This window comes from Meleagris gallopavo, chromosome 3, assembly GCF_905368555.1.
Source record: "Meleagris gallopavo chromosome 3, MGAL_WU_HG_1.1, whole genome shotgun sequence".
Taxonomy (NCBI): domain Eukaryota; kingdom Metazoa; phylum Chordata; class Aves; order Galliformes; family Phasianidae; genus Meleagris; species Meleagris gallopavo.
Window position 1 is genome coordinate 66,020,048 of NC_139406.1, and position 60,948 is coordinate 66,080,995.

A 60,948-nucleotide genomic window follows, 5' to 3' on the forward strand; every position below is an offset into this window, starting at 1 on the left:
AAGGGATTGACACTCTCCTTGCTACAACCTCCTTTCAGGAAGTTGTAGAGAGCTGATTCAGGGTGTGTTCGGATCTGGGAAATGGGATGTCTCAGGAGCAGAGGCAAGCAAACTACACACTCAGAGCAGCACAGAGGGTTATGAATTGTATTCAACATATACACACTCACACAGAGGCATCCATTTTAGATAATCCTAGTAAGAGGCAAGCAGAAACTCCCTAAGCAATCTCACTATTACTTACAGACCCTTGAGAGATGGTAAACAGCCAAAAAGGAGAGGGAGAAGGAACATCCCAGCAATGGTTTCAAAAGGTAGTGCCAGCAGGGTGTCCCATGCTTCAAAGCACACTTTTCCTTTCTCTCCCACCACAGCCTCTCTCCTGCTTTTATTCTCTCCAGGATCTGCAGAGTTTTCCACTTGCACGCTGTAGTCAAGACATGATAGAGAGCTGAGGTGGAACACCTGCTTGCAAAATTAGTCCTTGGCAAAAACAAGATAAGCTAGCAAGGTCAGCTCTCTCATCAAAACAATGTATTTGTATTGGTAGCCGTAAATCGCTTCCCTTAAAACTGTCAGAATACTTTGCTCCACCCCAGGATTCTTCAATCAGGGCCTTTAGGTTACTGACATAAGAGCTGAAGAGAGCATGTTAGAGTCCTCAAAATATTGAAGGCACAGCTCCCACATTTTTGGATACAGATAAAATGTGGTAGAGGAAAGACTTACTCCATGTAAGAATAGAATGCACACACTTTCTCCAGCTCTTGCTGGGTGGCTGGATCCTGAGCTGGACCTGCTTGATTCCTCAATACGTGCCTTTCAGCTTCACAAGTCAGCCCCTCCTCTCTTACGTAGTATCCATTGCCACTGGTCAGGATTTGAGGCAAGACAGGAGGAAAGAAGAGGGATTGCCATCCAGCATTCCTTAGTGTACTGCTGAATAAAGAAAGGCCTGACTTTGCCTTTCTGTACACTTATTTACATGAAAAAGTGAAATCTGATGGGAAAAAAAATCACAAGAATAAATATAGTAGATTAAACTCCTTTTCCTCTTAAGTAATAAGAGAAGCAGAAAATTGAGACTGTTATGGTGAAGATTAAAGTTTTTCCTCATTTAAAGCAGAAAATTCTCATTGGAATTGGAATTTCATCCCAGATGGCTTGGCCAAGGAACATATGCCAATACTGTTAACCTCACTGTATATGATTTGACACATTGACATTTAGTCAACTTGGAAAATGTAATTAAAGGAGGCATATATCCTGTAAAGATGAGTCTTACAAATACTAATGTGTGTATTTACTGTCACTATTTTCCCTGAGCATCTGGCAGATTGGAAGGCATCTCAGGCTGTAAGCAAAAATTATCTAAATTCACATAGCACTGCACCCACACTAACAAGCTTTGCAAATTTCTGGGGATTTCTGCAATTCACTTTACCCAGTCCAGTCCGTAGTGAAAAATGCTCTTGGGAACTGCAGTTTCTATGGTAAGAGGCAGGAGAGTTAAAAATGTACAGAACTGAGTAAATATCTATTCATGAAAGCTTCTACATCCTTCCATAGGGATGAGGCTCAACAAGACCAGTCAGCAGGCATAAAGATTAACAGCAAATTCATCAGAAGTAGTGGTGGTAATATAGGTCTATCAAGGAACAAAATTCCCTATGCAATACACCCTCTCTGCACAACATGCTTTCTGGAAGTGATGGTTGATGTGAAACGGTGCACTTAATTTCATGTTTCAGTTCAAGAGTATTTCCAATAACAAATTTCTAATATCAAATTTTTTTATATCCCCATGTACCTCACTTAGGCTTGCATTACAGATGGTTTTGGAGCTGAGATTCTGAACTTAAACTGAAAAAAAAAAAAAAAAAATTAATGTTATTAATTCTGGATTAAAATAAGAAGATATGCTCCAGAAGAGCACGTGAGGCAAATGAATTATTATTCTCCTTTCAGAAAAATAATTCCCAGCTCATGACCAGATAAGAACTAGACCACAGTTAAAAACTGAAAATGTAATCTGTGTGGACATCAGGTCTTGGCAGCACTTCGCCGCACTGACCTTGCTCCCTCTGGACAGCAGTACCAGCTAATGCAGCCATGTTAGCCAGTGTGTTAAGGGAATGAGAAAGCCTTAGAGTCCCTCATGGTCCCTCAGGTGCCTCGTATAAGTGTCTGAGCCATCTTGCAATCAGATTTCAAAGTCATTGAATATGCATTACAATGAACTCAATCAATCTATGTTGCATTTAGAAGTGGAACTGCAAAGTATTCTACAGACAATTTTGGTAAGTAATTTTTATTGCAATTTTCATTACAACTGCAAATAGAAACTTGATCTTAATGTTTTCTTAGCATTTTCCCACTTGAGCTGTTATCATGAAATATGTTTTCTGTCTTAAAGTAGTGTGGATGGCATAGCACAGATGGGATGGTTGATTTAAAATTATTTAGGAAATGGACCCTATTAGCAAATGGTAGATGTTAAAAATTAGGAGAAAAGGTGACAAGATTATATCACTACAAGGATACACAGGAAGATGGATTACTTCTAATGAGATTTATTCACTGGTGATTTTTTTCTTAGAGATGGGACTTTGAAATGAAACATTAAAAATAAGACAATAAAATTTAATTATAAAAATGGTCTTTTTCTCAGAGTTCTAGGGACACCAAAGTGCATTCTATTTAAAGTTGAAAACATATTTATTTGTCTGCTGATCAAATTAATTACTGTTCTGCTCTCAGAAACATAATTTCTGAAGGAATTCCCTTTTCTTTCTAATGTGACTCAAAACAGGAACAGCTTAATCAACTGATTAAGAAGAGTGACTCTGGAGTGTGCACAGATCTGATGCATGTGATCTAAATAATGAAACATTTTGTTCCTCCAAGCCGAAATACTTCTTCAGCATATGCCTAAATCAAAAAAGCGTGTGGTCGTGCTGTGGCAATGTTCCATTGACTGTTAGCAATTGTTATAAGATGCACTTTGTACCTCGTGCTGGAGTAGAACTTTGTGTGAAAATTCAATACAAATTCTTCAGAATCAGAAGAAAGCCTAGAGAAAAGGGATAAAAACACCTTATAGGACAGAAAGATAATAGTCTATGATATTATATTTTAACAAAGGGTCACTATCCTCTGTGTGAACAAATAAACGTTAAAAAGTCATTGCAACTGGCTGCAAAAGAAATCTCTCTTCTCTCACTTTGCAGGCATCTTTCTCCCATGAAACCAAGTGGTAAGCTCTCCAAATTAAATGTATAAACTGCATAAACTCATCTTAACCAGTACAAAGATTTGCAGTAAATATAAAGAAGTTGTGTGGTTTTTTCTTCTAGGAGCACCAAGAAAGTATTTTCCACCCTTTGACAAACTTCATTCCATCTGATCATGTTACTGGAAAATTGCATATCAGATATGATAAAGAAGACAATTTTTATGTCTGAATGATCAGAATAAATCTTAAAGCCTGCTAGCGATAGAAAGAGTTATTCATTAGAAATAGGACAGTTAACTATTCTGAAGTTATACATTTCCCTCTCTTTTTTTATTAAAAGTTCTGGAGAAATGCGTACAAAATATCCTGTTAAACCTACTTGCCAATATTTGAAAATTACCATAGGGTTCTCATCTGGGGTGCTCACTTACATCAACTGTTAACCTGAAAATACTGCATGTCTGTTTATCAGTCCACATGGTAAATAGAGAGGTTTTGGTCAACAATCTCTAATTAATCATCACAACATTTCTGTGAGGTTTTGTTAATTCCACCTCAACACAAAAAAATGATTCAAAGACAGGGAAAAAAAAGGAAATGAATGAATTATGAACTCAGCAGATTCACTACATATGGAGTGGATGGAGTTTCCTGAGAAGCACAGCTGTACTCTTTCCTCCAGATGCCCAAGAGAAAGCTAATACCTATCACCTCCTTCCTCATCAAATGACAAATGAGGACCCAAGGAGGACCTAAAATCATGAGTTCTTTATGCTGTTTAGAAAAAAATAAGCATTTTTCCTCATGTTTTCCTATCTAGTTATGAGAAATTAACTTGCGCTCATTCTCTACAGAAGTATATATGAAGGCTAATATGCTTATCAAAATAAGAAATGCTCGTCATGACAAAGACTTTGGATGGAAAGAAAAAACCTGAGATTGGCAAGTGGATTTGAAGAGCAACAGAGCTAATTTGCTGATGGTTTAGTAATTGTCAGGCTTTAGTGAAAGCAACAGAAAACCTTTAAAATCTCTATAAAAGGACCTATTTTAAAGAGGCTGTCATTGCTGAATAGACTAACAGACAGACTAATGGGACTAATTCTAAACCCAGCAGGTCTGGAGGTGAGTCCCTGCAGAATAGAAAAGGAAAGCAATCGTGTCAGATGAAAGAGAACTTGTAAGGGAAGAATATTCTGCTGGGTACCATCAAGCCAATTGTGGACTAATGCACATCTCTCATTTCTGTCACTAATTTAAAGAGGTTGAACATTCAGTCACTATTATTATGTTATCTTTTTAGCTGAAGGTCGAACATATGGGCATTGGAATCCATTTCTCCTGTACAAGTTAAAAATGGATGCTCCTATATTTGTTGTAATATATTGCACAATTTGGTGAGAACATTTACTAGTAACTAGAGTTGAAGGATATATCTGAGCAAAAGTAAACAGAAAATGCTTTGTCTGAGTGGCAGTTGCTATCCGTTGAGTAAGGATACCTATCAGCAAGTAGGAGCAATATTGCAGAGCTTCCCACTATGGACATACATTTATGGCAAGTGGTATCAGTGATGTAGTCACCAGTGAGCTCCTATGATTATTTCTCATGTAAAACTGCATGGTGGAAGACAACAGAAGTCTCCAAAGGGCCATTTCATTTACTTACCTACTCAGTGATTGTAAAAATAAAAATCACATATCAGAACTGTTAGCAGGAAATCTAGTAATAATTTGTAGCTTCATGACAAAAAGTCTCTAGTTTCTTAAAGAATCATACAATAATTTAAGCTGGAAGGTATTTAGGTCAGCATGGAGACCTCCCAAAGCAGGGCCAATCTGAGCAAAGAGGTTGCTCAGGGTCTTGTCCAGGAAAGTATTTAGTGTCTCTAAAGATCAAAACTCAGCAGCTTTTCCAGGCAACTATTCCAGTACTTCCCTTTCCTTGTTGTGCAGAAATATTATCTTTACACTTATCTGGAAGATCTGATGTTTTTATATTTGTTGAGATTCAACCCAGCAGGCAGCTAAGTGCAACACAGCCACTCGTTCACTTCTCAGCTGGGTGAGGAAGAGAATCAAAAAGAGTGAGAAAACTCTTGGGTTGACATAAAGACAGTCTAGGAGCAGCAAAAGCTATGTCCACAAGAAAAGCAAAATAAAGATTTGTGTTCACTACTTCCCACTGGAAGGCAGATGTTCAGCCATTTCCAAGAAAGCAGGACTAATCAGAAATATCAGTTTCTTTGGAAGACATCACTTCAAATGCATTCCCTTCCTCTTTCATTCCCCTATCTTTTATTGTTGAACATGATGCCGTGTGGCATGAAAAAACCCTTTCAACTGCTTGTGTTGGCCGTCCTGGATGAATCCCCTCCCACCTTCTTGTGCATCCACAACTCCCTACTGGCTGGGCAGTAAGACAAACAGAAGGTCTTGCTGTGTAAGCGCTGTTCAGAAATAGCTGAAACATTGGTGTGTTATCAATGTTGCTGTCATCACAAATCCAAAACATAGCACCATATGAACTGCTCTGAAGAAAGTTGACTATCCCAAACAAAATCAATATGATACTGAAAATAAAAAATCCCAAATACAATCTTTTCATCATGCCAAATAAACAAATTTAAATAAACAAATATGCAGTATAACCTGGAATACAGTCATACATTTTTAATAATGTATGTTTTGCTACAGACAAAATTCAAGGAACCTTTGGATTTCTGAGTTATTACTCTGCCAGTTTGAAGAATGGGAGCAGAGATGACATATCACAGCTTTCCAATCCTGCTTTTTAAGCTAAGAAAGTCATTTCTTCGGATCCTCCCAAACGGGTTTTGATGCACCCTACTGCAGTTTTCTTTACTAGATGGGACGCACGGTACACTTCATATGCACTCACTGAACATTAATTGAAGTAGATTCAGATAACGTCATAAATTATTAAAATTATATTTGTATATATCCCAGTGCTTTATAGAAAACACAGCTTTTCTACACACTGTGCAGCACAGAATAACACATGGCTTTCTGTCAAATTTTAGCAATAATACAGAACACTCACAGGCATGGACTGATCAAAGAGAAAGAGAGGAGACATGAGGACTTCAGACCTTCAGTTCCTGATTTCTGTCCCAGCGTGAGTATCTAAATCACAGTCTCACTTGCACTGGATAGGCCTGCCATGGGAGCTGGAGAAAGCTGCTGGTTGGTGTCTCCTCATCCCAGCAGCACAAAGTGAAAGAGGTCCATCACGGCACACTGGGATTACCTTGCCCTTCCTCTTCCCTGCTATCCAACCTGTGACTTCAGAGCCAGACACCAGTGGTGGACAAACAGACAAAAGAGTAGAGAGAGAGAATTTGGAGGAAGCCCTGGTGCAGCAAACAATTATTGTTGATTTAAGGAGCATATGGAAATGTCATTTTCAGCATAACTGGTTTTAACTAAATAAAGTACTCATGCCCGTATTACAACAGCACCTATGCTGGCCATATACAAATCAATGCACATATCATCATAGAGGCTTATGCAGCCTAAAACTGTGTCTTCTGCAATTACCAAGCAAGCTGGGAGTAATGGAATAAGCTTCTTCATAGCTGTAGACGCTTCTGAATTAATTTGTTTAGATAATGCATCTCTAAGAAAATGTTGACACATAAAAGTGACAGGTATGGTTAAACCAACAAAATCCCTGAGAAATAATTTAAATTATTAGTAACTTTCATGGATAAAAATGTAGTCTATACATTTTTTGTTTGTTTGTTTTTACATCTGGCTCTGCTAAAATGAAGGTCTCATTACAAATTTTTTCCTCATGTAAAACTACCCTTAAATCATTTCTCTTTCTCTTCGCAGAACTCAATGGCTTAGTCAACCTTAGTGCTTTAATAAGCGGGTCCTGTCCTTACAGCTGTTGATGTTTTCACCCCTTGATGTTTCCTCAAGGACATTTACATAATAGTTTGCTTGAACTGTGCTTATTACTCCAGCAGCTGAAGCAGGGCATGCCATGGTAACGGGCCCACAATTATTTCTGCCATTTCTGACCGTGCTGCAGAAATCATTGCTAGGTAGATGGAATGAACACTTTCACCGACAATCTCATGAAAAAAATAAACACACATGCTCTTCCACATTAAATTCAAATCCATCTGAGACAAAACACAAACTGAACCAAATGTTTGTATTATACTTCACTGCTAGTGATATACAAGTGTATAAAGATGTAATCTACTTTTATTCTATAAAAATAATTATGCAATGCAGGTCTAGTGATATAAAGAGTAAATGCAGACAGTTTCAACCTTAAAGGTTGTCTTTTTTTTTTTTTTCCTCTCTATTTCTCTCACTCATGCATAAATGCTATTCTGAGACAAACTACAGAATGAACCACAGTGAAGCAGGCTGCTCCTCTACAGTTAATGGAGCAGGATTGGTACCTGAATGTCTAATTCTGAAAAATATAGATTGCTACTAACTGTTCCGACAGATATCATTTCCTTCATGCAAGTCTATGCTGATCTTTGGAGGCTACTATTTCTGTTATAGAATGTGGGTCACTCCCATTGCTTTCACACTACAGAATTTCCAAAGTATCTGCTGGAAGTTTCAAATGAATTCTGAATTTCAAAGAGATACGGAAGGGGAAACCTGAAATTTCATTTGGGTTTGCTTTGATACAAAGTAAAGATCTTCAGGCACAAATTCCAGAGTTTCCTAAATTTGAGACGAGCTTTCAGAAATGTTGACTGAAATAAAAGCTAGTGATAGACTACCTTTCAGATTCAGTAACAAGTGTGAAAGTCCGCAACTTTAGTATCACACTGCTCCAAACTATCCCTGTAAAATATCCCTGTAAAATATAATCTTCAGTACTTCCAGAGAGCAAATCTAGGGAATGATGTTTGCTAACTGCAGCTAATCATATTTGTAACTTACAATTTTATAGCTATTTAATAAGATATGGGAAACAAACACAGGAGACCTGTGAAATCTGAGCCTAGCATCCATCTTTGGACACTCAGCTAGCTATTAGGGATGCTGCTGCCAAAATATTTCTTAGCCAAAATTCTTAAGAGAACAGCTCTGCAAACCTTGGCCAAGGAGGCCACTACCTCCACTTTCTACTGGGGATCAATGAAATCCTGGGAGTTGGCAAGCATGCTCTTCCGCTGCAGTACATGAACTGCTGTGTAACCAGGTCTGTCCTTCTCACCGGCCCCTGCTGCCTCGTGTTGCTCACTCATGGGTACCTGCTGGGGCTGTGTCTGTTCCTAGTTCTTCCTAGTAGATGGCAGAGACAGCTTCACTCATGCTAGGCAAACAATACGTGCTCGTGGTCTTGACTCTTTGTCCTAATATTAGCTGCCTGCAGAACTGATTCATTCACAATGTACAATACTTTGGCTTGAAAATTGGCACCCTGAGGCACAGAGGATTTATGGCACATGAGTGTTCATAGCCAAATCAGATTGTTATTCCAAGAAATTGGATCCAATCTCATCCTGACAGAGCTAGTGGTAATTTTCCTAATTAATGCTTTGGGAGCAGTCCTCAGGAACTATACTGAAATGCAGTATCCCATTAGCCCCCACAGGGCTGCAGTTTTACAGTGTGACAATTATTCAAATATCATTCCATTGTAAAAATTATAGTTTTAAGCGATGTCATGGGTTTTGACATTTGATAAATTTGTGATACATTTTACTACATGCTCCTGCTCAGGTATAAATGTTCAGAATCCCACAAATGCAACAAAATACAATAAAACTTTTGACTTAAGATATTAATTAGGTGATTAAACTGTCACATAAGATTTGTTTATTCTTTGTAAATTAGTAGCTCAATCCTCACAATTTATAAGCAGTACAAATCATAAAACAAAAGGCTTGGTTCACTATAAAAGCCACTAAGATTTTGCACAAGGCCAAAGCTACCATGGAAAATTGATTTTCCACAGCTTGCTCAGTTTTGAATAGGCTCTGCTTTGTAGATTTTTTTATTGAGTGAAGCCAAAACTCATTCTAGCTAAAACCTTTAGAAACAACTTGTGTTTGCTCCATTATTTTTAATGTCATCAGAATCACATTTTAACCTGATCTATTGAAGTGAGAAGAGTGTAAAGATATATTTTCATTTTATTATCAGAGTAAAAGAAGGGGACTATGCTAGATTCAGTGCCAGGAAAACAATTATTCATCAGTTCTTAAAGGATAAAGAGTGTGTAAAGAGCAGGTGTAAGTAAAAAGGTAAAGTAAGGTAAAGTAAAAAGGATGCAGAGTACTATTAAATTCTGAAACTCATTATCACTGGATCTTAATGCAGTCAATACATCATAGAATCATAAATCATAGAATGGCTTGAGTTGGAAGGAACCTTTAAGATCACATAGTTCTAACCCACCTACTATAAGCAGGGACACCTCCAGGTTGCTCAAACCCACATCCAGCCTGGCCTTAAACACCTCCAGGGAGTGGGCATCCGCAACCTGTTCCAGTGTTTCACCATTCTCACAGTAAAGAATTTCCTCTATAATTTCCTCCTAATGTATATCTACCTTCTTCCAGTTTAAAGCCATTTCCCCTTGTTCTGTCACTACGTATCCTTATAAAAAAAAATCCCTCCCCACCTTTCCTGTAGCTCTCTTCAGATATTGGAAGGCTGCTATCAGGTCCCCCTGGAGCCTTGTTCAGGCTGAAGAGCCCAAGCTCTTTCAGACTGTTCCCATAGGGGAGGTACTAAAGCCCTCTGATCATCTTCATGGCCCTCTTCTGGACCTGCTCCAACATCTTGATGTCATTCTTGTGTTGAGGGCCTCAGAACTGGATGCAGTACTCCAGGTGGGTTCTCACGAGAGCAGAGTAAGGGGCACAATCACCTCCCTCAATCTGTGCCCATGCTTCTCTTGATGCATCCCAGAATATGGTTGACCTGGGCTGCAAGTGCACACTGCTGGCTTATGCTGAGTCTTTAATCAACCAACACCTCCAAATCCTTCTCCTCAGTGCCGCTCTCAAGCCATTCTCTGCCCAGACTGTGTTTGTGCTTGGGATTACTTCTACCCAAGTGCAGGAGCTTCTGCCTCCCTGATAGTACTCAGACTTTTGCCTATCTCCCACAGCTCAGTCACCGCTTGCAGGGGATCCTCCACCTGGGCACATCTTATGCTGGGAGCTCATCACCCACCTCCACTTCAGGAGCAGGGTCCACTTCCTACAAACCAGGGTCTGCACTGCTGCTTCATCCATCAGCAGCTCTGTCTGGGCGGACGCACTGGTCTCTCCAGGTTGAATGGTGCACACTCCTCTGCCAGGGCTACAGCCTTAGCTTGGTGTCAGGTGACCACTGTACTGGCCTGAGTCAGTTGGAATGAATGCCTCTAGCTTCTGCAGCTGGCATAACCTCAGTATCCTGCTGTGAGCTACTGCTCCAGCTACTGCAGCATGCCACAGGTGGCACCCGTGTTCTGTTTGCTCACCCTGGGCTTGCTGGGCAGCAATGCTGCCTTCCCTGAGATTTCTTTTAGGGACATGGTTGTGCTTTATGCTTGTCCTTGCAGAGCCCAGTCGCATCAGCCTCTCTTCTCAGAGCTGATTATTGCTGTAGGGTCACGGCGCTTTCTCAGTGTTTCCCCGGCAAAGGAAAGCCTCAAAACCCCTTTGTATCTTGAGATCTGTTGCTATGGTTCTGGTTGGGCTGGCTCTGAAACAGCTGCTCTTGGTGACTGAGACACATGAAATTAACAGCTCTAGGCGAATTCGTGGGTACAGGATGTCAGACACAGCATTCCAGGTGCTTCTTAAGAAACTTCTCAACCAGTGATTGCCAGAAGTTGGGGAGCCCTGAGCAGCCTGGTCTCTTGGTCTGGCTTTGCTTTGGGCAGCAGGTTACACCAGAGACTTCCTAAGGTCCCTTCCAAACAGAATGGAGCTACATTCCTGTGGTCCTACTCTATACCTGCTCTTTTCTTGAACTACTGACATCCCAGCTGCCATCAGAAGCAAGTTAGAGGCTACACAGGTATTTGATTTGGGTTGGTATGGAAGTTTTCACACTGTGTTAATAGATGAAAGATCCAAGCTCTATTAAAGTCAACAGTGTTCAATAGCTTTTCTGGTAACTGGATTGGTCTAATTAATTTTGCCAGAATTACTGCAAAAAAAAATCTCAAGCACACTGCACACACCTGAATAATAATAGTGCAGGGGCTGGGCAATATGAATTTTATAAGTGGCACAATTTATGATCAGTGCAGAAGCAACAGCTCAGTTCTCACCAAAGATGTGATCTCATGCAGTCATAGTGCTTAAACCCAGAACACTACTTGTGATTACCTAATCTGATCTACTTATCACAGGCTATTACCTTTGTACTGAGCTCAATACATTTATGTTTAACTTAAATACATCCTCCAGAATGACATCCCATCTTAATTTTAAAATGAGAGATTGGGAATCCATCTCATCCCTTTGTCATGCATTTTGGTGATTAATCAGTCATTCTGTTAAAAACGAGCACAGGATTTCTAATATGGATTTGGCTTGTGAGAGCTTCCAGATATTTTCTACTCAGAACTTTCTTATTGCAAATATCCTCACACATTTTAATGATGTTACCCTGAGTCTTCTTTTTAATTCAGCAACATACTGGAGAAGAGAGGAGAGGAGAGGAGAGGAGAAGAGGAGAGGAGAGGAGAGGAGAGGAGAGGAGAGGAGAGGAGGAGAGGAGAGGAGAGGAGAGGAGAGGAGAGGAGAGGAGAGGAGAGGAGGAAGGAGAGGAGAGGAGGAGAGAGAGGAGAGAAGGAGAGGAGCGAAAAATGATTGCTTGCTGTAGCAAGAAATATCATTCTTCACCACAATTGACATTTTCAAGTAGTTTTGCCATTTTAATGTTAAAAAAAAGGAATTTTATGCTGTCATATTTTCTTCTCTGGAGTACATTCAGACCAAATTCTTAGCTCCCAGAACTATCTCAGACACAGGAAAAACTATTATCCTACTGCTGCAATGATTAGATATATGACTACTGAGATAAAAAGGGCATGGCTGTAGTGTGTTAGTTCAAACCTACTGAATTTAGCATATTATTAGCTGACAACATTCACTTTAGAATCACTGCAGCCATTATTGATGTTTAATAATGCCAATTTAAATGCATTACTGAATTGAAAATTTGATCTCTCCAGAATGTGCCTTATTTACTTTTGAAATCATTCATTTTTTGCAATGGAGATACATGGTTTCTCAGAAATGATGGATATTGCATTCCTTTTGCTGCTCAGGATTCTTATCATCCTTTCAGACAATTGAATTTCTTCCATTTGTAAAATCTATTACCAGAGAAACAATTGCAAGTGAAGCCCAATGGCAGGAATCAGGACTGCTTTGGCGATATAGGAATAGTTCATTGATCCATCTTAGTACTTAGGTGTCCCATTTAAAATATTATATTTACTCAATCTTAACAATTAGAACTTGAACAACATCAAAGAAAATTCCATGAGACTTGTATTTTCATTATATTCTTAGAGCAGATTTACCTAAGATATACTTAAAATTGAACTACTGAGATGTTTTAATGTTTGGAAATGCCCTAAATAAATGTAGCAATATTACATGTTTAAAGACTGATTAACCAGAGAGACTGCAGAAAACAATCACAGAGGAAAATCATTGTCCACAGAGATACTTTCCGGAAAGGTTCCCAAAAAAGTATTTACTTTAATCCAGATGTGAAGCAGTATTTGTTGTAATCTAAATGCAACTATTAAATTATTGCTAGTAAATACAAAAATGCTCATAAAAATTGTGACATTGTAAGTAGTTATTTGCACAATGACTAAGAGAAGTAATAGCCCATTCCAGACTTAAAAATTTATGAATTGATGACACTGTATTGACTGGAACATTTACTGCACCTTCAATAGGTCTAATTAATGAAACTATTCACACAATTAAACATAGTGCTTAGCAGTATGATGTTATGTCCCAGTTCTTTGCAGACATCTCTGCATTAAAACATTTTCATGCTCATGCAGTGTCCTACTGAGCATCTTACTCCTTATCCTGGTCATGTCAGGGAGTGCTTAATTAACATCATGTATCTTTTGCTTGCCTGCATATCAGTGTAGAGCTACTTCAAAGACATACAAATTGCAGGGTCTGATACTTACTGAAACAACACTGTTAGAAATCAGATGTAAAGGAATATCTGGTTCATTTTATCACTTAACTTGAAAACTAACTACAGTGATAAAGATGTAGGTGATTACTTGGATAAATAAGTTTGTTATATTTTGCAAATAACATACATCTGCATTTTAATGTGGTCCTTTACAGACATATAGATCCAGAAATAGGTGGTCCTTGCTACTAAACTACAAAACAATAACCTATAAAGCAAAGGGTCTGAAAGGAATCTGCATGAAATCTTAAGCAGCTACATTACGGCAAGAGCAACTAAAACAATTTTTGAACATGTCAAATGAAAAGTAATGAAAACAAGCTTTCTACTTCTTGATGAAATAATTTAGAAATAAACTCGGAAGGCAGAAAAGTTAGAAACTAGACTTTTTTCTGCAAAGATGGGGGTATTTTTTCATCTCTCAGTACCTTCAGGTGATGATGAGGTACCTTTCTAGGAAACATTTAGGAAAACATGAGCCGTTTTGCTAAAGTGTTGTTAGAATGTAGTTACTCTGTTTTGTCCTCGTGTCAAGGTAGAAAGGTCAGTGTAGCAAGGATTTCAGGTAAAAGAGATCAAAGTTTTCTAGTTCAATGAATCCTCTGTTGCCATGAACTCACAGCTAACAGATATCTAATAAGGGAATTTGATCCTTGCCTGACTTTCAATCTATAAATCCAAGAACTTAAAGCTATTATCCTGAAGATCATGTTCTTACATGTTAAGATGTTACATCTTACAGTAGCACTGTCCTCATATTGCATGATCACATAGCAGATATGTACTGCAATACTTCAATGCAACAGCCTCACAAAGAGAAGAGCTTACAGTCAGTTTTCTTCAGTCAGCACCAAAATGTTACTTACACTTTCAATGTGTTAGAATTGGTTTAGCAGCCGGGTCTTCCATTGAAATCAATCAAATAAATGTGATATTCTAAATTTTTGGTAAGGAAATGTCTTAATTCTGAAAGTTACTAGCACTTGGAAACTTATATTCTACAGTAGAACAGAATACAGCTGTGACAGTAGCAGTACACATTAGATTGCCACTGTAGAATCCAACCAGAATGCCTACCCTATGAAGTGCATGCTTCACTCCTCAGCTCATAACCTCATTTTTTACACAGGAACTTCTCTCAACCATGTCTCTCTTTCACCTTTCAGATAAAATCAACGTTCATGTGCTGAGTGTAGCTGCAATCTGTAGGATGCCAACACTACGACTCATGCAGACTTCTCTATTGGCCAGCTTCTCTGGAAGAAGAATATAAGAAGTCCACTCCAAGATCTTGGACTCAAGAAACTTCTCAACAATTTGAAAAACAAATCTGAGTTTAAAAAGCAGTATAAAAATGCACTCTTGGCCAGTCCTATGTGCAGCATCCGAAGAATGGACTCAGATGTGAATGATCCAAATCATTTATTACAAGTTCTCACATCACTTATATACCTTCACAAGTTTTCTTTTTCTATCTTTCCCATCCACCCCTACAACTTTCCCATCCATCTTTACACGTCAACAGAGCATTCTACAAAACACTCCTCAACCGTTCACACAGGCGCTTATCCAATCAGAGCCTTGAGACGTTCTTTCTTCTTCTAGAGGTGTCCTTGGTTCTCATGCTGTTTATCTTGCTCCACAGCTTCTGCTCTGAACAGTTTTTCTTGTATTCCCATACCCATGCAGCTGATGAACTGAAGATTTAATCTAATTTGATTTTCCGTGTTTGGTTATTACAGCAACAACGTACCATGGAGTCATTGAAAAAGAATGGCAGTTTTCTCTTTTTCTTTTTTTTTCATTTTCTTGCTAAAGTTAGAGCCTTACTTGACTTGAATCTAATCGTATTAGACTGAAAAGGAAATCACAATTCAGACAGGAATTTTTCAGCACTAGACAAAATAAAAGTGATTTACTGCTTTAATTGGCTGTTGAATTAGCTCATATGAATAATAGCTCGTGGTCTTTTTAAGTTCTGTGGTTTAATAAGACTCACTTTTACTTCTCTGTCTGAAGATTTACTGGAGGATATTCATTCCTTCTGGACGTAGTGATTACTTTCAAACTCCAGACATGAAAAATGAAAATGCTATGCAAAGCAAAAAGTATATGTAGTATATGCTGCTGGTAACAGTGGCCTTTTGCTAACTTTTCTTTCCATGTGTTAAATATAAATATCTGTTTTAATTATGCTGCTGGGCAAAAAACAAGAGGGCTCTTCTTTACATGGGACTGCATATTAGAGGGACCTTGCATATAAAAATATAAACAAATATAAAATATAATCATATATAAAATATAAAAATAAAAACAAGTGAAGCCAAGGAGGGTCAGAACAGATGCATGTTGGTATGCCAGTCAGCAGAACCATCACCCATGTCACAGAGCTGGAACTCAAGCAGAACATGGGCTATTTCGTGTTCAGTGCTGAACCAGCACTGAAAGAAATAAGGGAAGAAGCGTCACATGATCCAAAACATGGATTTGTACTGAATCCTCTACCTACAGTAACCCCAAGCAGGTATTACCAAAAACAGTTTTGAGTGTACCACCAGACAAAAGAAAACATCAATATTAAATGAAACAATTCTGTATTCTCTTTGAAAATTTTTGTTGTGGGTTACTAAGCCAGTAGCTTACTGCTTACATGAGCTTTTACTATTACAAGCAGCAGCATCAGAGATAATTATCTAGCCTCCAGCCAGCCACAAGCTGTTAATGTTTTGCTACTATCTTTCATGGCATCAATTCAAGCTCTGTCTAAGCAATATTTACCCTTAGGTTACCCAACCATACCCTCATGGACCCTACCCATTTAAAATAGGAACCATTATATATAACCATTGAAGAATTCATCATAAACTTAGAACATCCTAAGAACAGCCAGAACAAACAATCCTGCCCAAGAAACAGAAAAAGGCACATGGGGCATCAGTATATCACTTAATCCCCCTCCTGCTAATATCTCCTGTAGAAGGATGATAAAAACTGATTTTACGTGTGTATTTTGATATATTATTTAGTTACTATTTTTGCACAGGATAACTGGTTCACTCACCAAACAGCTAATCAATATTTTGCTTTCACCTCATAACTCATTGTGTGGCCCATGCTTTGTTTACTGCTCATTATTCAATTGTGTCATGGTGGTAGAACTACTAATTTCCTCCAGGGCTTCTCAATAGCGCTCATCACTTCAACATACGAGGGCTGCAAAAAAATGCAAGTTAATTTAGCTGCACAAAAATACACAATGGCAAAGAAAAGGCAGTATTTCTATCAAAAATATATGGAGTAGAGGCACAGAAAGATTAAGGGCACACGTGTTCACTAATTTTACATGTCCCGTCTGATGCATCAGAGATGTAATTTAAAAGTGTTTAGCAATATTTCAAACACAGAAGTTGCAGCATCAGTCACAGGTGTGAATGCTGAGCAAATTGGATTTGGGACTCTAACGGTGGTCATTAAAATTAGATAATTAGAAGCTATTAGACTATTAGAGGTTTCACCTACAGAGACTGCAAAACTGTTTTAAGTGGATATATTAGCACTAGACAGGAAAAATCCTGTGCAGCAGTGCATTAATTCAGTCACATGATTTTCCTTTACCCTCCCTTGCTTCATTCATTAACTACTCTCAAGCTCAAGCAATAAATGAGGCAGGAGTCATGAAGGCATCGCTCACACAGCCCCAGTGCATCTTCAGAGCAGGTCCATCCTGTACCACATTGGAGCCAGAAATCCTGCATAAAAACAATACATGATCACACACGTATCATACGGGAACTGAATTAAGGTTGCCAGGCAACCTCATCCCCACATTATGCCACAAATCCTTGTCCTTCATCTTTTCAGCAAACAATGCCAGGCCCCAACTCACAACCATATTCTTTCCTTAGTCTGCCTCAGAGATCCTAATTAGCCATGCTCCCAAAGGCTTCTTCATCTCAGACTCTTTGTCCAGAGAGTTCCAGCTTTCTCTGATTACTCCAGTTGTAATTTTGTTTTCTACATAGTACTTAGTCCATCTCATTCCCTATTTCCCTTACAAGTTCTCAGTCCCAAGAGATGAGACAGATACAATTAAAAAAATAAAGCATCCTCAGTGGGATAGAAACTTCAGAGATTCTAGTGAGATTTTAATGTGTCTCCAAAATCTGTATAAAGCACTTTTTTTTCCTAAAGCACAAAAATATTGCCAAAATTAAGTGGATTTTTACAGTGAAAAAGACAGCAAAACTTTCTACTACCAAAATAATTGTCTATCATATTCCAATTATCTATTTCAGAATAGATACTTTTAGAGTGTTCCCAAGAGAAGATCACCAGAATGAACAAAACATTATCACATTACTTAGAGCTTATGGTCAAAAACAGCTAAGATAGCTCAGTTTTGTTATTGTTTTTCTTTTTTCAAACAAAACAAGTAATCAATGGACATGAAACACTGAAAATGTCAAATTAAGATAATGAAATTTGACAAAGCTATGAGCAAAAACAGGTGCGGCATGAAATTTCCTGTAAACTTTGTATGGGCTACAAGCAAGACTAGAAATAGAAAAGTTCTCCTACATTTTGTTCTCAGTGTTGTTTTTTGCTACTGTTTCCCTGTAAGTGTGAATTTCACCCAAATGCAACTAATGTGTTCAAAATCTATTTTATATATTATCAACTTTTTTTTTTACTTTATTGTCATCTGTTGTCTATACAGTGATAAATCGCTGAGAAAGTAAAAATAAATTCTAGTTACAAAAGGAATACATAATGAGCCTGGTATCAGAAACTGAATCATTACTTGAGATACAGTACTAACATAACACTTATTCTCCTAAACTCTGCCTGACTAATAAAGAAAATGATCTGTAGTATATTTGGAGCATCTTCTTCAAAGTTTATGAGACAAGAACCATGGTGAAACAGCTAATTACCAAAATTTAGCCACCACTAAGTGGTGGCTAATAAATAAACTATAGATAAATATTAAAATCAACAAGGGCACAAAAAAGTAGTCAATCCTAAGAGCAAAAGCAGTAAAGGAAAACCTGAATAATTGCATTTATATCTCTGCAAACATTATGGTAGAGAGAACAAAGCAAATCAGACCTTTGCAGAATACTTTATTGCCTATTTCTCTTTACAGATGGCATTTTGCTGTTTAGAAAGTCTAGAGTCAGGAAACCAAATCAGAAAAGTGACAACATACACTTCATTTCAAATAAAAGAGCCTTCTTGGAGGACATTTTCAATCTAGGACTTCTAGTTTTGGAATGACCTGTGATTTAGATCTGTTGAATATTGTCACTTCTAAAAAAATTTCATTGAGAATTTCTGACTTGCCATGGATGGAGTTGTCACTTGCCTGTCTAATCTAATTCTTTGTGCATCATCTTCTTGCCCACAGGATTACTTGAAACTCCTCCCATTTTAAAAGGAGAATTGGATCTGATGTTCTTGTCTTCATTACCTTCTACTTTAAAGAGTGAAGAACCCTATGACTCCAAATTGTAAGCATACTTAGCACATCAGATCTAAAGATGAACATAATAGGTCTTGGCAGGACCTATCATGCTTAAAATAAAGTTTATTTGCTTAAAATAAGCAAAAGAAGATTGTTCTTTACAAAGGAGCCAGCCTGTAGAACTGACCGCCACAGGGCATTGTGGAAGGTAAAAGACAGCACGGGTTCAAGCACACTGCACCAGCATTTAGAAAGGTTTGTAAAGGGCTGCTGAATAGGAAAACTGTACAAAGCTCATGATTCTCCTGAGAAAGTGGCTGGAATGATCCCTGGGGAAGGATTGCATGCTCTTGTCCTACTCATGGCCTTCCCCAGCATTTACTTACAGCCAGTGATAATATGGAGAGGGTGGAGAGTCACTAAATGTGTAGAAACCATAGGAAACCAAGTTTGTAGAAACCAAACTGCGTACATTTAACAGAAGAGAGAATAACAGGAGCACTATCGTCGAATTGTAGAATGAACCACAGAATCATAGATTGATTTGAGTTGGAAAGGATTTCAAAGAACATCTAGTTCATCTCTTTGCTGTGGACAGGGACACTTCTTACTAGATCAGATTGCCAGGGGCCATCCAACCTGGACTTGGACATTTCCGGGATGGAGCATCCACACTTTCTCTGATCAATCTAGTCCAGCATCTCACCACCCTTATAGTAAATAATTTATTCCAAGTATCTGATCTAAATCTACCCTCTTTCAGTTTAAAATCATTGCTCTTTGTCCAGTCACTATAACTGCTGATAAAGAGTCCCTGTCCAGCTTTCTTGTAGGATCCCCTTTAAGTACTAGAAAGCTGCAATGAGGTCTCCTTGGAACTTTCTCTTCTCCAAGCTGAACAAGCCCTGCTCCCTTCATAGGAGAGGCGCTCCAGCCCTCTGATCATTTTCTTGGCCTCCTCAGGACTCACTGCAGCAACTCCACACCCTTCACATGTTGGGAGCTGCAGAGCTGAATGCAGCACTGCAAGTGGGGTCTCATGAGAGCAGAGTAGACCTGCTGGCCACGCTTCTCTTAATGCAGTCTAGGATATGTTTGGGATGCTGGCATCCACACATAAATCATACACACTTGCTCTCTGTTAATCCTCCTAGACCTACGTCTATGGCTGCTTTTCCTATAAGGTTTCCATTTTAGGGACAGACGTCAGCTTTTTATCTGTAAATGGGAAATGAAAGAAGAAATAAATTAGGAGAAAGAATGCATGGAAATACAGATCTAGAAATATGTAGGCAGGGAAGAGTTAAAGGATTACAAAAGTGAAAAATAGGAATTCAGAGGGGTACATCAAACTGTGTACCTCTAACAGCATTTTTGTGAGCATTCTGAAAATGCTCACAAGGCATTTTCACTTGTGAAAATTGCAGGTACTTCCAGAGGCTGCCCAGTGGTGCTCTAGTTGGAGATGTGTCAGGATAAGAAAACTGAAAGATGTTCACAGGCATAGGATCCCCCTTCAGGTCGCATCCTTCAGGAGCTGTTGATGACCAGTTTGGCCAAGGCTAGAATGTAATTGACAAGAGGATCCCATGGGGACTTGAAAGTGGTGGGTATACAATTGAGAGGCTACTGGCTATATGCCTAGATGGCCCTTTGGACTGATTCAGCACAGCAGTCTCCTGTACTCAAGAATATGCTGACCTCATTCAGAGCCACACAATTGGCTGCTTCTACCACTCTTCCCCCACAAGACCAAGGGTTTTTTGTATATTTGCAGCAGGGGATAGATTCTAGGTGCAACTAAGTCACTCCAGTAATGCAGCCTTGCACAGCTCTAGCCCACATCTCCTGGACAAGGGTATTGATGGAGGTCTAATTATGTACAATCCCCATATTAAGCTTACACCACTGCTCAGAGATTTCTTGGAAAAAACATCCACAAATACCATAATACCATTATTCAGCTTCCCTACCGTGATTCTGAATGTTGCTGATATAACACCATGTGCAGTCGTGCAAATATAAAAGCCTGCATGAAACCAGGCTAACACTAAAGCTGCAGTATTCCAATGCGTGGAATGTTCAGCAACTGAAATCACTAATGGTGACATTGTTTGCAGCTGGCTTATTGAACCACTATCAAGCTGTAACAAGATGATTTTTAGAAAGGCTATGCCCAGGAAAAAGCACAGTTTCAGAAATGGATAAATGCTAGTAGAAATGTAAGAGTATGTTGCTGCTTCATAACTCATATGTTGCTTTGGAAAATGAAAGGATTAGAAAAGTGTAATTCATGAAGAAAATGGTGATCATGATTTATATATGACTCAGTTACACATATATATCAATGCGCTTTGTTTCTCTTAATGCATTCATAAGTACACAGATAATCTTTTTCTTTGCTTGTTAGAATATTTATAGAATTATGCAGAAATTAAAAAAAATCGAAATTACAAAATCATATATTCATATATTTGTAGCCTCTCTCTAAATTTCACGTTGAAATATGTAGGGTACTGAAACACACACTATGCTAATTTATTCTAATCCATACTTAACCTGCTGTGAAGAATAAGTCTGGACAAAAGATTTTTTCACCCATGTTAGAAAATTATTCTGTCGAATGTTCCCTTAAGAAAATCTTTATTGTCCCCATGCTTTCAATGGTACAGAGGACTGTGTCATGGTTATGTTTTATGAGAACAAAATAAAAATAAAATAGCAAATAGTCCTCACCAAGGGAGCCCCATCCATTCTGATATGGATGCAGGGAGAATCTGGTGGAAAAACAGCATGTGAGTACATAATTTGAAACTGTATCATAATATGTATGCATAGGGGAATAATTAAGGTTGCACAGGCACCGTTCTTCTCTGACTTTTGAGGACTTCATTGCACAACCTGAATAACATCTTTCACCATAGCTTTGGGTGAAGGGGTGTAAATAATAAAGATGAAATAAGTGAATCAGGAGCTAATTACTTATTAATCTTCAAAAATTACATGGACACAAAGAAAAATTGCTTTGGGAGACCTAAAGAAGAAGTAGGAGTGACCACAGCAAGAAACCAGCTGCTTTAAATAAGGTTGATTGTATTTCCTAGTGACAAATACTAAGCGTACAGAAGTCAGTAAGAGCTTAATTTCTCAAGTTTTTTAAGTTCAGCCTATGCAGCAGAGACAAAAAGCACAGGCTAATTGGGAGATGCATAACCTACTCCCACCTCTGCTGATTGTAGGTGCCAGAGCAAACAGCATTCTCCTTGCCAAAAGAGTTCATTTACCTAGCAACAACAGTCTTCAAAGTGCTGCATAAACATTCCTCTTTCCAGTATCACCTCCCTCCCTCCTTTCCTTGTCTCCAAGTGGGCAAGAATTAAGGTTCTTTCTAACAAATGGTTAGAAAGAAAAGAAGAAATGTGAAAAAAATGTATAACAATAGACTTTTCAGCGATCTGGCCAAGGCCACAGATGAAGTGTCCAGTGAAAGCCCAAAGCCCAAAGCCCACTGCAGTTTAGAAGCTTTGCCCCGAAGTGTATCCTTACAGACTGTACATCCACAGACCTGGAGGTAGGCTAAGCTGCAAATGCATTTTAATGTCGACTAAGAGAAAGACCAGACCATGAAAGAGCAGAAGTTGTAGCCTTGCTAGAACATGCTATAGCTTAATTCCGTTATCCTCTCAGATATATGTGAAACACAACATTGAAAAGTGGTGGCAGATCAGACACAATATATGGTGTGTCTAATAACTGCTCCTGTATGTGCCAAGTGATTGACATGACAGTGATTGCCAACCAATTTCTTGCACCACTGTCTCGGCAGGAGCCTCCTCTTGCAGGAGGAAAGCCGGGCCCCTCTAGCCAGAAGGCGCTGCGGAGGGTGATGCGAGAGAGAAGGGCGGTGCCGGGCAGGGAGCGGGGCGATGCTGCTGTCACTGCGGCGGCGGCTGGGGGCAGGCTGGGTTAGCTCGGAAAAGAGAAACACCAGAATGAAATAATAAAGTAAATGTAAAAAAAGGAGAGCAGACGACAAGGCGGGTTGGATGCCTGCTGGGCGTGCCGCGGCGGGGGATGGGAAGCCGAACTCAAGGAGCGTTATGGCAGGGCCGTATCGGGGTCCCTCCGCGTCCCCTCCCGGCAGCTGAGCCCTCGGTGCCGGGAAGGCAGGAGCCGGGCGGGGCCGGCAGCGCGTCCCCTCACCCTCTCCGCGTTGCGGCTGCCGCGCTGCGCTGGCGCAGGGCCCGCGGGGGGAGGGGGCGGCAGGAGGAGTGCGGGGGGGACGTGCGCCGCCCGCTCCGCCCTGCCCCTGCCCGCAGTCTGCCCGGCCCCACCCTCCCGTGCGCACCGGCCGCAGCGCCGCCGCCTTCAGCACCACGGACAGCGCCGGCTCCCGTATCCCCGCGAGCCAACGGGCTGTGGCCGCCCCGGCAGGAGCCGCCGCGGAGTCCTCCGTGCTGCGGCTCCCACGCCGGTGAGTCACGGCGTCCCGCTGTGCCCGCTGTGCTGTTCGTCGTCCCCCCGCAGCTCACTTCCAGATCTTGCTGCTCGCACTTAAAGAAAAACTCGGTACCCGCTATTCAGAAATGATCAATAGTAACTCAAAAGAGAGAGCTGGCCTTTGACTCAGCTCCAGGCCCCACTCTACTCTGACACGCTTTGACTGGTCTGGAGGAAGCTCATTAATGAAGCAACCCCACAAGCTGTATCCTCCAAATTCTGAGAATTTGCCCAATGGCTGCCTCTCTGCAAGCAGTGCGGGAGTCTGCTACCTTTGGCCCCAGCAGAGGCAAATGAGCTCAGCTGGACAACGTAAGGATGAGATGGCCATGTGTTGTCCCCTTTGTAGCACAGGCTCAGATGCTGCCTCGTCTAGAGAGATATCAGCTGTTTCCAGCCTTAGGAGGTGTGCAGCCATTGCCATATTTCTAGCAAAATAGCCAGGTAACCACCCACATGTGTTTAGTTGTCAGCCACATCCTTAAGAGAATCCTTAAAAAGAATGGCAAGAATTCTTACAATGCATCCATCCCCTTTCATGTAACGATCCTGTTGGGTCACGTTCTGCACTCTTCATCAAGAAACTCAGGCTCACAACTTCCCAATGGCCATCCTTATTGTGTGCAGTGGTTACTGGAACTCCTTTTCACATTCATCCTGTTTTGGGCTTTCCAGAGCCCTTCCTGAGCACAAGCAGCTCTAGATGTCGTTCCCCATGTTATGGCACAAAGCGAGTGGTCCAGGGTTAGCTCTGGGGTTTCTAAAATAAATACACAGCAGAAAAGAATATAGTATCTGCATGTACTAGTAGGAAACAGAATGCAGAAGGGAAAGTGACCTAGGCAGGTGTTCTATTGAAATGGTTTAGACAATCTTTTCAATTTGTCCTCTTTATTTATTTATTTATTTTTGTAACAGCTTTGGAATAAAGTGTGTTAAAATGCATTTCTGCATGTTTTACAGGTAGCAACAGCAGAGCCTTCAACGCCAATAGGCTTTTTTCATGTAAGACATAAAACATTTGACATGGAATGTACTACTGAAGCCAGACCGAGGGGGGAGAGGCATTCAAGGACTGATTTCCATTTCAAACTGCATTCTGGCACTTTGTACTCCAGCACCATTGGTGGATCAATATTTAATGCCCGGAGATTCTGGCTCTGCAGGAGTCATGTCAGGGGACCTCTAGAGCCAATCTGCTTGGGTAGAGGAGTGATAATTATTCATGGGCTCCTGCCTCTTGCTCCTTCTCTTGCACGGCCCCACTCTGCTGACTCAGTGCCTTATTCAGTCTTCTCTCCCTCTCTGCACTGCTGTAGCTGGACCCCTTTGCCTTCAGCACCTCTGAGCGCCTGCACATCCCACCATGGCTAAAACAGCAATGGGTAAGAAAATACATCTCTTTTCCTTCTGAAGCCATCTCCACTATTTCCTAGCACCACTCCCTGTTCTGTGGGCTCTTCTCAGTGGCCCCAAAGTTTAGAAAAATCAAGAAAACGCTAATCGTATTTTTTTATTTATTTGATGGATTAAAAAAAAAATGAAGAAAAAAAAAGGATAAAATAAAAGGAAAAAAAAGAAGAGTTGAGGGAGGGGGAGGAGGAGGGTGGGACCGCGGGGCTCTTTTAACGTCCTGAGATCAGATTAAATATTTTCTGATGGGTGAAGTTGGTAATGTGAGCACAGCCTTATTCTCAAAACAGTTTTTATTATTTCAAAGATTAGCGTATCTTATGGCACCGAATGTGTACATAATGGTAATATATATATTAAAGTAGAGATATATTTTAAAAAACGAATGGCAAAGTTCTCCCCCCCGCAGAGATGCCCCCACCGCCCCGCAGTCCCGCGGCGGGCGCAGCGCTGCCCTTTATTTCTGAACCACACCGCGTGGCGAGGGGCAGAGGGGGATCCGGGGATGGCACCGCGGAGCGAAGCGGGCGGGGTGCGGTGCGGTGCGGTGCGGTGCGGTGCGGTGCGGGGGGCGGCGGCTGCGGAGCGCACTGCGGGCCGGCCGCGCCCAGCCCAGCGTCGGGGGCTGCGGGGGGGCGAGGGGAAGGAGTCCGCACCTGCAGTCTGTCGGGGGGGGGGGGGTGAAGGGGGAGAACGGGGGAGGGGATGTAGGTCACTGCACCGTCGATGGCTGTTTTCTAGCGGGTCCCACCCTGCTTTTCTCTCCCTGGGGGCTCTGCTGTTAGCTCGCGTTTGGAAGCTGCAAGCCCAGCAGCCCCACCCTGCCCACCCGCCTCTGACGGAGCCGCGCCCTGCCGCCTCGCAGCCCCTCTCCCCGCACTGGGGGTGCGGGGACCCCCGGCTCCAGCCTTGCTCTGACCGCCGGGCGCTCGTCCGGGCACCCCCGGGGACGGCGGCGGGATGAGGGTGGGGATGTGGGGGGGTGTGGGGGGCAGCCCGGCCCCTGCCCCTTTGTCTGAGGGCGGCTGGAGAGTGGGTGGGGAGCGGAGAGGCGCAGTGAGGGTGTGGGAGATACGGTACCGAAGGGTGTGGGAGAAACGGCTGCTGGAAGCATCCGAACTTCAACATTTCGCACTTCGTGCTTTTTCCTATTTCCCCCCCCCCCTTTTTTTTTTTTTTTTTTTTTTTTTTTGGGGGGGTGCATCTGTGAAATGAGACAGGACCTATGTTTGACGCAGTGAAGTTTTCACAGACGTTTCATCATTAAAATCGCGCACACACAAATCACATGAAAAGATGATGGAGAGCTTCAACACCATCCTTTCCGGAGAAACAAATTCCGTTCAGATTCTCACCCTGTGCACTGTCATCACTCTCAATCACGGTGCATGAAGTTGCACGGAGCCCTCCTGGCACAGTACGTGATGCATTCTGCGTTTATTTCTCTGAAAGCTGATGTTCCGCTCCCGAGGAATAATCGGTGCGGAAGGGAGGCGTTTTAGCCTGGCCATGGAACCCCTGGGGACAGGGCGGGAGACAGCTGGATGCCCGAATAGCGGGGGGGGGGGATGTGGGGGAGGGTAGAGGGGAGGAATGAGGGCTGTGGATTGTGGCCAGCCCTGCAGTGCGAGCACGCCCTCCCCTCCCCGCTGCAGCAATCTGGTAATCGGTATTGATAATTTGTCGTCTGCCAGAGACGTATCGCTGCAGAAGGCCCTGCTAGGAGTGCTGTCACTGGGAAAGAAAGGGCTCGTCAGCCTTTGATTAATGATCTCTCAGAGCACAAATATCGAGGTTTCTGCAGCAAGAGACATGGCGGAAATCATTAGATTTGCCCAGAGACTGGCTGGCGTATCGCTCCTCTTTGCCTACTAATACCTGGCTAACAAGCAGCATAGAAAAGCAATTAAAACCAATATAACTATCTAGCGCAGGTTTCTGAAAGTACTAAATACAGTGTTCAATTAAAAATGAAGTGAATGTTAATAAAAGCATCTTCCCTCTTTAAAACTCACAAAGGCAAAAGCATCTTTTCACCATTTCTTTAAACTTCATTCTTCTTTACTGTAGTTATTTTCAGGGAGATTTTGAATGTAGACAACATACAACAATAAACCCTTTCATCTCTATTTCGAGGCTTTAATCAACAGAAGAAATTTTATTGTCTTGTGGAAGAGTAGATGTTTTCTCCGTCAGACGTGCTTCCATTTTCTGCTAGATAAGCTGCATTTGCTCTGTATCCAAGCTTTACCCAACAGACCACTAAGAGACCTACACTGTGCCTGATTATTTTTTCCCTATTAAGCACTGTATTTTGCAAAGTGGCAATAAAGATGAGGCCCTGCTATCATCAGAGCCAATGGAACATTTCTAATCAACTTAAGTTGGCCCACCATTATGTTTCTGGCCCTGCTCCAGCAAGACACTTAAGCAGGTGTCTGGGTTTGAGGAGGTGAACAGCCCCAGTGGCATTGAACAGAACTCTTCACATAACTCAACTTAGGCAGGTGCTAAATACCTATCTTGATAATCTGTGTTTATCTTCTGCCAGAAAGATCATTATTAAGTGTTTGGAATTTTGTGTTAAGACTATTAAATAAAACCTTTTCAAAGATAACTCCGTTGACTTACATGGGATTTTCAACAGCTACAAGAAATTCTGGAGCTTGTTGTACTCTGAATGCTCATGAAGTTCTTTCTGTGCAGTTTGCATAATGTAGGAATGATGCCCACCAGGCACATGCATGCATGTGCATATGTGTGTCTTATTTAAAAAATAAATGCATATAATGTGATTGCAGAAGATGTGGCGACTTTTAAATGGCGCTGTCCTCTTGACTTCTTCTTCCAAATAAAACTTGGGTTATATGGATAGCACACAAGAGGTGCATTTTAGAACATTAAATCAGCTGATTTTTTTGGGTGGGGTCACTACAGACTTGACAGGCTGTGTACGTGGTTGTATAATCCATCTTAGAGCATGTACATGGCAGTGTGAGGGTGGAACAGGCAGTAATGCTGCTCGAACAAAAAGAAAATGCGTCTGAAATCATTATTCCGCTGTTTTCTTGCTGTGTTTAATTTAAAGAATACTTGTTCTGAGAACATGCTCAGGCAATTACTGTACAGAAAGTCATGGTCCTGTTTATGGTCCTCGCTTATTTTATAGCAATTGGTCTAACAGAAATAAACGGGATATGCGTGAATAATGTGTTAAAGGAGTGTTTTAATTTGGACTATGTTGAGATAGTCAGGAAGTCTGTGAGGTGACAAATGGGTGGAATTTATGGCAACATAAATATTTAGGCAACCCCACGTTGCCTCTCAGTAAGACTGATTAAACCATTGTAAAAGCGCTTCAGAGTATTGTTCTTTTATCCTTTGTGTTTTAGCTACAAGCTCAGATCTAAACACTTAGCTTGATGGATGCACTGTTGCTGCTCAGTTTGTCTATTAATGGAGTACTGCATTATTGTTTTATCTGGTATGTAAACATACATACAAAGTTATAAATATATGTATGGTTGTTGATTTTAACTGGTTCAATTATTTTGATAAGTAGGCTTTCCACCACGAAGAGCTAAGCATTTTGCTCTGATCTGCCAGTACTCTTAAACAATTACTCTGACAATTGCACATGAGTAGTCATCTGGACATCAATAGCAATGACAAGCTTCAAGTTAAACAACATATGGCCAAGTGCCAGGCTGCATTCAGACTAAAAATGCTTCCTTCCATATTGTGCAGGCTTTCAGTGAAGGTTTTAACCTGTTTTCTTCCCCTTTTGTAAATAAGTGAACACAAGTCATCAATATACTAACTGTTAGAAATTTACATATTTGAATAGACTAATATAAAATTACTTTAAAATAAGAATTAATGTAGATGAGATTCAGAAAAAAGAATTTGTTATTTTATAATGTTGACAGAAATGTGATTTGACTGAGACATCACCATTCCGAATTTTATCAAGTTCTCGCAGAAGAAACATTTCAATTAATCTGTTGATCATTCTTCTGATCATCACTATGCTAATATAAATTTGCTGGCCAGTACAGTTCACGTGAGAACTCAAGGTTAACACTTATTTACATTTTTTTTCCTGTGTTTAAAAAAGTAGATTACTCTTCCTGCTATTGAAAATTCGGACAGTAATAATTTCACTAACAGTCCATGTGGTTAAGAGCTTATGTTGCTTCATAGCAGTTCTTTACTTACCCTGTGAAATGCTGAAACAGGAGAACATAGCATCATCTATTCCATCACCTTATGGAAGATATCCCATAACATTCAGAGAAAATAAAAATCAGCAGCTTGAACACTCCCAAAATATTTTCTTGCCTCTACATCTATCTTCTCTTGTCCTAATACAAGCTCTATCTAGCTAAGCACTTCTCTGCTTAATAATGTATTCTTATAATCTATTGACGTTGATTTTTCTCAGGTTTTCTCTTAATTAATTAATTTAGCCTGGAATCTTTTTTCATTTCTTTGATATTTGCACTACAATAGCACGTTTCTCTAGATTGCACTTTGCACACATTTTTTCTTACCATAATTATGCATGTAATCTAATGGCATGGTTAGATTTTTCCCAGGTGACATTTATATTCATTTTTTTCAGAAAAGAATTCTCCATTTTCAAATTAATACCACTAATTAAAAGACTGATTATAGCAGAGTGATTGGATGGTCATATTCAGCAATACACTTAGGTGACATTTTAGTCTTCAAAGACTGTGCAAAAATTAAGAGATTAATTCTCCTAAAAGCCTCCTGTGAGAAATAAGCATTAATGTGTAGGCTGAAGAGCAGAGATCAGAGGGTTCTCATGGCAGGTGGGTCTGGGCAGTACTTAACCCATGGAGCATTTTCATGTAAGTCTAATTCAACTGCCTTAGAAGACAAAGCTAAGAGGAACAAGAGATATTCAGTGCTCCTGGAAAGAAAAAGAAAAAGAAAAAGAAAAAGAAAAAGAAAAAGAAAAAGAAAAAGAAAAAGAAAAAGAAAAAGAAAAAGAAAAAGAAAAAGAAAAAAAAAAGCCCTAGGCTTATTTAAGCTCTATGCCTTAAACAAGGCATCCTAAAATGGTGCCACTGCAAACAATTGAGATATCTGGAAAATTAACTCTCTGAAAGAGAATTGAATGTTAAATGGCACGTTGATCACCAGTTAATAATCCTGTAGTCTGACCAGTAGGCAACAACTCAGCTGGAAATGGAATCCTCCAACAAGACTTTTTTCTAATTGAACATGTTTCTTTCCCAAAGGCTTTACATATATTGACTACATTTGTCTTTAAACCTGCAATACCAGGCCTCAATTTTTTTTTATCCTGGCACTACCAGTAGTTCTGCACAATTCTTTGAGGACGAGTGAATATTGTGTCACAAACCAGCAGTGATCACTTGCGCTGCCTTCAAAGATCCGGTGTTCATTGCCCAGACAACTGTCTTTTATAAATAAAAACTACTGCTGTCATCCGGAAGCTTGAAGAGAACCTTCCTCAGCAGAACCCATAAAATGGATGGTAGATGAAACAAATCTACAAGTCTTGTCTCCTTGGTCTCAGTGGAATTCAGGGCTGAGCCTACAGGAGTGCAGAAATCTGGCAGATAATTCAGAGGAATAACCAATATTCACTATTTTTCATGGTGTACACAGTCAGTGATTTCTGTGGAAGCACTCTGATCCACTGCTGGTTTTTATTTTTTTTAAAGATACTGTTGATCTCACTTGGAAATGGGTCAGTGTGCTGCCGCAGCCTGCAGTTCTACCTCTCAATCCTGACAGGTGCACCTATGGCTGTTGAGAAGGCAGTGTTTGTTACTCTAGACATTACTCTAGTAATTAAGTAATTACTCTAGGCATTACTATAGTGGCTCACCACTATCAAAAACTAAGAAACTAAAATTTTTTGAGACCTCAGTCTGCACAGACCTGCATCCTCAAATAGAAGAAAGGTGTCATGCAGAAATGATGGTTCCTGGGAGCAAAATATTCAAGACATAATGTGTCTGAGCAGCAGCCAGCATACAAACCTGCTCTTCAATTATTTCATTTTCCTCCACTTACTATGTTTTCATTTTCTGATAATACATAATTTAACAAATGAAGTGAATTCAAGCTTAAAGGATGTACAGTTAAAAACTGATGTAGAGCATCTACATGAAACATTAGTCACTGATTGACACATTTAGAAACATTTTTCGTAGGTGTAGTTGTCTAATCCAAGTTGTTCATGAAAAAAATGCATAATTTATGCACTCATTCTAGTACACAAAACCAATCACTGGGGTCTTCACCATCACGGCAGGAAGAGAGGTGGCAATGAGTGCATCCTCTTTGGCCCTACAGTTGGTGGTTGGCCTCCAGTTGTGGCACTGGTCCTAGTGTGGCTCCCAGGAGAGTGCCAGAGCTAAGCTGTGTCCTCTTACCCATGGGAACAGCTTCATGCTGGAGAGAGGACACGAAGGCAAGTAGGTGGAAGATGAGTCCCACTGAGTACCTGGGAAGTCCTGGCTCATGGAACCATTGTAGGATGTTGCACACTACAGCCACTGGAGTAAAAGTAGGAACAGTTGCAGGAGCTGAAAACAAAATTTGATTCTCTTTGGGTGGAAATTAGGGACCTTCAGGTTAAATCCTCTAATTTCGTAGAGATTGAAGCCTGTTTTTTTCTTAAATGCCAATATAGACATCCATCTCCCCTATTCAATTTATCCCTTACTCTTTTTATGATTTGACTTTCTCTTCATTAACATGGGCATAACTTTATATAATTATTTCAGCATTGTGCTGTGAAATTATGTTCCATAATGTATAGAAATGCGTAACAATGCTCTCCTGTTACTGAATTTGCAGAAAACTATCAGGTCAGAAAACAAAGCAACTTTCTGTCTAAAGATAACTTAGCTTTCTGAAGGTGCTTCTTATAATCCTTACAGAATATCTCAGGTAAATGTGGTTATTTTATACCTGTTAGCATAGAATGACTACAAATTGAGAATTTAGGTTCAGCTAGTCTATGTTTTACTTTAAGGTATGCTAAGATATGTTTTAATATTTGAGTTTACTTGCATTTAAATATATTCACTAGGCACTGGGTGACAATGTCATTGTAACTTCTGATCTTGGTATTATTTTTGATCCTTTCTAAAGTTTTTGAAAACATCAGTGACCATTTTTGCTTTGGTTTTATTATATTCTCTGGTTTCCACTCTGACAATGACTGATGTGAATTCCCTGGCAAGATTCCCTAAGTGTATAAAATTATTAGGGTTATTATTTTTCATCTCAAAAGCTATACAGACTACATAAAGGTCAAAGATTCACCAAAAAATTGACCTACATCTTACTTATGATAGTATATTAAAATTAGTGATTTTTCAGTATTTTTGTCCTCCAGTTACCTGAGTGGAGCTGTAAGAAATCTTTGTATGTTCCTGGGAAATGTTTTAAGTTAAAATAGAATACACGAATTGGTTTCCATCATTTTTTTCAAATGCATTTTTTGAAGTGAAATTCAGTTCTGTAAACAATTTTATTAGGATTTATTAAATCTCAAATTTAACAGTTCTGATATATTTACTTCTTACATCATTCACATGTGAAAAGAAAGCACAGCTAATGTCACCCAGCAGTCATATTTATTATCGCTCGAATATAGTTTTGTATCTTCAGATCCTGGCATTCATTCAATTTATTATGTAAATGTAATGTAAATGACTCTTTTTAAGCTAATGCCTTTTCTATTCATTTAGATATTTTTGATACTGTTAGGATTCCAGGCAGGTAGCTTTCAATATTATACACTGTAGATAGGAAAGATCCCCATACTCACTGTGGTTTAAAAAATAAAAGTTTAATATTTATTAATAAAATATTGTCCTCAAGTCAAATAACTCACTGATGACAAAACAATGTCCTAATGCTAAGCGTGATTATTTTGTAAGTGGAATATCTATAGTGATTGCTTAAGAGAAATGGAGGATTCAAGTTATTCCCTTCTGAAGTGTATTCACGGTGTTTTTAAGTGAATCATCAAGAAGTGTAACAGTGAAAAGACTTTCACCTTCTAGTGGTGGAAGGTCTTAAAAACAGGATTAAATATGGCAGAGGTATTTTCATGTGCACTGCAAAGTTGTAATTATCACTTGGTGTAGGTCACCAGTGTTATTCTGCAGTCTCAGCTTTTCTGGTATCCTGATCTCTTCTGCATGAGAGGTGGCAGTGCAGTCAAGGAGGATAAAAACTTGCAATAATGAGAATAAACACTGAACCACAGCATAAAACTTAGGCCATTTAGGGAATCAAACAGAAACAATCTGCAACACAAAGCTTACAAAATTTCACTTGATACATTTCTATGTGGCGACATTCCTGGAAAAAAGCAAAAATTAAGGAAAAGTATACTGGAAAAAGAATATTAGATCATATGAACCTCAGTCTGTCCCTGAGCTGCTGTTCTAATATTCCTATAGTCTTTCAAATGCCATTTATTCTTCAGAGGAAAGCTTGAGCTGGCAGTCAGGAAGACTTCTATTTTTGATTTCCCAACACTGAACTTCCTTCTGAGCATTCTGCCATTCTAATCGCAGCTTCCCATCTGCTCCATCTCTCCCACCCACTGATTTCTACTCCCAGTCCATCTCCTTGATGCCCTTTTTCTCAAGCTCAGTCTATCCAGTCACCATTCTGGGTCCTTTTTCAATTATTCCATCCCTTACCAGGCTTTACCATTATAATTTATTTTTATTTTCATTTATCTGCTATTGGCAATTTCTTCTACCAGGCAGATTCAATTTTCTTCCCTTCACATAGCCATTAGTGGTCCTTCAGTAAACCTCTACACCTCTGAGGGACCAGACACAGAGGAGCTGACACTACAGAATAGTTGTTTTCTTTTTCCAATTTCCAGCACTTCTCTGGCCCACAGGAGGAACAGTGTTTGAAGCATCATTCTCAGCCCATGTGAATTCAGACGTGTCCAGAACAAAGTATCTTTAGAGAATTTGGCTGTTCATTTTTGGACATGTCTCTCCTTGTCCTGAGGGAAGCCTGAAAACAGATATTTCAGTGGATATTCCATTGCCAGCCTGGGCAGATTTTTCAAGGAAAGAATGATTTCCTGGCACAGAGTGTAGAGATTTTCAAACAAATGCAGTATTTGTCCAGTTTGCCATATGCAAGCTCTCTATTTTTCTGTAGTCATCTTCCCTGAAATGGTGAAATGATTTTTGATAAAAATTTCACCTAAATTCATCAGCAGGCAGCCCTCCAATCAAGAAAACAGTTGGCCAAATCACTATAATTTATCCACATGATGGTGGAACAAGGTCTCCTACGCTTTCTCATGCAAGTGAACTAAAAAAATGTCACTAGATGGGAAATAGCGCTCACTATGACGTATTGGCCATATATTTGAGTGGATAAGATGTGCAAAGATCAGGAATACTGATCTTACTAGAATGATGTCCTAAGCTGGTATAAATCTACTGCAACAGCCTCCATGTTGATTTATGTATGATGACGATTTTTTTTCCCTGTAAATCTCCAGAAGCAGCTTAGGAAGGAAGCATTTCCTTCATTATTTTGAATAGTCATATAAGAGCCAAACACACTAATAAAGGAGAATTGGGTTATACAGGAAAAGAGACTTTTTAATACAGGAAAAGGAATTTGATTACATAGCAGAAGAGAAAAATCAGGGCATTATAAGCTCCAGTTAGTTTTCAGATATATTGAAATATGTGACGAGCAGGCCAGCCCTGGAAGCTTGGTAAGGCTGTTACAAAGAGCAAGCTGAAGATGAGCATGGAAGAAGTTTTGACTTGCCTTTAGCAAAAGTGTTGATGCTGGGATGTGGTTGTGCACAGTGTACTGGAAATGTAAGTATTACAGGCAAGTCTCCTTACTCTAAATAAGCCAGGCACCCCCCATCAGAGACCTCAAGCATCAAAAGTGCATCTTGACAGGGATCAACTGCTGATGGAGTTCATTTAGCAGCAGAGAAGTACAGCAAGTAAATAGACTCATACAGGCAGGCAGGCAGGCAGACAGGTACAAAGAGATAAATAGACTGACACAACAAATGACATGTAGATAATTATTGCTTCAGTGATATCATAGAATCATAGAATCATAGAATCACAAGGTTGGAAACGACCTATAAGATCATCTAGTCCAACCGTCTTCTCATTACCACTGCTACCACGAGCTACTAAACCATATCTCGCAGCTTCTCATCCAGACAAAATATTTCAAAACAGGAAAAAAATGACTAAATTGAAAAACTGTGTAAAAGTAGAAAAATCTGAAAAACTGGTGGATAATGAAAGACTTAATTCAGAGCAGTCACGTTATTAAAATCTGTATAAGTTGCTGTAGTTTTTATACAGCTATGCATTTATTTTACATCTTCACGGTCTGCATGTTTGTATTATGCAAATCTGAGCAAAGCTACTTCTCACATAGGTGGCTTCCTCTAACCACTGGTTGCTCTTTTTTTGTGTTAATTGTAAGAAAATTGTCCCACCAATTTCTCTCTCTCAGACAGTTTCACGAATTATGAATAATATATTAACTTGTTTGCACCATCAGCATGGTTTGCCATTCTTTTATTTAATTATTATTCATTTTACACATCCTCTGACTAAAATAATCAATAAGATTTATAATCTTTGCCTGACTGATAAACTTTAATAATATGCTGCTGAGTGGTATAATTGTTTTCTTAATTTAGGCAATCTAATATTTGTAGATAGGCCTGAAGACATGCCAGGACATTCTGGTAGAAATATTTATCAGTTCATTAGTAATAATAGGTGCATCAATAGTTTGGTCATGCAGAAAAATATCTGAAAGCCACAGAATAACAGACATTTTGCAGATAGCTCAAAAAAATCATCTCAGCCCCTGAGAAAGCATTTGTTGGATAAATCCCCACTCAAAATCAAAAGAACTTTTGGATTGACTTGCAGAAAAGTCTGGAATGTTGCTGAAGATTTCATCCATCAGTTCACAGAAGTCACTTCGTTGGTTAACACAGCACTAATAAGTTTTACTAATAATGGCAATGCATGTCCAATCAAATCACAGAATCACAGGGTTTGGAAGGCACCTCAAGAAAACATCAAGTCCAATCCCCCTGGTAAAGCAGGTACCCTACAGTAGGTATCACAGGTAGGCATCCAGAAGGGTCTCAAATATCCCCATAAAAAGACACTCCACAACAAATCTTTAGATTTATTATGTGGTCTGGATTTGGTTTTAGGCTTGACCATAACTGATTTAATTCGTGGCAATTTCTGGCTAAAATAGACACAGTTATATTCACAGGCTCTCTTTCTAATATGTTTTAGTGGTTTTGCTTAATAACAAAACTTGCAGAGACCCTGGATTTTTTGTGCTACCTAAGTTAATATTCACTGATACACAAGCTATTATTTTATTTGCAATAGTTCTGAGATGATGACTTAGACTCCAAAAGCCATACAAAATCCCCCCCCAGTGATGCAAAGCCAATAAATAAATAAATAAATAGTTACAATGATGGTATCTCCTTCTGTGTATCTTATTTTTTGCCTCCATCTGTTCTGTGTGTTTTATTGCTTGCAGACCTGAAAGAGTACTTGAATCACTGTGTTTCTCAAAGAGGTAGGATGATTGGAGAAGTGGTAATGACTACACCTGAAGTCCAGCAGCCAAGTGGGCTGGGGTCTCTCTCTTGTGCTACCACAGCAACATGGCAAAAAGAAACCATGAGGTTCTTTGGCAAGGAGGTAGGATGGAGATCAGTGAAGGAAGGAGCTACTAGCAAGCCTTACCTCCCATAAGATGAGCTGGGAACTGAAAATCTGGTTGGAGGGATATCTAGAGGTCATTTACCCTATCCTGCTACATGAAACAGGACTATCACGAGTTCATTTAGCCAGCTTCTGAAATCTTCCATGGATAATCTCACAGCTAACATCCCAAGCCACAGTTTGTGGCTGTAGCTCCTTCTGCTATCTGGCAGTACCTGGCTGGGGGGATTGGCTCTGCCATTTCATGGATCATCCCTCTATAGTTTAAGGAACTAGCCTATCACCCCTTAAGAGTCCTCTTTGCCAACTAAACAAATCTGATCCCTTCCACAAGCCTTTACAGGTCACGTGCTGCAGGGAACCCTCTGCTAAATCTGCTCCTGTTTGTCCGTGTTTCCCTTTAACTGGAGGCAGTAGCTCAGATGGAGCCTCACAACACCAAATACGTACAATCAACCCAACATCTCAGCCTGTTCATTCACACACAACTCTACATCTGGCTGGCCTCTCCCTCAATTTTCCTCACCTGATCTCCTTATAGGAGGATAGAGGACATTGCAAAAAAGCTCTTCCACATGAGACTTTCAAAGCCCCCCAGAAAAACAAAAATGATCATTGCCCAGTATCTACTCCTATTTTAGTGCTTAAGACTTCATCTTTAAGCACTAGCATTTACGGGTTTATGTAGCTACGTACTGAAACATTATCTGAAATACCATTTAGGCATTTGTAGTCTTTTTAGGGCTGCATTCAAGTCTAGCAGAAAATTATCCTATGTTCTTAAATGCTGTGAAAATGGATTTGTACTGTGGGCATGCTGATCACTGAAATGTCTAGGAGTAGCCTCAAATCTTCTAGACTTGAGGATCTGCCAAAAAATTGTTTTCTAGTCAATCCACTGCCCTCTTCTTATGAGATAACACCAAATGAAAAAGGTGAGTTTTACAAAAACTGCTTTGTATCAGCATGGTAGATCAGGGAGTTGATGTCATGAGTGCTTACTCTGTGCAGTACTGTAGAAGACCTTCAAAATCTCAAGACAATATTTTTAGACCCAAAGATTTCCCAAAGATAAACACACCATAGATGTACTTCCTACACAGAGAGACTTTCTTAACTCAGGGTCGAAGTCTGTCTAAACCTAGAAATTCAGTTCTTTGGAACAGCCTATAATTAAATAAATACAACCTCTTGCTCCCATATATACCTAATCGAGAGAACTCTTAAATTATTATAATTACTTTTAGGAAAAGGGTATTTAAGCCATATGATAGTCATAAATCAGAGCATCAGAGGATCAGTAACAGGGTTGTTACATGCTTGGATTCAAAGTAAAAAAGCTCCACAGTTACAAGTTATACGTATGAACTCTAATGGCAAACAGTTTTATATAGAGATCTAAAAGTCATCTACACTTTGTTCTGGCACTCAAATTTAAAATGCAGTTTTAATTAACATGATTATAATGTGTATGTTGTATTACTGCAAAGATAGAAACACTTCATTTTTAAGTAATCTACTTACATACACCATTTGTAATTGTGTACAGAAAGCAAACAAATGCTTTTATTCACATGGATGAGATATCCTTATTTTAAAATGTCCCACAGAATTAAAATTCCATTCAGAACTCAGAAGAAAATTGGATTTTTCAGACTGTCTCCTTTCATTCTCATTTTCATTTTGACATTTATCCGGTAGTCATAGCAGCTCATAGGAATGATTGTGTAGAACAAAGGTGCGGTTAAACATGTTTAGCTTTGGATTAAGTACATTAAATGCATGCAGATTGCTCAAAATCAACCAATAAACTTACAGGAAAAAAAAAAAGGGTTTTGTAAAAAGTATTATGCATATATATAAGGCATATATATACTAAATAATGAGTGCTTCTGCATGTTTATTTCAGATGTTATAAAATGAGTTTTCTAGGCTACGTGACTGGGTTTATTTGAGGGGTATCTTTCCCAGCACTCACAGTAGTGCATTGTTTCTAAAATGGATTCTCCTGGTAATTATAGTGTGAAAATAATTAAAATATGTTCTGCACTAGCTGAAATGACTCAGCAAGCAAGGAATATATTTAATTACTGGGATATAAAGATCAAGAGTCCAACCAAGCTGCAAATTATAATTGCATTTATCCCTTATAATAAAAGCACAAATCTCTACTTAGCTGATTGCCCTCAGTATTGTCTTTCCCTAAAACAAATATATACTCCTTACAATTGAATTCACAGCTCATTTTCTGTGTCTTAACTTATGACTAATATTTTGGCTTTCATTAGTTCAAAGAACAATTTTTTAAATATTGGAAGACATTAAGGATATCAGTACCTTGGAGTGGCACAAAGCGTGCATTAATGAGGACTGTAGTTACAAATCATATATGAATTATTATTAAAAAAAAAAATTAAAAGGGCAACACATTTCATATCTGACTTTTAGTTCTTACAAATATCTGAGTCCCAGATAAACAGCAAGGAACGGACCTTCCGGGAACAGAAACTGTAGTAATGCATTTCTTTTTGCCTGAATGAGGTGCTCCAATTTACATCAGCTGAGATTCCTTTAATTATGGAAACAGAAAAAGTTGGATTCTATACCCATTCTTTCTTAACTGCCTGCTATGCAGAAACCATTCCTTTGCTTGTTGTTGTATCCATGGCTTACTTCTAGAACTTGTGGATAATTCTGCTAGAAGTTGCTCTTATCCAGAAGCTCAGTGTGGGTCATAGAACTGTAATCCAAATCCAGAGACGGGGAGCGAGGGAGGAGCAGGCCATAAAATAATTGAAATACTATCAGTATGTATCCAGAAAAGATCTACCATGTCAAGTTGAAAAGAGGCAGTAGCAAAACTCCTAATTCATTCGTGATAATATGATCAATATCCTAGGATTATGTCATGACTCTCCAGCCAATATAGATTAAAATGTCACCAGAAATGTGATGCAACCCAGGAAATGTTTGTTGAGGCTACATTTAGGGATCGCTGTGATGCAGTGAAGTCAGTGAAGTCTCTGAAGAGATTGTTGTGAAACATGGAATGCATGCTTCTGTTCCAAGGTTGAGATTCAAAACAAATGCTAGAAGCCAACTCTGTCACATCCCGCTCCACTAATCCAGTCTTACTGTGCTAAAATAGAACCTACAGCCCATTTCATACCTTGGGATTATGTTGTTTGATCATAGCAGGCTGCTTAACTAATCTATTACCACTCCGTTCCATCAAATTTGATTTGCATCCTTCCTTCAGAGGCTGTTCTACCAGCCAGGACCCATATCATCTGCACCATTCTCAAAGAGACAGCCTGGGCCAATGAATCACAGAATCACAGAATCACAGAATTGTAGGGGTTGGAAGGGACCTCTAGAGATCATCGAGACCAACCCCCCTGCCAAAGCAGGTTCCCTACACCAGGTCGCACAGGTAGGCGTCCAGGCGAGACTTGAATATCTCCAGAGAAGGAGACTCCACAACCTCCCTGGGCAGCCTGTTCCAGTGCTCCGTCACCCTCACCATGAAGAAGTTCTTACGCACATTCGTGCGAAACTTCCTGTGCTGCAGCTTATGTCCATTTCCCCTCGTCCTGTCTCCACGTACCACTGAAAAGAGACTGGCCTCACTACTATGGCCGCCACACCTCAGATATTTATAAACCTGGATCAGGTCCCCTCTCAGTCTTCTTTTCTCAAGGCTAAACAGACCCAGTTTACTTAGCCTTTCTTCATAGGGGAGATGCTCCAGGCCCTTCACCATCTTTGTGGCCCTCCGCTGGACTCTTTCCAAGAGATCCCTGTCTTTTTTGTACTGGGGAGCCCAGAACTGGACACAGTACTCCAGATGAGGCCTTACCAGGGCAGAGTAGAGGGGGAGGATCACCTCCCTCGACCTGCTGGACACGCTCTTCTTAATGCACCCCAGAATGCCATTGGCCTTTTTGGCCACGAGGGCACACTGCTGGCTCATGGCCAACCTGTCGTCCACCAGGACGAGAGGTCCTGGACGAAAAGAGTCCAGGACGAAAGAGTCACTCATTCTGACATCAGGAGACTGGGTTCTCCATGAAGCTTTCCTACAGACCGAGTCTGTGACCTGTGGCCATTTTTGTCAGCTCTGGGTTATTTCACCCTCAGTGCACTCTGCCTGACTTTCTCACTTACACTTTAAGATGTTTGGCAGAGGGTGTTTGCCTCTGACGTGTTTGTACAAAAGTGGTGCATATCTCAGCTGGATTTCTGTATGCTTCTACAACATAATAATGAAATGGCCTTAGGAGCACGCAAGCAGCATCTCCGATAGTCTGGCCCTTGACTGCAGGGTGCTTTGGAGGAAACTGGTGTGTTCAGTACAAGAGCTTGAAATTGTGCTTCCCACTCAGTACATGGTATCTACATGGGTTGTCTGTAGGTTCTGTGCCACTTACCAGGGAAGATCTTCAAAGCTGTATTAGCAGACGTTCTGGGGTGAAATATCTGACTTTTTAAGCCACTTTACATGTGACCTTTCTCAGAAGTAAAGGATTCTAATGGCTCCACGTGCTGGCAAGAGAGTGTGTGGAAGCTCTTTAGGCACATGAGGCAAAGGAAATATGTTGCACAGTGAGCATTAAGTCATGCAAAGCAAATCCAGCCAATCAGAAATTCCACAGCTTAAGGTTTTGATCCTTAAATCATCCGTGTAAGTCTCAAGTAAGAGCCTGGGGATTTTCCTTGAGAACAGGAATGTTAATGACAGGATCAGACTCAGACTGATACATGTACTATCATTATTACTACTACTCTTACCAGTAGTCATAAATGAAAAGTAGAATTTAATTTTTCTGTAAGACATGACAGAGCAGAGATTGCTACAATACCATCAGAAGAGGCTGTTTTCCCAGTGGGCAGGTGTGCAGTCAAAACTACAGCAGTTCTCTTGCAGGTGAGGTGGGCCAGGTAAGGGGGATTGATTCTCCTGGTGCAGCTCTTACTGCCCATCGCCTTTTTCTACCTGGTTCTGATTCAGGAGAATCTCTTCACTTATATCTGAATTTCCATTGTCTTTTGTGCTTCCAGAAGATATAGGAGATGGCAGATAGCAGAATGATTACTGGATGGGGTTGTATTAAATGATTGTGAACCACGGTCCACACCTGGATTTCACACTTAGGCAATAATAGTGTATCAAGAACTATCTATGAGTGTGGTGGCCTCTTATGATGATAAGCAAAACTTCAGCATCTTAAACATTAGCATCCTGCCAAATAATTTGAAGAATTTGTGTAAAGAACCAAAGAGGTACAATGAAAAATTAAACAACTGCTTTCAGTTAACTGGCAGGAAATTATGCTGTCTTAGGAGTATAACAGCCTTTAAGTTCATTCCTTGCTATTCATCCTCTCCATTTTCTTCAGTCTGTTTTAGTAGCTGACATCCTTGCCTAAAGAAGAACCTCTATGGGAAGAAAACTGGGGAAGGAAGATGGGGTGGAGGCAGGGAAAATTCTGAGGTGCGCAGGGGGAATCTTAAGAAAATGGCAAAGGCAAGGCAGGTACTGTGGGAGGAGGTTTTCTGTCCCCAGGGAAAAATCTGTGGATTTCTTTTTGAACCCTGGAAGATGTTCACTGAAATTCAAGTGAATTTCAGGAACAGCACAATCGGGGTTCAGTAAATGGATTTTCTATTAGCTCTACCAGGGAAAATTACATGCACAGAAATATTACAGTGCAATAACTTCACATCTTTGCATTCTGACATCAGAAAGTGAACAACATTTGAATCAAATCCCACTCATTAAGTAAAAACTGTGGACATAGCATCTGGAATAGTCCAGGAAGGCATTATTGGGCAGTCTGCATAAGCAAACAGCTGCTTGTGTATTCCTGTGGGTGGGTTTTCCAGCCAGATACTGCTCTGCCACCTGTGCTATAGAAAGGCCATGTGAGAGCTTTCATTCGATGGTAGGGTTAATGGTTTGGTACAATTTGACACAGTCATAATAGAATGAAGGGTCAGATCTGTCATTCTCATCAGTTCTTGTGTTTTGAAGAAGTCATGCTCCCTAATTCCACTGCCACCCTGTGCTTCTTTGAAAAGCATTGTTACTTGGTTCTCCTCCAAACCATTTTAATCTATTTTTCTAAAAAAGCTTTCTATCCAGAGAGAATAAAATAAAACTGCACATACTTCTGCTGGAACCATGGATTTCAAAATGTCCATGAAGGTTACAGAAATGAATGCCTAAAACTACTTTTTAAAATTCTCAGTTACCACAAAAGCAGATTAATCTGTCCAAGTTCTATCTCATTTTCTGCACTTATTGTGCACTTTATTGTCAGTGTTCACAAAGGAAACTCAGTAATTCAGAATTTCTTTTCTGCATTCTGTTTCTTCTTTCCTTTTCACAGTTTCTATCTCCTTCTCTTATGGCACAGATATTGAAATATCAAAAATTAAGGGGCATGGGACATCATTCAAATTCTCTCCACACGAAACTGCTTTGCAGTAAATGAAGAGCGTGCTTTTTAAAGACTTGATCAACAAAGAATGGCCCTGTTTATAATCAAAAAGGATAAAACCAACTAATTTTTTTTTCTGTGTGCTTTCTTTTAAATCTACAGAGATTAATCAAAATTTTATCTTCAGTGATTAAGAGAAAAGCGAAATATGGATAAAATGCATGCCAGATAGACAATAATTTGATAGGGTTATCTCAGCTTGCTTCTGTTACAGTTATTACATAACACCATTTCATTTCACAGAAAAGTATGCACAATATTACTCAAATGAATTACGAAAATAAAATCACTGGTCAACAGAGTGTGTCTTTTGGTGTTCACAAAATGATGTGGCTTTTCATGACAAACCAAAAACTCTAGCACTTCCGAGAGAGCAGTCACAAAGTGAAATTTGTAAAAAGCTGTTCTCTCAGTAACATTCTCGAGAGATCAGTGTGAGGATGGTTGTGGTAGGTGTTCTGTACCTTGCATTCCATGCTTCATTGAATCTTATTTCTTACTCTTACGCTCTCTTCCAAATAAATTTAAAAAAAAGTAGGATTTCAGTTAGTGACTGTAATTCATCTTGGGAAGCTGGCTGTCTTGTGGATGCCCAGCAAGGCAATGGAGCTATCCTATGGGTTGCACATTTTGGCCATGGCCAATATGCCCATTCAAACTTCCTTCCAGATGCACAGATTCTCAAGAGTAAGTTGGCTGGTGGCACTTCAGTTTTCAAAAATTAGTAACATTTTATAATATGTAGATTGGATTCCGTAACGGAAAATGAATCAACAGATTTACGTTCATCAGATGTTAATTATAAAGTAACATTTACACTTATCTCTCTGCTTTCATGTGTTAAAAATAGTCTTGATTATGAATAATGGTCTCTGCTGTGACACAGCAATCTGTCCTAAGTCTGCTTTGCCAAGGAACAAAATCTGACCTGGATTGCCCATGGCCCATCAGTCAGTAAAGATTTTCATGTTACAGTGTAAACTGTAGAAAATTCCTTATAGCTATTTGATAACAGATGAGAGCAGACAGGGTGGTTTTAACAGTGTTTTTTCCCTAATGTTCCTGCTTCTCCCAGCAGTAGATAACTGTTTGCTGACTTCCAATGGCAGCCATAGTGCTCTCACCTCTTAGCTTCAATCTAGGGGCGAGCTGAAGGACCTCTGTCTTTAGTGAAGAAATATGGAATGTTGCTGACTACATCTGAGGTCAGGAGAGCAATTTTGAAGTGAATCATCAATGCACCCCAGTTGACCAGGCTTTGGTCTACACTGCAGAGCAAACTGAGAGAACACAAATGGGTTTAGTTGTGAGGTAAAGAAAACTGGAAGATATCCTTTAGTTGTACTTCTACTGAGCTCAGGAGCTAATGGTTGTTCACATCATGGGACTAACCTAGTATAAATAAAAGACCCTCAAAATGTCTACAGCATGAAGCATGGAGTCCTTGGGATTGCATCCCTCTGCAGATTTCATCCTGCTGTGCATCCCTGCTTGTCATGCAGATGCAGCAGGAGGATCCAGCAAGTAAAGAGCCCACAAAAGATTTTTGAAAGTATCAAAATGTTTACCAACACAGGGATTGGTTTCATAATTTATAAACACAGCCGTTAGAAATAATTTCAGAAGTTTCAAAAGGTAGTGTTATTTGCTTCAAACTGTGATATTAAGATGCATTTGGAACTCATTCAAGAAAAAAAGAATCATTAATTTTTGTGTTTCAATCCAATCTGAGATTCTTCTTTGAAGCTGTCAAAGATTTTAAGGGCATTAGGTACTATTTCCAAGCCTTTCTGCAATTATGAATACAAGGAATTCACTTTAGAAAAAAATTGTAAGATTGCTAATACTGAAATCTCATATGTTTTTATCAAAAATCCATGTTCTGACTTCATGCCAGACTTCAAGGTATTTAATGCATCTAAACATTTAAATGGTGCTGCCTATAACTGAGAAGATTTTGTTATAGTCTTTTGTCAACACTTTCTTTCCTAGCAATTTCCCTATCAAAGCTTTTGTATTATTATGATTACTATCATTTACTTGCCTTTATTTAACTTGCACATTTAATGCAATGATATGTACCCTACATGACTGCACAAAAAGCTGTATGGTTAGTTAGTAAGCCAGTTGAAACACATTTGGAAAATAAACTTTGTTGCAATCACCGAGTCTCTTTGTGAGGTTTTATAAGCTCCACTATAAAGCAGAACATTTTGGTACCTATTTCAGTTAACACAAGAAGACCTGTGTAGTATGCATAAATGCTGTGTGTAGTATGCATAAATGCTGTACTGTTGTCTTTTGTTTTTAAATGTAAAATGTTTCCTTTAGAGAGGATGTGTTTCTGTGGCTACAACACCTAACTCCATAAGGTTTGGGAAATCGCAGTTGTCTCCCTGTTCAGTCATGAGCTCCCTCTGTGACAGTGACCAGCCACTCCAATCAGACCACCATCTAGAGGTGCCTGCATAGTTGTCACGGGGCTAACCATACTACTTTTTCTTTAATGCATGGTATTTTAAGAAAAGGACAGCTGAGTAGTACATGGCTCCTACCACGTATGTTGATCTTTGTCTGGTCATGGGGTGAGAAGTCTTCACAACACTGATGTTGGACACCTGAGGTGTGCAGGTCTTCCATTCCTTAGAGACCCTGAGACCTTAATTTTCCAATAGACAAAACTACCCAGCAACACTGCAGGAGTACAAAATGCTCCCTAAATGGCTGCCTGAGGCAGAATAGGTCTTCTCCTATGCTGGCTCATGTCATCCACACATTGCTTGGTTTCTAGAGTTGCAGCAGCCTCCAGAAATTGCTCTGAACATTCAAGGTATGTTCTAACTGTGGTTGAAGGATTTCATAGGGCAAATAGAGACTAAATCAATACCCTGAAAAACAAAATGTAATACCTGCAAAGCATGGAATGTCATCCTAATTCTGTCCGTGTTCAGAATGTAATAGGACAATCATTTCAGCAGTGTGCCTTCAGTGCAGCTATTGTGTTAAAAGAAATGAGAGCTGTGCACATTCTTATCTTTCTCCAGTCATGTTTTGCAGATGACAAGCTAGCAGAACAAACACCCTTTTCTGATTGTTTTTAATGCTGCTAGGAAACAAGATATATTCAATGTCAAGCAAGGAGAAAAAATAATAACGTGGACCCAAAAGGCAGGATTCTTCAGACATCTCATTGCATGCCTCTTCCTACAAAAATATTTCGAGCTATATGTTGTGTCAGTGATTTATCGGGTCATATTATCAATAGCCCTGTCTTTAACAGACAACCTCCTATGTTTTGACTAGCCCCTCATGCAGGATCTCTCCACAATCTCCACAATGAAGTTCTGGTGGTGTGGGCAGCTGGCTGATCAAGCTCTCCTCCAAGGATAGTTTGTACAGCCACGCCTTTGTGCTTAGAATTACACATGTGGTCACACACTTTATTGGATGAGGGCTTAAATGAATATAACATTATGTTTGACTATCAATAGACATCATTTTAATGTCATTTGACTCTTCAGGGGATATTTGAGTTATTCCTTGCAAGTTGGCACTTAGGTTTCAAAAGAAAATCTTGTCAAGTCCAAACTTCCTTAGCAATCTTAGTTCAGAGAAAGCAAAGTCTTCCATACAACCTTGACCTGAGATGTTGGCTTTCACCAGTGGTTTCTGTAAAGCTGTATGTCCTTTCGGTGGGTTATTTAATGTCCAAACAAAGATACGTTAATTTAATTAATCATGCAATGGTGGTTAGAAATCTATTCTTAAACTGATGTATTATTCAAATACCACCATTCTGAGCATCACCTAAGGGCTCTCAAGACCTCAGCAACCACAGGGGCCTTTCTGAGTAGGAAGAAAAAACAACTTAAAAGACAGAAGAGCAGCCATGAGAAATACTAAATGACAATTTTATCTGCACCCACTATTTCAGGATCACAAGGCTCTCTGATTTTCCTACTGTAACATCAAGGATTAATTTGGTCTAATCTGTTAAATGCAATACTTTCAGACCCAGTTATATTGTAAGTTATGTTTTTCATATGCTGGCTGCAAATATATGTCTGACTCTGTAGATATGATTTTAATTGCAGCAGTAATTTGAGTGTGCCAAGGTCAATTTTGAAGCGGCCCCACCAACATACATACCTTGCACTGTGTGTGCAGCAGCTGGTGTATTGCCACAGGACTCAGGAGGCCTGGCTCTTGTCTGGGTTCTAATTTCCAGTTAATAAGCTGAGATGTTAGCAATTAGGATGGGCGAATGCAGACTATCATGTGACAACTAAGAATCGGTACCACCATTTCTCAGTCCATTACTGGGGTCTATAGGCACTGCAGACTAACACCGAAGGTAAATTGCAAGCGTGTTTATCGCATCAGCTATATTCAGATATTCAGTAGGCCTGAGTATGGAAGCAAAGTGAATGTACAGGAACTGAACAGGGAAATGCTTCTTTGTTTCAAGTACTTTCTCATTTTAAGGACATTATGCTAAGGATTTTATAAATGGATCCTCATTTCTGGCTTTATTTTTAATTATCTGGATGACATTTTCATTTGTCGCAGATAATGAGTTTAGCATCTGCCTATGGCAACATGGGCAACGTTTCAGAGCTGTTCCCAATTGCATTTGGAGACGTCATAGAAATTTGTAAGAGCTTCATTTATTTCCACCTGCCAGGAGATAGTGGGGTCATGGCACTCTTCCAATGCTAAATACATTTCCTGGTAGATAGATTCACTTTCTATAACCAAAAAAAGAGGACTGCATGCATTTGAGCCAAGGCTGAGGTCATGCATGACAACAGCAGTTTATTCAGTACTGAACATCTCATATTTGATGCGATAAAGACTCCATGTTCAGAAGAAACAAAGTGAATATTCTGGATCAATCTGCCAGGTGGGTTATGAAGCAGATTTGCTGGTCCATGGTCAGTCATCACAGTTAGAGGATTCACTAAGGAGAAGGTGAAGAAGGAGAGTTTGCTAACAAGGTTTCTTGTTTCAGCTTACAAGGAAAAGATGAAGGAGCTGTCCATGCTCTCTCTGATCTGCTCCTGTTTTTATCCTGAACCTCGCAACATGAACATCTATAAATATGACGGTAAGTAACTTCCACCTGCAGGTCAGATAATGTGACATGACTCAGTTCACCATCCTGGTACCTAACGTTAGACAGACAGTATTTTGCTTATTTAACCACTTATTTTGCTGATTTGGGCTATTGCCTCTTATTGATTGTGTATTATTACTCATGATGATTGATATTTTTTCTAATAGCAACTGACTAAACTCCTAAAGCTGTATCTTTCATACAGAGCTGTATTTTTCCTAGTAGCTTGAGAAGTGCTTCCCGTGTGAGAATTACATGTTTTCACAGCTGACATCATAGTTCCCAAAGAAACCCAGAAAAGATGAAAGCATGCTTAAAATTTAATCAGTTTGGGCAGCGCTTGCTGGGAGTGTGAAATGACACAGAACCCCAGTAAGCTTCCTTAACCACTGTAAATTTTTATCCTTACAAGATTTGTGTATAAATAAACTATTGCAGGTAAAATGGGATGTATTTCTCCCAGGGACAATTTTCAGCCCATAATCTGCCATTTTCTTTGAAATGCCCACAGCAAAGATGCTAAATCATTTGTCTGTATTTCTGATCCTACACTGATTTTTGTACTGCTCCTCTCCTTAACACCACCACAGTATTGAAGTGCTTACCACTTCTCACTTTATTGTGCAGATATGGAAGTTAAACAAATCAACAAACGTGCCTCAGGCCAGGCCTTTGAACTGATCCTAAAGCCACCATCCCCAGTTTCGGAAGCACCACGAACTTTAGCCTCTCCAAAGAAGAAAGAGCTCTCCCTTGAGGAGATCCAGAAAAAGCTGGAGGCTGCCGAAGAGAGGAGAAAGGTATTTTTCCCTAAGAAAATAGTAGTAATTATACCCATCAATGTGCAGGATAACATCCAATTTTCCTATCTATTTGTATGTCTCTCATCTCCATCACTAACTCACAGTGTGCCAGCATGGACAAAAGCTACTAATATGTTTAAATTGACAGATTAGTTTATCTTCTTTCAGCAATTTGCAAACAAACCTGGCTAGTCCAGATGTTTAGGAAGCATGTGTCATAAAATACAGGTAGTTTTGAACACAAAGTCCCTGTGGGTTCAAATTTATGTGCTTTCTCTCTGTGTGTAAGGGTGCGTTCAGAGTACCTTTGATAGTTGCTGAAAGCTGGTTCAGTCTTGATTTAAGAGACAGATACACAATTTGAACAGCTACTGCCTGTGTATCAAATACTGACTCCATGTAGGGCTCATGGAAATTAGTCACAGGGCCTATCTGTGTCAGCTAAACTGTCCTATTTATGCAGTATGGAGACATGCCAGCCCTGAATAAAGAGTGTTCTGGATTGCTCACCAGACTACTGGATTGAAGATGCTGCCGTAGCATTGCTACTAAAAGAGGCATTTCTAGCAGACAGTCTTAGTAGTGCTGTAAATAGGCCTTGTAGAGTTACCTACTGAGTCTTTTCTCCCTTATGATCTTACCCATAACAGGCAATTCCTTTTTTATAATAATTAAGCTTGTCACAAAGAGCTTAGAAAGGTTGGTAGACCGTCTACATAGCAATTAGCACAAATGCAGTGTGCCTGCAGCAGAAAGTCCCCTGCATTTACAGAATCTTTTGTGGATGTGGACAACAAAATATACAGAAGTTCAGGGACAAAAAGATACGCCAGAAATAGAACATGGGGTATCTCCAGCAGCAAAAGGCTCTCTGCTCTCCTTTTGCTTCTGTCAGACCAGATCAGGGTTCCTTTCAAGAGATCTGGAACCATTACAGCTCTATGTGATGAGAAGTGAATCCTTTGAAGTCAATAAATCTGGATTGCTGACATTTGTTTTAAAAGTGTCCCTTACTCTTATTTGTGGTGAAACTCTGGATCTCATTAACTGGAACAAGTCAGTCATCCAGATGTTGTACATTAGTTCTATAGTTTCAGTCTTTGTTTTTGTCAAGGTATTCTCTTCAGTAGAAGGACATGTCTACATGTGAAAGGGATAATCATATGCACTAGCACCTGCCCAGAAGAATGAGTTGTGGCACATCCATGTGATGGCAAGCTTCAAAGACAGTCTGTGAAGTACCTCTGTTCCAAGTACATATTCTCAAGTAAAGATATGAACACAGAATGAAATGGCAGCAGTTAAGAAGCCCAATATTATGCATATACTTAGTGGGAAATAGAAATTGAATGTTCCAGAGATTTCATTTCATTGATTTCATTACTGTTCATTTCTTCCTAAAGGAAAACTCATTATTGCATTCATTTTGAATGAACATATAGCTAAATGAGTTATTTTAATAGACAAGATCTTCCACGTTAGCAATGCAGCAGAAATTGCAAGCAAAGGAACAAAGAACAGAGCAGAAAACCTCGCTACATCACTGTTAAAATCCTTGGTGCTCCTACATCCCAAGCATTGCCTGCAGTTTTAGTCTAAAAAAAAAGCATATAACACAGAAAAGAGTGAAAAATGCAGTCACAGGGATAGAATATCTCCCATAAGAAGATAAACAGTCAATTTCTCAGCTTGGAGAGAGACAACAGATGAAAGATAAAACAGAAGTCTTAAAGTCATGAATGGTAATGAGAAGATAAGTAGGAACAATTATATTCTGTTTCACACATCCAAAGGGGAAGAAACATTCAACAAAATCAGACAGCAATTTGAAAACAGAGAGAGGGAATTACCTTTGCATATATCATTTAATCAAGTTTTTGAATTTGTTACCATAAGCTACTTAGATGTTATTTAAATATTAATTATTTCAAACAGACAATAGCAAAATTGGTAAAGAAGTACCTTGTAGAAATAATTATATGGATACAACATCTGCCTCAGAAAAGATGTAACCTGGTGGAAACTAGGAAAATGCATAGGAAAGAATCAGGCAGAACTGCCCAACTTCATATATACTTTCCCAAAGCATCTTCCGCTTTCTGCTGCTGGACAAGTCAGGCAGATGTTTTCTGAGATCCAGCATGGCAGTTGTTATCATGCTTTTTTATCTATGTACATCAGCTGTTAGGCATAACCATTCTAGATCATGTCCTTCCAACACAGTTCTCATTAAAATCAAGTATAACTAATGGATGAGAATTGCCTTTAAAAATATATATACTCACTGGTTTTACACTTTTTTTAGGAATTAGGCCCTGCTCTGCTAGATAGGCAATGCTCATTAATAAATTTTTTAACTGGTGAGAACATCTGCAGCAATACATTCATTCCTTTGCTCTGCAACCCCAGGAGGGGGAGCATCCTCCTGTTCTCCTTGTCCATTCAGACAGTCATTGCTTTGGGAGAGAAACTGTCTTTCCCTTTGTGTTGGCACACTGGTTGGGACAGGGAATCCTGACAGCAGTCAGAAGTGGTTCTAATAATTAAAAGTACACCCCAGTGAGGAATATGCCATAAATGAGATCTAACTTATAGAATGGTTTGGATTGGAAGGGACTTAAAGGATCATCCAGCTCCTATCAATTTGTGCTCATTTCCTTGCTTTTATGCAGGAAAGCAACTTCATTTCTGTTACTGAAAACATCACACAATTAATTCCTTCTAATTAAGAACTAGGAATTTATATGTTGGCATTTGCATTGCAGTAGGAGCCTTTAATCCTACCCTGTAGTATATCTTAAATACATAATACACTGAATAATACCAAAGTTATTGAAGCTTCTACTGCATAATTTAATTTAAAATAAATCCAGCAAGTGAACAAATGTGTTAGGAAAATGAAATTCTCTTGAGTGATTAAATAATAGAATCATAGCATCACCAGGGTTGGAAAAGACCTCCAGGATCATCTAGTCCAGCTGTCCACCTACCCCCAGTATTCTACCACTTCAGTACAAAGTCTAAATGTTTCTTGAACACTTCCAAGGACAGTGACTCCACCACCTCCCTGGGCAGTCTGTTGCAGTGCCTGGCCACTCTTTCAAGGAAGAAATTTTTCCTAATATCCAACCTGAACCTCCCCTGGTGCTAATCAAGGCCATTACCTCCTATTGCTGTTATAAGAGGCCAACCCCCACCTCACCACAACCTCCTTTCAAGCAGTTTCAGAGGTCATAAGGTCTTCCATGAGCTTTCTCTTCTCCAGAAAATTTGTCTCCATGGTGCGTCTCCTACATCCAGTAGCTAAAATAGTCAGGGAAGTGCACTCAAGCTGAAATTCCTAGGTTAAAAGCATTTGTGCAAGCCTATTTCTTGTTTAAAGTGTAATCCTTTATCTCTGAATAAATGACTTAAATATTGGGAAGTATGCATCAAAGAAAAATAGATCAATGTGAGAAAATAAGAGCATAGAATCATAGAATCATAGAATCATAGAATCATAGAATCATAGAATCATAGAATCATAGAATCATAGAATCATAGAATAATAGAATGACCTGGGCTGAAAAGGACCACAATGATCATCTAGTTTCAATTCCCCTGCTATGTGCAGGGTCGCCAACCACCAGACCAGGCTGCCCAACTCAGATAAGTGGAATTTTCTTACTTTAATAATAGTAATAATAATAATAATAATAATAACATATTTCAAAATACAATTTCCATAATTTTGCTCTTAGAATGCTTAGTTATCTGCATCTATCTCTGGCCAGCTGAGATGCGGATTTCCTTGTGAAGGACTCTGAAAACTGGGATTGCATATGGTCCTCTAGAAAATGACGTAAATGTCTTAAGGAGTTTGCCTGCATCAGTAATCTTTTCAGCACAGTAGTACATTTCTGGGAGCAAAAGTATCTATACCAGGAATGTCTAACAACATTTCTCACACAGGGGGTGGTGACGCACTGGAACAGGTTGCCCAAGGAGGTTGTGGATGCCCATCCCTGGAGGCATTCAAGGCCAGGCTGGATGTGGCTCTGGGCAGCCTGGTCTGCTGGTTGGTGACCCTGCACACAGCAAGGGGGTTGACACTAAATGATCATTGTGGTCCTTTTCAACCCAGGCCATTCTATGATTTTCATTCCTCTACATCTAGCACTAGAGACTGCAGCTGTAGCTGCTTTGATTAAACCTTTTTATATTTAATAAGTCTTCTGAATATTCAGCCAGACTATTCTTTTTTTCCTTTCTCCACCATTTTACACTTAATCTTCTTTGTGTTCCATCCCATTTCCAGATTTTTATACACATTTTCTCATAATAGCTCTGCTAGAAGCATTTATTGTAAACCATTTACAAGTGCTTTAGAAAATGGAATATTAGAATACCTTTTCCAGCACTTCAATACAATGTTGAAAAATAAATATGGAATAAAAACTTCCTACATGTGTTAGATCCCACATCAAATCTGTCGAAGTGCATCAGTTAAAAGCCAACACCAACAACAGAGTCCATTAGTTCCAGGCACACTAGATATTAAGGGTCATTCATTTTAGCAATTTCTGGATGTCTACAGGCTTTGAGCAGACTGGGTGGCCAAGATCTCTAGCCAAACGTATCTGAAACACAAAATCATATGACAATCCAGTACAAAAATGCATTGACTGGGTTCCAAAATTTTCATAAGGGTATTTCAACAGTGATCTGAATGCGGGGGAAACAGACAGGCTCACAGCTGGTGTAAGTGGCATTAGAAAAGGGACATCAGTGTAAATGAGACTCTCCTCCTTGTGTGTTTTGTAATGAGGAGGGGACCCTTTATTCAACAACTCCCGAGTACCCTGAACATTTTGTGTGAGAGAAAGGGACGTCTTGTAAGGCACATCATAAAGAACATTAGAAATGTGCAGTTAGTTCCTAAAGCATGGCATGGCTTTAATTTAGACTCTTTCTGATGCCAATGCAATTTACATTCAGAAAATGCTGCATTATTTTGTAAGTAAGTATTTTCTTCATTATCTTGCATTATTGACCAAATTAATTTTGAAAGTGTTGCCTGCCAGCATGGCCTCTAAAACTGTGTGTACTTTGCTATGGAGATCTAATTTTTCACTTTTCTCATGAATTTATGATAATAGAAAGTAGTTCCAGAAGGCAAAAGGTTTCAGTGGAAGAAAACAAATCCTGACAAACAAGCAAGCACCCCAAAGACCCAAAGACATTTAGATATCTCCCACAGAAAGCCAGTGTTCTTTCAAAAAATGTTGCTTAGAAGCACAGTCCAAATGGGATGCATCCTTAGACATATCTGTTGTCCAAATCTCCACATTCTTGATCTTATATATATAATGGGACTTTCTGTTCCCATTTGCAACATGTTTTGGCTGGCACATCAATCATTTTGTCTGACTCAATTGCTCTGTGTGTGTACCCTATCTTTATTAATATATTTGTTTTCTTCTTCTAGCTGGATCTTCCACATGTAAGAAAACTGCAGCTCTTTTTCACTCCATTAAAAGCCTTACGATATAATTTAATAGGATTAATTACTGCTAATTGTAATTACTGGTTAAAACCCTTAATTTAGGCCTTAAGCTAATCATTTTTATGGATAAAAATGGCAACAGTGTATTGTTATCTGTGCTGAAATATGCACTTATCTTGCCAGAGCCATATTTCTTCCCTGTTTTCTGTTTGCCTCTCATGCTCCCTCTAATTTATTTTTTCCAAGAGCATACAGTGCTGTTTATAATTTCCAAATAACTCTTCTAAAACATACAGTCTTTTCTGCTAGACTTGCCTGAGGATGGGCCCAGTGCTGCAAATTCTCTGGCTTCTCTCCTAGGATTAGTGGTTCTGTGTTAGTAACTTGATTTAAAATAAATAACAAGCCTTGTGCTTCTGAGAAATAAGTTTACAAAGGATAGTATACTAGAATATGTTTAATTCCTACCTTCTTCTTTCTTGAATAATTTAAGTGAAAATACAATTCTTATTTATTTTCTGTATAACAAAACACCCTTTTTCTTTCATATTTAATGAGGAGAAGCTGAACATAAATACTGGGAGAAAAAAACATTGTCTATATTGATTCTGTTTATCTTTCGTAATAGTAAACTTCAAAGCCTGTTACTAACCATTCACACATACTAAAGGACTGCCCAACCTGGGCAAAAAAATACAGCTCCTTTTTAACACCATTCCCTTCAGCTCTCAGTCCCGTATCTCTACAAATAAAATATTCACACCTAAAGGACTGCAGCTCTCAGAGGTTAAGCAACCACTGCAATAACTGTGGACAGCGTTTCTCATTAACAGAAGTGATTTGAACACTGCTCTGCTGCTGCCTAAGGCATATTCCCCACATTTAGCCAGTGCCTCTCAGCCCATTATTGAAACTAATCTGGTTTCTACATAGAAGTGATTTTACCCAGCAATGCTTTTAAAAATGAACAGATTACAGAGTTTCCAAATTCAGTGAAGAGCCCTGTGGAGGTTATTTCGCTCCACGCGGGTTTTCAAGACACTTCTTTCAACCACATGTCTCTCTGTTTCCAGTCCCAGGAGGCCCAGGTGCTGAAACATCTGGCAGAGAAGAGGGAACATGAGCGAGAGGTGCTTCAGAAAGCTCTGGAGGAGAACAATAACTTCAGCAAAATGGCAGAGGAAAAGCTGATACTGAAAATGGAACAGATCAAAGAAAACCGTGAAGCTAATCTAGCTGCTCTTATTGAACGTCTCCAAGAAAAGGTAACTGCACCATCACTCATCGCTCTGACCAGAGATGAGGAGATTTCAAAGAGATGCTGTGCATAGCTCTTTTCTCAGGTGCAAAACTTAAGTTAGTTTTAAACCAGAGTCCTTGATGCCTATCTTAGCCACTCTGGGGAAATCACAGGTTGGTAGGGACCACTGGGTCATCTGGCCCAGCCCCTGCTCCAGCAGAGACAATCAACACAGGGGGCCCAGATCACATCCAGGTGGTTAATGAAGGTCTCCAAGAAAGAGACTCCACAACTTCTGGACAATCTGCATCAGTTCTCCATCACCTGCGTAGCACAAAAGTGCTCCCCAGTGTTCAGAGGGAGCCTCCTGTATTCCAATTTGTGTACGTTGCTTCTTGTCTTATAACCCTTTACATCCTCCCTTCAGATATTTACATCCACTGATAAGATTTCCCTTGCACCTGGAGAGGAACTTCAGTGGCCAAATTAAACATTTATCCTGTGTATGTATAGTTCTTGACTTCTGATGGGGAAAGAGTGAAAAAATTAGGAAAAATTCTTTCCTATACATAAAAAGGTGCCTATTCTTCCAATAAGTCTTGTAACTAATACAGTGTAAGCTTTCCTTTGAAGATCTTTGGTACAGCCATAGGAATTCCTTTTGAGAATCCAGTAAATTACAAAATACACAGTTGAGAACCAAATGTACCCTTCTCCAAATCACCCCTCCTAAACAAGAAAGGACATGAGAATCAATGTTTAGAAGAGTTAAGAAACAGATAATTTACATTTATTTCTCTCACCAATGAACTTTCTAATATTTCTGCAAATAAATGATTAATAGAAAGAAAATAGCTCCCAGTCACTTCCAGTGAGATCTCTCTAAATGCCTCTTTCTTTGATGGAAACAAGAGTGTCATGCAGCAAAAAAAGAAACCATTGCTTTCCAAAGTTTTAAGTGAATATGCAAACTTAATAATTGTGGAGTTTAAGAACTGTACTCAGATAACTTATTTTCTCAGTAGATGAGTTTACAGGCACATATACCAAAGCTTATGAAAACAAAGGGAAAAGCCAATTAGCCATCCTTGAGATCAAAAGGAAATGGGACATTGCTGGAGCATCTCAATGCTATGCTCATATTTACAGGCTGTTAGTCTCCTCTTCCTCTGCAATATCATGGCAAATGTTCATGAAATCCAAAGAACATTTTTTAACAAAGACTGTGATAACTCACTTGAGAATATTTGTACAGATCAAAAATTAAATACTATATAGCTATATAGTTTTTGCCAGCACTACAGCCAACTCTTACTATGCAGGAAAAGATGATGTGAGATATCTTCAAGAATGACCAGAACTGTGGATGCCTCAAGGTTATGGTGACTAGAAGCTCCTGTAAGATCAAAGATAACTTTTGCATTCTGCAATTAACTGGATCCCTGAGGAACAGGTCCCTTAGAAAATCCGGCACTTAAAATTATGAATCTTATAAGAAACTGATTTACAGACTCAGATGATACAAAAAGCTGTGTTGGCCTATGATCCATAGCTTAACTCAGCCAATAAAGAGATTCCTGTTGAATTCATTGAATTTTTTACTAATCCCCATAGAATATCCTCTAATGTATGAAAATACCTAGGAAGTGCCTAAAACAGAAATCAGCTAGAGATTAGTTGCTTCTTTAGTCACCTCGTGACTTGTCATTTAGTTTTCTAACCTTTTTTTTTCACTGATCAGATAGAAATAGTAAAAGTCTGACAGTTTGACAGCTGAAAAATGAAAGGCACAAATAAAAAACCCTAAAATCTTGAAGCTGCCAAAAATTATACAGTTTTATAAACACCCTGAAAGGAACATTTCCTAAATTCATTTGACAGCTGTTGTTCCTGACCACAGATCAATTTTCACAGAAGTATCTGAATATACAGTGACTCAAATAAGTCTAAACTAATCATGACTGGTTTAGCAAAAGGGAAGACAACATGGATATAACTGGACAGAAGGGCACAGCATTGACTTCTGATATCTCCTCCCCAGCTTCATCATAGCAGAAGAAAGACAGAGAGGATAGCTAACTTCATTGTTCAGTCTAAGGAGGTTGGAATGGAATGGAATGGAATGGAGTGGAGTGGAGTGGAGTGGAGTGGAGTGGAGTGGAGTGGAGTGGAGTGGAGTGGGATGGGATGGGATGGGATATGATAGGATAGGATAGGATAGGATAGGATAGGATAGGATAGGATAGGATAGGATAGGATAGGATAGGATAACTCAGCTATGTTATCAACAGGAACCTCCCTTGGCATGCAGGATGAGAACAAGGTTTGATTTTTCCTTTCTTGATGTTTTCCAGGAGAGGCATGCTGCAGAGGTCCGTAGAAACAAGGAGCTCCAGGTGGAACTGTCTGGCTGAGAACAGCAATGGTGGATGTGACCCATCCCCACCATTAGTAAACTCCCCCTGCCTATATTATTATGGATCATGCGATATCAGTATGGGAAATGTATGACATGGTTTAAAAAAAAAAAAAATCAAGAACTCAATAAAAACTTTAAAAAAGAAACAAAAAATAAAACAAAACCAATGCGGTCTCTTTGCAGAATGATTTGCTTGATGTTTAAAAAACTTGGATCTTATTTTGTAAATACTTACATTTTTGTTAAAAAATACAAGTATTGCATTATGCAAGTTATTTCATAATCTTACATGTCCTGTAACAGGCTTCTGATGTTGTCTATTTCCACTCGATTGAATTTGCTGGATCTGTCCATTTGAAGCACCTCATGTCTAACTCCATTCCCTGCGACTTTCATTCCAACTCACCACGAGGTCAGTAGTAGTTCTATGGTGCTAGAGACCAGTCATTGCCTAACAACCTAGACTGCTTTGCCATCAATGAGCTTTGTTGAAACAGTGACTAGATCACAGGTGTCGTGACTTCACATTCAGCTGTCCAAGACAAGAGACTCTTAAAATGTAGTTTCTTCAAATGCAACTCGTGCTACAGGACTCTGTAGCATACTGTATAACTGAAGTTAAATCACCATGTGCACTACTTGGTGCTTCTGCTTTGTGAAGCAAGAGGCAACAAATAACAGCTTTGCAACTGGATGAAAGCAAGTGGTATCAGTTTGAAATGAATTTAAAAGGCACATTGTAACCATCAAGCTATGACAAATTCTAAATGATGCCAAACAGCCATACAAGTGCTAATTGTAAAGTGAGCTTAATCTACCACTTGAAAATTTATTAATGAAGCAACTAATAGATAGCATCAAGTGGCTTTATTTGTAGCTGCCATGATCTATGATACTTCTCTGATGCTACCGTAGTACATGTGTAACAGTAAAAGAGGCAATCAAATATTTCACTGAGAACCCATGAACCAGATGTTACCTTTTTTTTTTTTTTTCTCACACTGCTGACTTCCATTTGTCACGACCTTTATTCTTCAGTGTTAGCCAACCCTAGTGACAGACAGCTAGGACTGAATGATCTTGGAGGTCTTTTCCAACCTTGGTGATTCTATGATTCTATGACTAAGAGGGCTGAAGCAGGAATGACTAGACAGGGTGCTTGTGCCAAGTACAGTATCATGAAACCTAACACATCGTCCCCAAAATAGCTGCAGTTTTGAAGTTGTCCCTGCCCCCCTCCCAGAGGTTGCTGCCTGCATATTCTACTCTTCATTAGTGCTATTTTCCTGTATGTCATTGTGAGCAAGCTGTGATTAATAAAGAATTGGGGTTCTGTGAACTGAAAAAGGGCTTGTCTCTTCTCTCGCTCCATTACTTCTGGCATGTGCCTGTATGAGGTGAAAGCCTAACAAAGGCATAAAAGCATGGAAATTAGATTTAAATAAGACCTATTAATAAATCAAGTCTATTTCTCTGCTAATGCAGGTCTTGCTCCTGCTGTGTGTTTTCCAGTGCTTAGGCTGGTTATTTTTAAAGATTACCATATAAACTGAACCTATGCACATGACTCTAGTATTAAGTTATTCAGTACTGAAAAAAAAAAGGAATTTCAAGAAAGAGAAGTTAATGAAGTTGTCCTGGGCACATACATCCATAACCACATTAAGATTCTGGGTACTAACACTGATTCTCAGCGTGAAAGGAGTTCATGTATAGGATTTACTGAAAAACATAAAATAGATCTGCTGAGCTACAGAGCTGAGATATAAAACTGGATCTGGTTCCATTTACAGCATCTAGAGAGTTAGTAAAAAATTACTTTCAGGATTAGTTTTCTGATTTAAAGTTATGCAAGTGCTGTGAATTGCTCTTTTGGAGAGATGGGCCAGAAGCCCCAGATCTGCAACAGTTGGTTTCTGACCCATGCAGCCTGTATTATTTTGGAGCCAAGTTATGTCCCTGGAAGACTTGGCCCCTGGTCAAAAAGCTGTAGGAACTCATCCATGCACAATGCTGCAAGGTCAGCCCTGTGTGCAAGGAACTCTGTATCTATGAGTGGGAGCAGCAGTCCAACTTGTTACAGCAAGTTGGTTTTGTAGCCTAAATTGCTTGTCTTTCAGGCAAAATTACTAGGAGTAAGTCTGGCAGAGAAGTCAAACAGTAAACTTTGAAACTGGATGTCAAGCTTCATCATTGCCAAGTCTTCAAAATTTGTGTTTTGCTTTAAGCCCTACTAAAAAGGCCTCTCAGTCAAGCTTATATTTGGCTTTAAGGTTCAGGATTTTGATTTGAAGTCTCTTGGAAATGGTTTAATTTCCTAATAGCAAGTTACATATTGAGTTCTTCTTGACCTCTGACTCAACAAAACCCAGTTGTGTTCCAGACCCTATTTTGCTTTCTCTGCATAGCTAGCAGGAAAACAAGCCAAGGACAAACCTGTGGTGCAGGGCCCAAGCAGGGCAGTCTGCCTTGTTTCCATGGGACAAACTTCTTTTCCTCCACAAAGATGTCCATGTCCAGAAGGGTCCATAGCACATGCCATCCCCGGAACCAGACCTGGGCCTGATATGAAAACTGCACCAGCTAATTAATGAAGAAGGCAGTCTGTCCTCTGCAGGCTACTGTCAGGACCAATGCTTTGGTCCTGATGGGTTTGCTGTAGGAAACATATGCACACGCGTACACAGCATGAAGCACCTATCTTATCCAAGTTTTCAAATCCCATCACGTGGAACACGATGCTCCCACCAGGTTTTGGGTGGAAGAAAAGAGGATGGGA

The 60,948-nt window shown here is 39.6% G+C and overlaps 1 protein-coding gene across 1 annotated transcript; it reads left to right on the forward strand.

Moving 5' to 3' along the window:
- Window positions 1–24,533: 24,533 nt before the first annotated feature.
- Window positions 24,534–59,516, forward strand: STMN2 (stathmin 2). Its single transcript, XM_003205132.5, has 5 exons — window positions 24,534–24,768; window positions 48,118–48,213; window positions 48,850–49,022; window positions 55,584–55,775; window positions 58,105–59,516. Exons 1-5 carry the CDS (start codon window positions 24,750–24,752, stop codon window positions 58,162–58,164), a joined length of 540 nt encoding a protein of 179 aa, XP_003205180.1. The 5' UTR covers window positions 24,534–24,749; the 3' UTR covers window positions 58,165–59,516.
- The last annotated feature ends 1,432 nt before the right edge of the window (window positions 59,517–60,948 follow it).

Coding starts and splice junctions, on each gene's coding strand:
- STMN2 (XM_003205132.5), top strand. Junction 48,214..48,849: donor GAACATCTATAAATATGACG/GTAAGTAACTTC, acceptor TTTATTGTGCAG/ATATGGAAGTTAAACAAATC. Junction 49,023..55,583: donor CTGCCGAAGAGAGGAGAAAG/GTATTTTTCCCT, acceptor CTCTGTTTCCAG/TCCCAGGAGGCCCAGGTGCT.